General features: G+C 56.4%; 1 protein-coding gene across 1 annotated transcript; it reads right to left on the minus strand.

Moving 5' to 3' along the window:
* Positions 1 to 33,731: 33,731 nt before the first annotated feature.
* On the minus strand, positions 33,732 to 51,016 carry WNT11 (Wnt family member 11). The gene is made up of 5 exons (XM_034995199.1): positions 50,030 to 51,016; positions 42,796 to 43,031; positions 40,974 to 41,251; positions 38,280 to 38,572; positions 33,732 to 34,526 (listed from the first exon to the last, which is right to left on the minus strand). The coding sequence occupies exons 1-5, from the start codon at positions 50,110 to 50,112 to the stop codon at positions 34,352 to 34,354; spliced, it is 1,065 nt and encodes a 354-aa protein (XP_034851090.1). The 5' UTR covers positions 50,113 to 51,016; the 3' UTR covers positions 33,732 to 34,351.
* Between the last annotated feature and the right edge of the window lie 18,899 nt (positions 51,017 to 69,915).

Here is a 69,915-nt window from a genome sequence, read left to right on the forward strand (position 1 = left end):
CCCAGAAGTTCAGAGGCAGAGAACCGTGGGAGAAGCGAGTCGTCGTCGGTGTAGGGACATACCAGAGGCTGAAGAACTTGCTAGTGCGTTCGGGCAGTGCCGGCCACATGACGGCGGTGACGTAGTTTTGGCAAAAACGTCGTCCGTCACATTAGACTCCTATTGCTACTATGAATTTAATGGGCTTTGTAGTTTTGTGTGGTCTAAATTTGTAAACTTGTTTTGGTTTTTGGTTGGAGGAGAGCTATAAACATTAGCTTATAGGGGCGCCTGGGTGGCTCAGTCGGTTGAGCGACTGCCTTCGGCTCAGGTCATGATCCTGGAGTCCCTGGATCGAGTCCCGCATCGGGCTCCCTGCTCGGCAGGGAGTCTGCTTCTCCCTCTGACCCTCCTCCCTCTCATGCTCTCTCTATCTCATTCTCTCTCTCAAATAAATAAATAAATAATCTTTAAAAAAAAACAAAACATTAGCTTATATTTGGTGTTTTGTTTGTCAAATGTTCTTGAGAGTAAAAATGGAAGGGTGGGATAGTGTATACTGGATGAGCCTTCCTTGCAGTTGTTCACCAGCCACCCCCCAGCCCTCCAACAAAACAAAACAGGATCCAGGAGGAAATGTCAGGGTTTTTACTTCGGGGTTGGGCCGTACCTGCCCATCCCCGAGATAGGAGGGGGACAGGCTGTAGGAAAGGCCACATTCACCTGCCCCCAGCCTTGGCCTTTGTTCTAGATCCTTGAGTATCCTCTGTGGCCAACACCTCTGTTCCAAAGGCTCTCCCCTCCCTTCTATTTCCCTGGATGCCTTTAATTCCTGGGTTCTCCTCCCCTTTGGGGTCTCACTTTTTCTTCCCCTCAGCCTCTGGAGGGGCTGGGCAGAAGGAGAGGAACTTTGGGTTCTGCCGGCCGAGCATCACCAGACAGCCTGATCATCCGCAGGGCCTGGATGGGGCCCCTCCTAGCATCGTTGCGCCGGAAGAGTTTCTGTCTCTCGCTTCACCTTGGCCACATTCCCAAATGCTCCTTTTGATTTCTGGCTTCAGTGTATGCCAGGCCCTGGGAAGGGGATGGAAAGGGAAGGAAAAGATCCTATGCTGGCACAGACTTGTTTAGGCAATATTATAAACAAAAATAAGTTTTGAACCTTAGGGGTCCACAGGAATTTTTAACCTTAAAAGAGTCTGTACCTTACTTTTTGTATGGTGTCACCAGTCTTACTAGGGATTGTGAACTTTGCCAAAGGAAGCCTTTGAAGGGTCTTAAGCATAAGGAGTGACATGCTCTAGGGTATGTTTTAAAGAGAATGCAGTGGGAGAAACTTCTGGTAATAGGGGCGGTATGAAGTGAATGCATGAACCTTCCTGAAGATAACAATTATGAAATCTGGACAAAATTTAAAAACAAAACAAAACAACCATTGAAAGGCTCTGGGAAGTATCTCAAAACAGACAGAAGCCAGAGGAAAGTTTACTCTTGAAAAACTGCCCCTGGACAATGCAAGAATCATGATGGTGCTCCCCACACTCCACCGCTGTAGCAGGCAGAACACAGCCTCGCCTCCTTCGGTTGCGGAGAGTGGAGTTCAGAGCCTTAGGAGCCGCTAGAAATTTAAAGGGGAAATTCTGGAAGTGAGAGAATTGCAGAAGGTCTAAGACCCCAAATCTGAGCATAAATGCTGTCCACATCATTAGCCCAATGCTAGAGGGCCTTATGGAAAAATAAGCAGGGAGCAGAGAGGAATCCACCCTTGCAAGACAGAGCTACACCGGACCGGGAAGATGTGTGAGTACGCCACTTTTAAGAAAGAGTGAATTTTCCCAACCTGTGTGCCAAGCAGGTAGCAGAAAGCTCAAGCCTTGCTGGCTTGATCTGTCAGAGTACAGAATCCAAGACTGGCAGAACTGCTGGAAATTTAAGGGACAAGCCACAGAAACAAGGAAACCACCAAAAAGTGAGCACCCAAATCTGAATATAAACTGCCCCAATGCTTGGATGATTGCCAACTTATAGAGGTTTGGGGAGAAGACCCCTGGGAGTCAGGAGTTTAAAAAAAAAAAAAAAGGCAGCATGTGGAAGTTGTAACAGAGATATCTGTTGCTGTACACTGTGGAGGGGACAGAGTTTGCAGTTTGAATCAAGGCAAAATAACTGCTCACCAGAATCAACACCAAGAGTTATCAGAAGAGTACAACGGAACCCAGAATTACTACAATGTCTAGTTTTCAGACTGCGGAGAAACAGGAAAATGTGACCCATACTCAGGGAAAACAAAAGACAAACAAGCAGCTAAATAGGACACAGATGTTGGATTTAGCAAACATTTCAAAGCAGCTTTTATACATACAGTAAAAGGAAAATATGTTCAAAGATTTAAAGAAAAGAACGGTCTTAATGAATGAAGAGAAAGAGAATCTCAACAGAGAAGTGGAAATTATGTGTGTGTGTGTGTGTGTATATATATGTGTGTGTATATATATATATAACTAAATGGAAATTCCAAAACTGAAAAAGTACAATCATTGAGATGAAAAATTCACTGGCTGAGCTCAACAATAGATTGAAGATGGTTGTAAAGAAGAATCACTGATCCCGCAGACAGATGAATAGAAATCACTTAATCTGAAAAGAGAAGAAAGATTGAAGATTGAAAACTTGAGGGATATCATGAGGTTTAAAATCTGTGTAATTGGAATTCCAGAAGGAAAAAAGAGAGAGATAAAATGGCAGGAAAATGTATTAATACATACTGGCCAAAAACTCCCCAAATTTGGTGAAAAACTAACTTTAAGAGCTAAGAATCTCAACAAATCCCAAGGAGAGAAGCACAAAGAAAATCACTTTTAGGCACATTAAGTCAAACTGATGAGAGGCTCCTTGGTGGCTCAGTTGGTTAAGCCTCTGACTTCGGCTCAGGTCATGATCTTGGCGTCCTGGGATTGAGCCCTGTGGCGAGCCCCATGTCAAGCCTCAAGTCAGGCTCTGTGCTTAGCAGGGAGTCTGTTTCTCCCTCTCCCTTTCCCTATACTCGTCCCCCTACTCAGGTACGCCCTCTCTCTCTCTCTCTCTCTCGATCTCTCTCTCAAATAAACAAATAAAATCTAAAAAAAAAAAAACAGTCAAACTGATGAAAGCCAAAGTTAAGGAGAAAATCTTGAAAGCAGCCAGAACAAAAAATACCTTGTGTACAGAACAGTGATACGAATAGTGATCCATTTCTCATCAGAAACAGTGGATGTTAGAAGATATTGAAACAACACGTTCAAAGTGCTGAAAGAAAAAACTGTCACAGATAATTCTATATTTAGCAAGCCATCCTCCAAAAATGAAGATAAAATAAGACATTTTAAGATAAATAAGTAAGGAGATAATTTATGACCAGGAGTTCTTCATGACCAGAAATGCTAAAGGAAGTTCTCCAGACTAAAGGGAACTCAGATCTACAGTAAGGAAAGAAGAGAACTGGAACTGATAAATATGTGGGTCAATGAAAAGGTTACATATATATTTTGGGGGCTTATAAAGTATGTACATGTAACTGACAACAATAGCATTAAGGAGAGTGGGGAATAAATAGAAATATATTATTGCAACATTCCTAAATTAAGTAATTCATTAATTCCAAGTAGACTCTGATAGAGATATGTGTGTGTATATATATATATTATGTTCATATGAATATAATAAAGATGCATATTGTAATCTGTAGAGCAACCACTAAAAGTTACGCAAAGAGATATGGCTAGAAAGCCACTAAAAATGGAATAAAATAAAATGGAATACTAATATATCTGGTTAACTCAACAGAAAGCCAGAAAGGAGGAACTAAGGAACAAACCCCACAAAAGACATACAGCAAGTGACAGACTAAAAATATTTCTTTTTTTTTTTTTGAAGATTTATTTGAGAGCACAGGGGATGGTGGAGAGAGGGAGAAGGAGAGAGAAAATCTCAAGCAGACTCCCAGTTGAGCATGGAACCCGATGCGGGGCTTGATCCCAGGATCCTGAGATCATGACCTGAGCCAAAATCAGGAGTCGGACGCTCAACCGACTGAGCCACCCAGGCGCCCCTAAAAGAAAAGCATTTCAATCATTACAGTAAATACAAACAGAACAAATATTCCAATCAAAAGGCAGAGATTGTCAGACTAAATTAAAAAAAAAAAAGCAAGAACAAATTCCATGCCTCCTAAAAGAGACACACTTTAAATATAAAGACACACACACACACACAAATATAAAGACACAAGCAGACTGGGAGAAAAAAAAGGATGGAATGAAATAGACCATGCAAATGGTACGCATGAGACAGCTGGGGTGGCTATATTAATATCAGATAGAGTAGACTCGAAAAAGAAGATATCACCAGGCATAAAGAAGCATATTCCAGAATCACAATAAAAAGCTCAGTACATGGAGAAACATAAGAATTATAAAAGTACATTTTAAAAGGGTGTGGTCTATTGCATGTAATTATGCCTCAATAAGGTGTATTTTTTAAAATGCAATCCCTACCAAAATAACACCAGCATTTTTCACAGAGCTGAAGCACAATTCTAAAATTTGTATGGAACCAGAAAAGACCCCACATAGCCAAGGAAATGTTGAAAAAGAAAACCAAAGCGTAACTCATCACAATCCCAGACTTCAAGCTCTGTTACAAAGCTGTCATCATCAAGACAGCATGGTACTGGCACAAAAACAGACACATAGATCAATGGAACAGAATAGAGAGCCCAGAAATGGACCCACAACTCTATGGTCAACTGATCTTTGACAAAGCAGGAAACAATGTCCAACGTGAAAAAAAACAGTCTTTTCAACAAATGGTGCTGGGAAAATTGGACAGCCACATGCAGAAGAACGAAACTAAACCAGTTTCTTACACCATACACAAAAATAAATTCAAAATGGATGAAAGACCTAAATGTGAGATAGGAATCCATCAAAATCCTAGAAGAGAACATAGGCAGCAACCTCTTTGACCTTGGCTGTAGCAACTTCTTACTAGACATGTCTCCAGAGGCAAGGGAAACAAAAGCAAAAATGAACTATTGGCACTTCATCAGGTTAAAAAGCTTTCGCACAGCAAAGGAAACAGTAGACAAAACTAAAAGACAACCGAAGGAATGGGAGAAGATATTTGCAAATGACTTATCAGATAAAGGGCTAGTATCCAAGATCTATAAAGAACTTATCAAACTCACCACCCAAAAAAGAAAAATCCAGTCAACAAACGGGCAGAAGACATGACAGACATTTTCCCAAAGAAGACATCCAAATGGCCAACAGACACATGAAAAAGTGCTCAACATCGCTGGGCATCAGGGAAATCCAAATCAAAACCTCAAGGAGATACCACCTCACACCAGTCAGAATGGCTAAAATTAACAAGTCAGGAAATGACAGATGTTGGCAAGGATGCGGAGAAAGGGGAACCCTCCTACACTGTTGGTGGGAATGCAAGCTGGTGCAGCCACTCTGGAAAACAGTATGGAGGTTCCTCAAAAATAGAGCTACCCTACGACCCAGCAATTGCACTACTGGGTATTTACCCCAAAGATACAAATGTAGGGATCCGAAGGGGTAGGTGCACCCCGATGTTTATAGCAGCAATGTCCACAACAGCCAAACTGTGGAAAGAGCCCAGATGTCCATCAACAGATGAGTGGTTAAGGATGTGGTACATACACACACACACACACACACACACAGAGGAATATTATGCAGCCATCAAAAAGAATGAAAACTCGCCATTTGCAATGATGTGGATAGAACTAGAGGGTATTATGCTAAGTGAAATAAGTCAGTGAAAGACAAACATCATATGATTTCACTCATATGTGGAATTTAAGAAACAAAACAGAGGAACATAGGGGAAGGGAAGGAAAAATAAAATAAGATGAAACCAGAGAGGGAAACAAACCATAAGAGACTCTTAATCTCAGGAAACAAACTGAGGGTTGCTGGAGGGGAGGGGGTGGGGATGGGGTAACTGAGTGATGGACATTAAGGAGGGCATGGGATGTAATGAGCACTGGATGTTATACAAAACTGATGAATCACTGACCTCTACCTCTGAAACTAATAATACACTATATGTTAGCTAAGTTGAATTTAAATTAAAAAAAAAAAAAAAGCACAGTGGATGCTGAGGGTGGAGGGACAGAAGGGTAACTTAGGCAGGAATGGAAGCAGGATGGGTCCGTAGTGCAAACAAGAGGAAAGGCAGGTCGATCGGGGAATGCTGATTCAGACTTAGACGTGATCTGTTTGAGGGGCCCGCCCGCCTGACTCCGGAGGGTAGAGGTCGGTAGGGGCTGTGTGCAGACAAGAGGTCACTGGCTAGTCAGAGAGAGACTACAGAGTGGGAGGAGTGCGTTCAGACTGAGCTCTGGGGTTCATTTAGAGGTGGGAGAAAGAGGAGGAAAAGAGCCCTTGCGGGAGACTAAGAGGAAAAGGCCAGAAAGGTGGGAGGGAGGCAGGGAGTCCAGAGGAAAGGGGGCTCTACTTAAGTGGGTATGGCCAGTGGCAGTGAAGGTCGCTGCCAAGTCAGGTCTGAGCCTGGGCTGGGGGAGGCGAGGCTCTGGCCCCCTCAGGGGGTGTGGGGGGGGTAGTTCCCAGAGGATGAAGGCAGGGGTTGTGGCCTTGCACTCTGCCCCGGGCCAGGCGTGCTTGGTCCTTGGTGCGCAGCGAGGCGGCTATGCAGTCCCCTCCCGCTGCAAGAGCTCCTGCGTGGGAGCCCCTGGACTTTGGATGGGGAGCTGGGGAAACCTCAAGGAGGAGCAGTGTTTGACCGGGGCTCTGCTGGGTGAGGCGGAGCAAGGGTTTTCCAGGTGGTAAAGGGAGGTTGTGTTTGTTCTGCTTGCTCCGAGGGGTGGACCCCAGACCTACGGGTGGGTGGAGGTCGCGAGGAGGCTCAGGGTTTCTCACACAAGTGACTGGCCAGGGTGCAAGGAGCTTCCCGGAGTGGGGATGAGCACCGTGGAGGCGGGGCAGGTACGGGGGCAGAGGCTGAGCCCCCGTGAGGAGGAGCGCCCAGGTACCAGAGCCCTGAGAGATGGGTCGTACACAGACGCACTCGCCGTTTGTGCTAATGCGACAGGTTTGCCGAAGCCGCGGGACTTCCAGTACATTTTATTTTGTGTGATTGGCATTGGAGAAAAGAAAACCCAAATGGTGATTTTATAGTTTACCTGCTGCCTTATTGAGTCTCTCCTGGACAGAAGGACACTTTTCTTTTGGGTAAGCATAAATGAGAAATCTCCCGCTTACAGCCTTACACAGTCTGATGATCGGCAGAATTCGCCACAGACTACTGACTGGCTCTGCCAATTTCAACTATTGCTTCTCCCCCGCGGCCCATATGCTGGCAGCACCAGGGTCTGTAGGACACGCTGATGTCACAACGTGACCTGTGGCCCTGCACCATGGGGTCACGATGCCGGGCGAGCATGGGCAGGAGGCAGGGAGAGTATTTCTAGAAGCCAGTCCACACCAGGATGGTCAGTACTCGGCCACACATGTGTATATATACCCCCAGAAACCCAAATGAAACTCAAACTCCACTCAACTTGCCCTTAGTCAGATTCCAAAAGTATCGGGCTTCTCCAGCAGCCCCCGAGAGGTGAAAGTCAAAGTGGAAAGAGACAGAGGTCTTAACCAGTTGGAGTTCACACATTATGTTTCGGCCAATTTCACAAAACCACATACTCATATGGACACATTGCTAGCCTCCGTCTTACCGGCACCTCCAGCCCGGAAAGAAACCCAGATGAGTGAGCGACCTGAAGCTCGAGCTTCGTCAGCCTCCCTGGAAACCCAGTTCAGTTGAGTCCTACCCTGTCTCTCCCTGCTCAACACCCTTCTGTGGCTCCCCATTGCCCTCACGGAAAAGCTGGGCAGTCAAGTCCTCAGTGGTCACTGGGGGCTTTGTTAGCTCCCCTCGTTCTCTAAGGAGCTGTGGGAGGTGGGCTTTGGGGGGACAGCAAACATAGGGAGCTGATGGGTGAACTCTGAGGACAGCAGGGATGACAGGCATTAGGGATGGCCCGGCCGAGGCCGGTGGGGGTGCCAGGACAGAGCCCCGTCCTCCTGTGAGAGTCCTTTCTGGACCATAGCATGGGGGTGGGGGTGGGGGTGGGGAGCACAGGGGTGGCAGGGGAGGGAGTGGAAAGGACCCTCACCCTGAAATCCACAGACCTGAGTCCAAATGCCTGCTCTGTCCTTTGCTGGCAAGTGACTTAACCTCTCTGAATGTCAGTGTCCTCATCGACAACTCAGGAGGCACTTGCTTCACCTCGGCGCTCCTGTGAGGAGCTAACGAAACGACCATCACCAAGGCGCGGACAGAGGGTCAGGCCTCACTGCTCCCAGGCGGGCAGAGGGCACTGAACTGATTTACACTTGATCCGGACTGACCCCTCAACTGCTCAGCAGGTTAAGCAATCATGTTGACTTTATTAGCTTCACAAACTCTTCTGAGGAGTAAATGTCACTTGTACCAAAGCCTCACAAAATGCCCGATTGCCAGCACCGGCTGGCCCCTGACCCCTCTGCTGTGGGGCCCACCTTGTGTGGGGACATCACTGGGCCGTGGCCGAGGAGGCACGATGAGCTCTGTGCTGGGCCAGGCCTCAGTCTCCCTGACTGAGACTCCTGGGATGCGCCCAGAGCAGCCGCTCCCCTGGGCCTCTGGCTCCCATGACCAGCCTCCTCTGGCCCCTTTCACCACCACTCTGGTTCTTCTCTGAAGACCCCTCTCTGCTCCTCCTACCTGCTTGCACACCTCCAGGTGCCCTGCCTGGCCTCCTGCTGGGCTTTGACGGGCTACTCATGGCTGGAGTCTGAGGTGTGGCCTGAGGGTGAGGGGCTTGGGTTCCTAGGCCTGAGGGGGTGTGAGTGCTCATAGGGTCGCCAGGAAGCTGCCCCAGCTGGTGACACCCTGACCTGGTTTGTCCCTGGCCCCCTCCGAGTGGCCATGTGACTCTGGGTAGGTCTCTCCCCTCGATGGGCCTATTTTCTAAGAGGTTGAATGGGGCAGCTGAGAAGTTCCCGGGGAAGGGCCTCCCCCTGCTCTCAGAGGAGGAGCCCTCTGACCAGCACGGGGCAGCCCTCCCTGAGAAGGTGCTTGTCAGGGACCCCACAGCGGCTCCCCAGGCCCTTCAGAATTAGGTGCCCCCATAGTCCAGCCCTCCCACACTGATGTGGTCTGCTTCTGGGACCACCTCTGTGTGACCCTGGGAAGTCACCTAGGCTCCTCCCTCATATTTCATTTGTATTTTGAACAGCATTTTATAATTTGCAAAATACATTCACATCTCTGCTTTCCTTTGAGTCCTGCAATACTGGGCATCCTCTGACCTGAGTCATCGTCCCATTTTACAGATGAAGAAACTAAGGCTCAGAGAAGGGTGGTGGGTGGGCAAGGGTTACCCAAGTGGTAAGGGGCACAGTCCACCCAACTCAAGGCCAAAGCCCAGCCTCTCTCTATCCCTCACAGGGCCTGGCAGGGGCCTGGGATCCGGCAGAGAACGTTTGGGCTGTTGATGAGAGGAAATGAACTAGCAGAGCCATTCTTCAATGAGACATTTTCAGGCTCCAGAACAGATGTGTGTTGCAGGGAGGTGGGGGCTGCAGTCTGGAGTGGCTCAGGCTCCAGGGGTGGCAAGTGGTTCCCGATTTGTAGGAAAGGCCTCCCTGTCCTGCCTGGCACAAGGTCGGGGCTTCAGCTGCAGGGGCCGGAGGGAGGACACCACAGAGGTTGGCGGGGGCCGGGCCATGAGGTGCAACAGCGGGACAGAGAAGGGGCTTAAGCAGGAGAGAGACCTGGGGCCTGGCCTTCGTGGCCCGCGTCCCCTGCTCAGGGAAATGGCTGCGTCTGTCTCCCACACAGGCATACAGCGTGCTCAAGCCTGGCCCTCACAGGGCTAGGCCGGGAGCTGAACAGCTGAATTCTGGTCCTGGCTGGGCCTTTAGTCCCCTGTGTTGACCCTCCCTAGACCTGGCTGTCTCATCTACTGGATAGGTTGACATTTCCTGCCCTGTTAGCAGTTCTGGGCTCCTGGGAGCTCAGAGGCAGAGAACACGGAAGCCTTGGGGGAGACCGCCTGGTGCCAAGCTGGGCCTTTCCGAGTTTCCTCATCTGCCACAGGGCGAATCCGACCACGTCCTTCCTCCCGGGGCCAGGGGAGTGAATGCAAAGGCCCTTTGTAAGCCGTGAAGCGTGAGACTCATGAGGTATCATTACTGAGCGGGGAAGTGGAAACCCTTCTCTGGACCTGCTCTCCAGTCATGCTTGGATCGTAGGGTTTCTGGGCCCTGCCTCTTTCTTATTCAGACGCTCACCCATCCATCTGTTCAGTCGGCAGCCACCAGCCCCCGGCCCCAGAGCTGCAGGGAGAGCCTGGACAGCACCAGCCCGAGCCAGCCTCGTGCCCCTGCCCAGGACAGGCCCTGTAAGCCCTCGGACCCCCTTAGAGGTGACCGGGGTTCCCCAGCTCCCCTTTCCAGAGGCCGGAGGGAACCTAGGATGATCTGACCAGTTCCAGACCTCAGCATCAGACTGTTCCTCCCCACCCCCACACCGATCTCTGACCCTGCCCCGCGCCAGTTGGGGTTTCTCAAGCTTGGAGTGGGTCCAGTGGGAAGGGGGCCAGGCCACCTCCCAGGCTGAGAGCGACAGGGCCCCTGCCCAAGAGCAGAGGCTCAGGCCCAGGCAGGGGTGCAGGGCGCAGGGGGTGGGGGTGAGGCAGGGGCTGGTGAGGCCCAGCCCCACTGCTCTCCGGCACATGATATTATCTCTGGCCTTGGCACAACCCTCCGAGCAGGATGCAGCTTTCAACACCTCTCTCCCCTCGGAGGGGCTCGGGGCTTTTCAAGTTTCTCACGACGTGGATCGAGAGCCCCCCCGACCAAGGCTAACCCCATCCCAGAGGCGGCCAGTCCTCAGAGAGTCACAGCCCCCGATGTGGGAGGGGGAAGGGCCCTGGTGCATGAGAGGGGGAGATCACAGGAATGGCTCCCCTGAGCCTCTCCCCCATCCCCTCCCCTTCTGCTGTCCATAATCCAGGGCGCCTTTTCAAGGAATTCTCCACCCGTGTGTTAGTGATTTATTTAGACTGGGCTCATCCCGCCCGCCCGGCGGGTGACAGACCCCTCCCTACCTCTTGCCCCCTCAGCCACATCCCCGGGGCCGTTTTTTCATCTCCAGCACAGCAGGCCTGGCCCTGCTCCAGAATGCTCCAGATGGCTCTGCTGGACATCGAAGGCTTTCAGGGGACCCCGGAATCTCACTTCTGCGGGCCCAGCCAACCCCCTAATATTCTGTGGACCCTCCTCCTCGATCTTGCTGGGCCCCTCCTTCTCAACCGGGGAGGTGACAGGTGACTTTTAAGAGCAAGAAGCAGCCTTCTAGATCCTTCAGCCCAATCTCCTCATTGAACAGATGGATAGCCAGAGACCAAGAGGGGAAGGCCGGGAGGCAGGGGGGAGGCCCCAGCCCGTATCTGATGAAAAGGCCTTTAAGGTTATCGAGGACACCTCCCCCCACACACCCAGGACCTCATCTGACCTGCACCTAAACTCTCATCAAGAAAGGGGCAACGTGGGCGCCTGGGTGGCTCAGTCGTTAAGCGTCTACCTCCAGCTCAGGTCATGATCCCAGGGTCCTGGGATCGAGTCCCACATCGGGCTCCCTGCTCAGCAGGAAGCCTTCTTCTCCCTCTCCCACTCCCCCTGCTTGTGTTCCCTCTCTCGCTGTCTCTCTCTCTGTTGAAAAATAAATAAAATCTTAAAAAAAAAAAAAAAGAAAGGGGCAACATCCCCAGTTTACACGAGAAGAAGGAGGGCTGACCCCCCCCAGAAGCATGGCTGGACCAGAGTGCACGTTTGAGGCCGTCTCTCTCCATCTCTCTGTCTCATTCAGGTTGGGCCTCTGGCTCCCAGGTCGGGTCCCTGCTCTTTGGGCCTTCCTCCCCAGTAGAAGCTGGGTGGGTGCACAAGTCAGCGTGTCATGAGCACTCATGCGGCACTTTGGCATGTGGGGAAGGGTCCCTGAGCCTCTTGGGAACATGAAAGCACCTGGAGTGGTACCCATTCCCCGCCCCTTGCCCCTCAGTACCTCCCCCATCCCGGTGCACGTGAGGAGGGAGCTGGCCCAGACTCTCACACAGCCATACAGCAAGAGAGCCCCATGGCTTGGCGAGGCGGGGGTGGGGGGAGCACTTTGTGCTGTGGCCTGAGATATTTGCTCACCCCTGGCTCTGGATCCTGAGACCCAGGATCCCAAAGGGGAAACAGGAAGAAGCCTCTGGGCTCTCCTCAGCAAGTTCCCCTCCCAGCTGACTTGCTCAGCTAGAGGTAGCTAGAGGAGAAGGGCCATGGTTCTGAGGCCCAGAGAGTTGCAGACAGCACTGGCTGGCTACATGATGACCCTGGGCAAGTCATTGACCTTCTGGGGGCCAGTTTCTCCTTCTTACCCTGAGGGGAGGGCAGCAGTTAGATAAGAAACCCTCCAGGGCAGCCACACTCCACCTGGCCTCCTTCTCCCAGCGCTCATCTAGAGGTCAAGAGCCTGGTGACCCAAGCCCAGTCTGCATTTGCCCCAAGATAACAAGGCCCCCAAGCTCTCCCTCCCCAAGCACAAGGGGAGGGCGGGGGTGGGGCAGCAGGGAGGACTGCTGGGCCACTGGGCCACTCTGCGCACAGCCCTGGCCTCTGGGGAACTGGGTGCGGCCCAGGTCCTAGGCAGGCGGCACCCCCGCACCCAGGCCCCACTGTCTGCTGGGAAGTGCTCGGCTAGGGGAGAATTGGGCCTTGCTCTCCTGGTCCCCGTCCCCCGCTGCAGCCTGGGAGTCTCCTCCCATACACGGACCTACAGAGGCAGCAGGAACAGACACATCTGGGGAGCTATGGGCCAGCACTTCTGGGGTTGAGTCTTGCCGGGTATAGGTTATAACAGGCTCTGGGTGTCCCATGTCGTGATTCTAATCCCAGCACCGCAGCTCATAAACGGTGTGGCCAAAGGCAAAGCCCTTCACCTCTCGGAGCCTGGGTTTCCTCCTCTGTGGAATAGGGCTGAAAGCCGGGCCAGACTCATTGCAGCTTTCTGAGGATTCAATGGGTTAATAACGCGAAGCACTTAGCCTGGCTAACAGCACAGAGAAAGCAGGCAATCGATATCCGATATCCGCGGTTACTGCTGCAATGGTCGTTGACCCCTCTGGGCTGTGGTTCGTTCTCTCAGGGCGGCATTCCTGATTCGGGCCTCGTGGTTTTGGCTGTGCCGAGGCTCTGGGACCAGGTCTCTGCAGGGAGCAGGGTCTACAGGTGTCTCACTGGGGATCAGTAGGCCAGCTGTGCCCAGGCTGGCTCCCAGAACTGGTGGCCCAGAATGGCCTGCAACGGGGATTCTGGGGCCAATTACTTGCAAGCTGGTGACTTTCTCTGGCTAGGCATGGGAAGGACAGGGAGGTGGCCGGGACACCAGGCACCTGTCTGCCATCCATCCAGGTCTGGGATGCAGATGAAGCAGAACCAGAGCCACCTCCTCAGCAGCAGGGGCCCCAGGCCAGGGAGATGGGGGGAGCCTGGGCAGTGGCTTTCCCTCCAGCCATCCCCTGGGGCTTCCCCGAATATTAATCTGTCAAGTGAGGGGGGATCACAAGGGAGTAAAAGTCACAGACTGGAAACGCCAGCACACGCCTGTTATTTCAGGTGTGGGTGGGAAGGCTGGTCCCGGGGAAGCTAAGCTGTCCGTGGCAACCTCAGCCCCCAGCCCTCTGCTGGCTGGCTGGCCCTTTTCCCCTCTGGGGCGGCTCAGGGGCCCAGTGGAGGCCTCGGGGCAGGGAGAGGTGCTGGCAGCCGGGGCAGGCAGTGCAGCTTCCTGAGGCATGAAGGGTCCCCCCCCAGAGAGGCGGGCACTCTGGGAAAAGGGTGCTGGGGTCTAGCAGGACGGCTCTCACGTGGCCCTGGCACCCATGCACACTTAGCACGGCTGCTGCCATCAGCGGGGCTCCCCAGGGGAGCACTCCGTGCTTCTCACAGCTCACACTCTCTCTGGGTCAGTCTCATGCTGGATGTGGTAGGGGTGTGGGAGGCTGGGGCCTCGCTCATATTTTCCAAAACCTTTTTTAGACCCTGCCCGGGCTGGATGCCAGGATCAGGAGGAAGGTCTGACCCAGTCCTCACCTAGGAGGTGCCCCCAGTCTGGGGTCAGAGAGAACCAGGTGGGCTGGTACCTGGTCAAACTCCTCCTAGGTCCCCAGAGCCTGACAAAGGGCTTGTTAAGGGAACAAGTGGCCAACTGAGGTAATGTCTGCTGACTCCCCACCCCCATGATTTTAAGGCCCCTCCAATTGCAAACTGACCTTCTGGTGCTTCATCCACCTAAGGGTGGGAGGCAGAGGCCTCCCCCATCCTCCCCCATCCAGCTTTGTTGCATTGCAGGATAAGTCGAAGAGAAAGGCCCACCTGTGCACAGGGGAGCCGGGAGGTGCACAGAGCAGAGAAGGGCCAGAGGGCTGTTTTCCCAAACTGGGCTGCTGGCCCCCAAGAGAAGGGCTGGTGGGAGAGGAAGAGGGAGCCAAAAGTGGTCCAGGCAGTAAGAGCGGGCTTGAAAGAGATTTTTCCAAATCCCTTTCTCAGGGTATCAAGAGAAGGAATAGTCCAGTCTTCAAGGACACCCGCCCCCAACCTTGGTTCTTTGACCCAAAGGGAGGATGAGATAATCACAGTCCCAAGGAAATGCAGCCGGTAGGCAGGGCCAAGGTCTGGGAGGACCGAGACACCCTCCCCTACCCCTCTCTCCCTCCACACCTTCCCCTCCCTCCTCCTCCATTCTTCTGCTTAGTTGGTTGGTAGATTTATTCATGGAACATTGTCAAGGGCCCAGAGGACCATCGAGGATCTATTCGACCTTGAACCAACTAGAGCTTAGAATCAAAACTGATAACTCAGAGCCTGAACTCAGAATGCAGATGCTGAGCCCAGACGGAGGACTCGGAAGGTGGGGTAGGCCAGCAGCCACCAACTCTTAGCACTAGCTCTGGAACTTTAAAAAATCCTGCTCCCTTTGGGTAAACATACAGTCTCCTGCCATCTTTGAATATTATTTGAGATTCAGAATGAATTCAACCCTGTCACTCAATGCACATGAGAACAATGGGATTTAGCTGTGCCCCTATTTTGATAGGGCCTTCCTGCCCTCCCCACTTAGAGCAAATGCAAATGCTGAACTATGATCCGATCCACAGCGGGCAGAGCACAGGGGTGCAGGTGTCCCTTCTCCTCCCGGCCGAAGGGGCCTGTAAGAGGCCAGTGCTCTAGGCCTCTCTGTCCTGGGACAGGGCAACCCACTGACTCCTTGGGCCGGTCCTCACCTGTGCAAACTCTCCTATGCAGTCAAACCCAATCGCTCACACTTCAGTGTGAAATGGCAGCAAAATATCCCCCACATCTTTCTATTTTCTGTGGCTTTTTATTTTTTTTGGAGCAAGAAGGGTGACTTGGAGTCCAGAGAACTCCAAAGTTACAATCTTAGGGGGAGAGTGGATATTCTGTCAAGGTCGGGTCTCTGGTCTCGAGCTCCCAAACACGGCAGGAAGAGGGAATCGCCCGGGACCCTTGTTCAAGTGCACACTGTGCAACCCACGCGGCTGCGCGTGCGCCCCTGTGCGTCAGCCTGGGCGTCCCCCGGCCGTGTGCGTGCGCGTGCGCCCCTGTGCGTCAGCCCGGGCGTCCCCCGGCCGTGTGCGTGCGCGTGCGCCCCTGTGCGTCAGCCCGGGCCTCCTCCGGCCGTGTGCGTGCGCGTGCACCCCTGTGCGTCAGCCCGGGCCTCCTCCGGCCGTGTGCGTGCGCGTGCGCCCCTGTGCGTCAGCCCGGACCTCCCCCGGCCGTGTGCGTGTGCGTGCACGTGCTGTGCGGCGGGCTTTCGATCCAGGCGTCACAGCCCCCGACTGCGGTCCCTTGGGCTTTCGCGGGCCCCTCACCCCACAGTGGCACGTTCGCAGCCATGGCAGTGCCCCACAGAACTGAGAGACGGGGCTCACCGCACAACTTCCACGACGGCACTATTCCAAGCCCGCTTTTGGCGTCTCTTGGTTTCTTTTAGAAACGGGAGGAACAACCGGGTGGTGACCCCTCAGGACCTCTGAGAGGCTGCGGGGAGCTTCTGAGGAGGGGCCGGGCCACTGCCTCCCATCACGGCTCTCGGGCGTTCTGTGAGGGGCTGTGGACGGCGTGCACGAAGGAAACAATGGCGCCAGACTCCCGGGCGAGCGGGCCGTGGGCTCCAGCTGGCAGCCTGACCACCCTGGCCACGTGAGGGGTGGGGGCGCCGAGCAACCCGCACCAACCCCGGGTTGGTGTGGTAGGAGCACAAGGCGAGGCCCGCCTGTGGGTTTCCTTCCCGCCAGGCCTCCCCTGGTCAAGTCCGCTGTGAAGAGAGGAGGTGAGACGTCCGGCCCGCCCTGGGAACCCCACGGGAGCCCAATTATTTACTGGAAACAGTGAGGGATGAATTCTTGGCGGCTTCAGTCTGTGCAAATCAGAGACACGACTGAGCTCAGGTCTGGTTTTGATCAGTTCCAACTGAACAGACGGCTCGTTAAATCTGAGCTGGAGAGGCCTCCTCTCTGGAACCCTCGCCAGCCCTCCCCATTCCACCTCAGGGCTGGAAGGCCTCTTGGAGAAAAGTGAGTCCAAGCGGCCCATTTTACAGATGGGGAGACAGAGGCCTGAAGAAGCCCCTCCAAGGCCACTGTGGTTGCTGTACGCCTGGGAGGGCCAAGCCAGGCCAGGCAGAACTGGTTCTGGAGCTCTCCGAGCTGTACACAGTACGTCCGGAGACACGGTCCCGGTGTTCCAGGGCCCATGTCCTCCCTTCCGGTTTCTAGAATTTTTCCCCACTTAATCTGGGTGCTTCCACCATGTTTCCCTGGATACACCCTCTCCTTTGTGGTTGAGGATGGGGGGCAGGAGGAGACCCAGACAGAAGAGATCTCTGGGCCTCCGTGTCCTCATCTGTAAAATGGGTCATCCCAATGTGGGCACCCATGATGAGGGCAAAGCCCCACCCAGTCTGGTGCCCAGCAGGTGCTCTTTGAGGACCAGAATCTGCCTCCTGGAGCCCCATCCTCAAGCACTTCCTAGCCCCACTTTCCCAAGGCCTGGGCCACCAGCTGGGGTCAATGAGGTGACCCGGGCCTGGCCCAGCTGTCAGCCTCGTCTTCACAGCCCTTTGATCCACCACCAGCTCCAGTGGCTGGAGCCTGGGCTGGCAGGCCACGGGCAGTGATAGATGCACCCTCCCGCCGTCCCGCTGGGGAACACATGTCCACCGACGCAGGTCCTGGGGCCTCTGTCTGCTATCCGAAGCCCCCAGCCTTGGCCCCCATAGCTCCCTTGCTCACACCCAGGCCTTTTGTCACCCTAGCTCCTTTATCTTCCCCAACCACCTCCAGTCTCTGCTCCTACTGTCTCCTCCTGCAGAACCCTCCAAGCCAGAGTCAAGTTCACCAGCTCCTGGTCTGGTTGACAATAGCTTTCATGTGTGGCCCTTAATTTCTCCTCACCACAACCACAGTGCAAGAAGCTGGTGCTGTTGGGATGGGCCCAACCTTACAGATGGAGCCACTGGTGAGACAAAGTCATTGATGAGCAGGGACTGGAGTCCTGAACTGTCTGCTCACAGGCCGTGGGGCTTGGCCAAGAGGATTCGAGAAGCTCAGAAAGTCCCGGAGTAAGGGGACTGGAAGGAGCCTGGGGAGGGGGGTATATTTAATCCAAACTTCAGAGGAATTCTTAACTCAGGGGGTCACTAACACTCAGAATCTTAGAACAGGGAAATGCCTTGCCTGGAAAGACTCTTGGTGGTTACTGAGCCTACCCATCAAAGTCCCCAGTAGCCTGCAGCCCCTGCTTGAACACCCTCAGGGACAGTGGGCTCTCTCCCTTCAATTTGGGGCAGCCTCCGCCCGTATGGGACAGCTCTGACTGGAGGAATGTCAGAGCTGAGTGCCCTGTGCCTTCTTGTGGCCTCTTAGGGTTTGGAGACAGTGGCCAAGGCCCCTTTGGCCCTCTTCCTCCAGGCAGGGAGCAGGGGCAGGTGTGGGGCAAATATCTGGGGCCGAATGGGGAGGGGAGAGGCCCAGCTCAGGCCACAAACGCAGGGCGTGAAGTCCAGCCCCACCTGCTGCTGCTGTGAGGCCCCCACTCTGTCCCCGCGCCACTCCGAGCCCCGTTTCCCCATCTGGAAGTGGGAGGGGGCAGCCGGGGGGCTGACAGGCTCCTGGCATGGTCCCTGCGGCCACCGTGAGGGGCTGTGGGAACCCCAGGTGACCTTTGGCTGCCCTCATCTCCCCAGGGGTCCCGGCACCAGCCGCTCCTTCCAAGCACTGATTAACAGCTGGGCCGCACCTGGTGGGCAGATGTCAGCTGCCCCTCACCCCCGCCCGATCCTGAGCTCGTGGGCATGTGACCTTGCATCTGTGTGCAGCTGCGTGCAGCTGCCTGTGCGTATGCGTGTGGGGATGTGTGCACACACGTGTGAGGTTGCCCTGGGGAGTGGGGAAAGCACCGAATGGGGGCCTGGGGGTGGAATGGCTGTGTCGGGGCTCACAGCCGGACCCTGGGAAATACCCTCCCAACATCTGCACCAGACCCCAGGACCCTGCGCAGTGCCCTCAGAGCAGGACATCAGCAGGGCTCTGGGGCTGTGGGGGAGCCTGAGGCACCTTCTCTTCTGGCATGGGGGTTAGCCAGCCGAAAGCCAGTCTTCCACAGAGAGGCTGACTCGTGGGGAGGCTGAGTCTGTCTCAGGAGGATGCAGGAGTGAGGGGCACTTGCTTCGAGCAAAGCAAGCCTGGTGTCAGGGTTAGGCAGGGGTGCAGCCTGGGGCCGGCTGTCAGCCCACACTCCACCTCCCAGAGTTTGGTTTGGAGTTCAGAGAGAGGGGCACTAGCTCCCCCAGGAGTTGGTAAACACTATCTCTATGACCCTGGGTGGGGGGCTTGAGATTAAAATCCCATTCTAAGGAAGAAGAAAACAGGAACCAGAGAACCCAGCCAGGGGCCCCGAGTGGGACTGGCTCCTAAACCAACCCTTGTCCCTCATGGGACTTGGGGGCAGACCCCGGCCTGGGCCTGGACTGCTGGGAGTGAGGGAAGGGCCCAGGCCGGGGTCTGGCTGCCCTGCACACCAGTGTCCCCATCTCTGGGCTCAGCCTGATGTGTCCTAGCAGACTCTGGCTGCGAGGAGGTCAGGCTGCAGGAGGGGATCTGGGAGCAATTTGATAATTAGGCAAGAGGCTTTGACGAGCAGCCTCTGTGGGGTCCATTAGGGGGCCTTGGGGGGGCTGCAGTGAGGTTGCCACCCGCCAACTCCCACCCTCACCGATCCCCCACGCCCTGCTGTTGCCCAACAGTCCCTTCTACTGGGCCCCCCAGGTCCCTCCCCCTCGCCTAGAGCACCAACAGCTCTGAGTGAACAAGGTGGGGCTTCATCCCTCTTCAGCCTCAGGCACCTTGGATGGACTCCTCCACACCCTCTGAGGCTGACCCTGCCATGGACCAGAGGAAAAGTAGGCCCAGAGAGGGCAGCAGTTTGTCCAAGGCCACACAGTGAGGCAGGGAAGAGCCAGTGCTGGGCTCAGGCAGCTCCCTCTGCTGGGGGGAGCGGAGCAGGGCCCCCACAAACTCAGAGCAGGCAGGGCTCCTAGGGATGGCAAGGCCCCCTCCATACCTCCCCTGCCACACAACCAGGGCCCCCAGAGGGGGAGGGCGCTGGGGGCACAGCCTGCTCTGCCCCTTGCTAAGAGAGGCTGGGGGCTGGAGGAACTCCAGCTATAGAGGAAGCTGGGGGCCCATGGTTAGGCCAGGAGAGGCCACGAGGAGCAGACAAACGTTAAGGGTCAGCCTCTTACTGCCCTCAACTCTGGAAGGGAGGGGGACTCAAATTGGGGGGGCTGGGGGGGCAGACATCATCCTCATCATCCTAGACCTCTAGAATTCTAGAATCCTGGGAGGGCCCAGACTGGGTAACCCATTGCCCATCTCTGGCCTCCATTGTCCTGACTCCCCCTGTTCCCTGGAGCAGCCCTGTCCTTGCTGCCCTTTGTCCCCATCAGAAAGGAAAAGAGCAGCATGGGCATCCAGGGAGGGCCCGTCCTCAGGAGGCTGCGCCCACCCTGTGGCTGGAGGTGACCAGTGCTGGGCTGAGTCCTGCGCTGGCCCTCCCTGAGCACGCACGCCTAGAGCACGCCATGTGTCCTCACAAGACTAGCCTCAAGCGTCGCATCTGTAAGCCACTGTGCAGCAGGTGGCAGAGCCAGAGGTCAGCAAGCCCCTCTGCCCCCAGAAGCCATGATTTGCCACCCCTTGGCACCACCCTGCTTCTCAGCATCTGGTGTGACCCATGCCCAGTGACTGCCCACCCGGAAATGAGGGGTGATGTGGATGGGTTCTTAAGGACACGTGAGGGGGGGCAGAGAATTTGATCTAGACTCTGACAGTTGGTAGGGGAAGGAAGGGCAGGCCTGGCGGAGGGGTGGGCCTGAACAGAGGTGTGATGGCTTCTGAGTCCAAGGCAAGTGTGGAAAACGATGGGGTGACGCGTGGCGGGGGTGGGGGTGGGAGAGGTCAGCCAGGCCCGCCGGGAAGGCCTTGAGTGCAAGCTGAGAAGTGGGTCTTCCTTGGAGGCTGACCGCTCGTTGAGGGCAGGTGCCTTGTTCGTGACGCTACCTCCGCACCGCTCAGAGCCGCACACACGGCAGGTGCTCCCCAAATCCCCGAGCAGGTCCCAGACAAGGGCTCCCCTTCCAGGGGGGGCCTGGGAAGCCCTGGGGTCTTGTCCAAAGAGCCCGTCAGCGCACTTCAGGTACAAAGCATTTGATAATTCCTGTGCTGGCGACTCACCAGCGTGGGGGGCGGGGGGGGAAGGCCGTGGGGTTGAGGGGGTTCTTCTTTCTCTCTCTCTCTCTCTCTCAGAATGCTCTTCTCTTCTGCCAGGTCCAAAACAATCCCAGACACCTCTGGCACCGCCTGGAGCTTTCAGCACCCTGGGCAGGGAGGGGTGGCCTGGGGAGAGGGAGGCCCCTTGCTGTGAGGGCAGGCCCGAGCCCCCGGCCCACCTTGTCCCCCACACCTGCCAGTGGATGGGCCAGGGTGGTTGGACTTGAGTGTTTCTCCTGAACCCCGCTCCCAGCCCAGGGCAAACACAACTGCCCTGGTGTTGTGGGCCTGGCCTTTGGCGCCCCGGGGCCGGGCGGCCAGCATCTGGAGCCAAGAATCACAGGCTCTGCTGGAGTCCAGCGGCCGGGGAAGCGCTCACCCACTGAGGTGATGTGGAATCTGCCCCGCCCCGCCTCGTCGGGTGTCAGAGTGATTTATGGGCAGATGCCGAGAGGGGAGGCTGGGGAAACACAAGCAGTCTCGGGGCACGGTGGTCCCCAGGCCTCCCCAGCCACCACCGTGCCACAGACACAGGAGGAGGAGAAAGGACCTCAGGCCCGTGTGACCTCTGGCAGGTCCTCTCTCTCTCTGGGCCTCCATTGCCTTTCAAATGGGTCCGAAAACCAACTTCAGATGATGGAATTAATTGCCAGAAGGAGCGAGTGAGGAGCTGGACATTGATCGCCCTGCTCGGAGCCTGGCCCAGGGCACACGGTGGGTCTCCTTGCACCTCTGCCCCCAAGCCTGCTGCAGTGCCCCAGCTCCCCGTCTGCCCCTGCCCCACCTACCTTCACGGCTGCCCGCCCCCTCCCTCCCTTCAGCCCTCCCGCCCTGGGGGCCCTGTCTGTAACACTCCCCGCCCCCCTCCACCGAGTCCACATGGCTTGTGCCCTCACCCCCACTTCTGTTGTCAGGCCTTCCGGACAACCTAAACAAAACAGACTCCTTCCTCTCCCCACAACTGCCCTTCCTGGCCCACAGTCCCCATCCTCTTCAGGCTGTTTTATTAACCTTGTCCTTAATATTTGCCACCACCTGATTAAAAAAGAAAAGAAATCCAAGTTTTGTTTATTGTCGTTCTCCCCAGCTAGAACATCAGTTTCAGGAAGGCGGAGATTTTTGTCTCTTGTTTACTGTGGAATCCCTGGGACAGTGCCTGGAACAAAGTAGATGCCCAGTAAATGTGAGCAGGTGGGAAGGAGGGAGGTAGGGAGGAAGGGGGCGGGGCAGTGGGACTCTGGGGAAGGGAAGGTGTGGCTTGGCGAAGCCAGGGAACATCTGGGGGAATGGCACCGCGTTGGGCATTTGCCAGGTGGTAGAGGAAGGCACTGGAGTCTGGGGTCCAACCAAACGCCTGAGGACAGGCATGGACATGAAACATGAACATGGGAACGCAAGGAAGCCAGATGCTGGAGAAGAGGGGTGGGCGGGCCGGGAGGAGGCGTGGGGCAGGCAGGATTGAAAAGCAACAGTAAGTTTCATAACAGTAACATAATTTTTTAAAGATTAGGGGTCGTTTCAAAGAAAGGATGCCATAGAGGTCTGAACTAAAACCCTGTAGACAGGGTAGGAAGTACACTTGTCAGCCACGTCGTAATTTGTACAACGGCTGTAATTAAAGTGAAGCTTAGCTCCAAACTTCCCGTTAACTATAGCAGCACAGAGACGGGAAGACACTGGCCAAAGTCGCCCAGCTGGTAAGGGACGAAACTAGGAACCATCCAGACTTCGGAGGCTAAGCTTCGGGAGGGGTAACCAGGGTGGGCCCCCAGGACTGAGGGTGGGAGTTAGGAGCCAAGAGCGTGGGGTGACGGGCAGCAGTCTGGAGTGGGGAGAAGGGCACCTGTGTAGGAGGCTTCCAGGGGACAGCATCCCGCTCCGGGGCAGTGGCCGCCGTTGCTAGGGGCCTCGCCCCAGGAACCCCAGGCAGGGAAGCCTCAAGCATGGGTGGAGCAGGACCCCCCAGACCCGCCAGCTCATAACAGGGAGGCAGAACCTTTTCCTAGACAGAGCAGGACCGACCTGCTCTGTGCCCAGCATGCTGGCATGGAGTGGACGGAAGGAAAGGTGTGCTGGGGAGAAAACTGATGTGTGCGGAGCCCCTGCGGAGCGCCGGGCTGTGTAGAAGGACAGCAAACAGGAGCAGAGAGGTGGACGAACTTGGCCAGTACTAAGGATTCCCACCAGATCGGCCTGGCCCTAGTGAGCTCAGAGAGGCTTTCGGGGAGCTGGTTCCCCCAGCTGGGGGGAGGGGAAAGCTCGCGTCCTCCCAGTCAGCCCGTGAGGGGTGACCTGAACCCTCAGGGGATTCAGCTGGCAGCCAGGGCCTATCTGCCCAAGCCTCACTTTCCCGTTCTGTAAAATGGGAGAGGTGGCGGGGGAGGGGCAGGTCAGCAACACCCTGACTGTGCAGGGACCCAGGCGGGGGCTGGGGTCACCGTTCCCGGGGCTTCAGGGGCAAAAAGTGGGGGAAACTGGGGCCCCCGGAAGGAGGGGCCCTGCAACTTTGACCCAAGGGCCACTGATCTCAAGGGGCTGCCTCGGCTCCATTTCCGCTGACGTGGGGAAACAGAGACCCCGGGGCAGGGACCTGCCTATTCAGGGCCTACGGTGAGGCAGGAGCGGTGGGGGCAGCCCAGGGCCTGGTCCCCAGAGATGAGCTAAGCAGCCAGGCTCAGTTTAGAAGATGCAGCCCCTGATCCCTGATACGGCCAAACCTCCTGTTGCTCTTCTTGTCATCTCAGTGTTCATGGAGGCCTCCCCTGGGCCCAAGTATTGACCTAGACCAGTTGAGGGAGGTGGGTGTCCCCAGAAGCAGGACCACACAGGGTGACAAGGCCTGTCCCTGAGAGAGCCCAGAGGCTCTGGGTACCACTTGGAGCCCTCTCCGCCTAGAGGAGTCAGGCAGGGCTTCCCAGAGACAGAGGGTGTCGCAGGATCAAAGAAGCTTCCAGGCCGCCTAGGGACAGGCAGTAGAGATGGCCTGGACTTGGCTGGGAGATGTGGAAGGAGATGGCCTGTGGGAGGCTGTGGGGCTCAGGGAGGCGGTGGGAAGGAGCAGAGGGAGTGTGCGTGTGTGGGTGTGGAGAGGAGCAGGCCGGGAGGGGGGCTCTGGCAGGGTCAGAGGCACAGAGGGGCCCTCAGATGTATCCTGCAGGCCTTGGGGAGCACAGGAGTGTGAAGCAGGAGAGTGTTGAGTCCGGGTGTGCCCTAGAGCCGTGGTTCTCGATCTCTAGGATCAGAGCCACCCCTGGGAGGGCTGGTTAAAATAGCCATTGCCGGCCCCACCCCCAGAGCTTGTGATTTTGTAGAGCTGGGGTGGGGCCTGCACTTTTGCATTTCTTTTTTTTTTTTTTAAGATTTTTTATTTGACACAGAGAGACAGCGAGAGAGGGAACACAAGCAGGGGGAGTGGGAGAGGGAGAAGCAGGCTTCCTGCTGAGCAGGGAGCCCGATGCAGGGCTCAATCCCAGGACCCTGGAATCATGACCCAAGCTGAAGGCAGACGCTCAACGACTGAGCCACCCAGGCGCCCCGCACTTTTGCATTTCTAACACCTGGGGTAGGGAAGGGCTGGGCTTTCCATCTTGGAGACAGGAACCCAGAGGGGCTCAAGACTGGGGGGTGAGGAGAGGGAAGTCTGAGGCCTCAGAGGACCCGCAGGAACCCAGATCTGGCAAGCATCTGGCTGGAGAGGAAAAGGGGAGGCCCCTGGGTCACCACGGGTCCCTGCCCTGACTGGGCAGTAGGCCTGCGGCGTAGGCCCGGCTGTCCAGAGACCTAGCTCTGCAGCCTAGGCTCCGGCCTCCAGGAAGCCCCAGGTCCAGACCCAGGAATGCCGTAAGACGGGGCCCTGAGCTTAGCCCCCCAAGGCTCTCTGTCACCCTGGTCGACTCACACTCCTCAGAGCCCAGGAGTGCCATCTAAAATGGGATCATAGTTGCTGTCTTCCAGAGCTGTTGTGGGTACTGTGGGGTAGGAAACCTTGTGCACGCTGCACACCCATGTGCATGGGCGAGTTGCTGTTACTGCCACCACTCCAGGGACGGGAGACTTAGCGAGAAAATATGGTGCCTTAACCCAGAGCAATAGTGAATGGCATTGCAGGCACCATAATAAATTTGTGCAAAAAAATATTTGTGATGAGAGCCCTAGGACATGCAAGGTGGGGGGTGGATAGGGGCTCACAGCCCTCTGTGATGTAGTTCCTGGCGTGGGGCCTGGGGAAGGGCTACCGAGAGCCGGGATCTGAGCCCTGCTCCCTTCCGCACAGACTAAATATTTGGGCTTCCCCTTCCGGGGCCTGGCGGCCTGGCGGGACCCAGGACCCCCTGTGGTGTGGCCACTCTGGCCTCTGGGGCTTTGGAGGGGGAGGGCCCTGCCTCAGGGGCGAGGCAGGCGGGTGGTGGAGATTGATCACAGAAGGCCCTGCTTGGACCAGCCAGCCTCTCAAAGGACAGAGCACTACCAGCGGAGAATCTGCCTCTGACACAGTGAGACCTGGGGCAGACCTGCCATTCCGGGCCTCTGTTTCCCCATCTGTGGAGTGGGAGAGGGGCAGGAGGGCTGAAAAGGCTGATGACCTCCAAGGCCCCTTCTGGCTTCCTGGTGATGGCAGCCTCTCTGAACCTCCCCCAAGGCACCTGTCAGAGTCGGCCCTCTGTGAGCCCTGGGTAGGGCACCTGCAGAACAGGACAATCCCTTCTGAGCAGGGAGGTAGGCGGATGCAGTGACAACACAGATGGACCTTTACCAAAGATGGAAGGCCTTGGAAGAATTCTGTTTACCAGATTGGCATTTTGCAGGGGAGGGCCCGGCTTATGTGAAAGCACCTCCAAATGCCACTTATATTCTCCCTCCTCCCCAAAATAAGGAAAAGCACCTGTCCAGCATCGTGGCGGGGGCTGAGCAGGAGGCCAGGAGTGGGGAGCCCATGGACAGTGCCTGTTGGCTCCAGCTTTGAGGGTGGAGTCTCGTCAGAAGAGCGGAGGTACTAAATCCCAGCAGCCTGATCTTCATGGCAAATATTTACAAGGCCTCGACTCTGCCACAGGCTGTCCTGAGCCCTTGACCTTACCCATGTCTCTCAACATCCTGAAGGGGGGGTGGGCTGTGATTGTCCCCATTTTACAGATGAAGAACCTGAGGCACACAAGATGCCACAGTCACCCAGGAATGAAATGGGGGGGCTGAGCCTTGGCCTGGCTCTAGAGTCCCCTCCAATGAGTTGTTTGTGTAGTGATAATGGGGTGACAGACTCCCGGGGCTGTGTGGAAGGTCAGGCTGGCAGGGCGTGTGGGCGCCACCGTGCCCAGTGTGTCAGAAGTGCTCAGTGGGTGCTAGCCATTGCTCATCACTGCGGGAGAGGCTCAGTCTAGGGGTCTACGTTCCAAGGCATGTGAGAGTCTAGCAATCTGATTCTAAAACCGTCTGCCTTTCCGCGGCGTCCTGTTTGGGAGCTTCTTCCAGGGGAGAGTGGTCCAGCCTTAAGCAGCCAGGCGCCCCCCAGAAGCCAGCTGGTGGAGCTGAGCTCCGATCCTTGTGCCTCAAATTGTCCATGGGCCCCAGTCCTTGGAGGCTCCGGGGGACACCCCCATGTGCACGCATGCTGCGGGGCAGCCCCAGCACATAGCAGGTGTTCAGGAAACATGAGCATGAATGGCGGGGTCACCATGGGGCCTGCTGCTCTCAGAGCCCCTGGGAGTCAGAGCGGAAGGAACGGCCTCTCTCCTCAGGTGTCTCATCCATAAACTGGCATTAACCTGGAGGCGGATGGGGATCTGGCTGCCTCTCTGAGCGTCTACCAGTTACTGGTATGGATGGAGCCAGGCATCCTCCAAAAGGCACAAATTTCTCTGTGTGATACCCACCTAGAGCCTGGTCCAGTACCCCAGCCTCAGGCCTGGGGGGCGCCTGCCCTTCCGGTTGGGGTCTTCACCCCATCAGGCCTTGGACTTCTGCTCTGTCTTTGGGCCAGGCTTGCATTGGGTTCTGAGGAGACAACGGGAACAAGATGGTGTCCCCACGAACCCCAGGACAGCCTGAGGGACCCATAGGGGCACTGTGCAGGGCTGGGCCTAGGGACCTGATGTGGGGAAAGGCCTTCCTGGAAGCCCACAGCCTCCTGGGGAGAGAGCGAGGGAATGCCTGTGTGTTCCGGCGGCCACGGGGTTTCAGGGCCTCATGGAGGAGTTGGGCAAACCCTCTCCCTGACTCCATCCCAGCTGTCAAACGAGCAGCGTGTGAGGGCAGAGCTGGGCTTCACGGAGGCACAGCCCTCCTCACCGCCTCCTGTAGGACGCCCCCCGCCCCCACTCCAGAGCTGGGCTTTTCCACCAACCGCGAGGCCCTGAGAGCAAGTTTCCTGAAGGAAGAAACCTTGCTCTCCCAGTCTCTGAGCCTGTGCCTCGCTGTCCACTCTGCCTGGGGGTCCTCCAGGCCACCTGGGCACTGCTTCTAGTCCTTCCAGGTCCAGCTGTAGGGATTCCCTGACTCCCTCCCCACCCCCGGCCCCAGGCTCCCAGCTCACTTTGCTCCCCCCATGTCTGGAGACTCTGAGGGCTGGAGCCATATCAGTCTTGGCTCTGATTCCCCAGTGCCTGGCAGAGTGTGGCTCAGGACAGTGCTTTGTGGAGGTTTGTTGACTGACCGAGTGACCAAATTCTGATTTAATAACAATGGCTACCAATAAATAACTCTTGCCATCTGATGTGCCCAGTGTTTGCTGTGCATGATCTAGTTTGAACCTCACAATAATCCAGAGAGGTGGGTATTGTTATTCATGATACTTTACAGACGAACGAACTGAGGCTCAAAAAGGAAGAAGCGTCTGCCAGGTGCCCCAGTCAGTGAGTGCAGAGCCAGGAGCCAGGCAGGCCTGGCCAAGAGCAGAATCGTGCTCCTAACCACAGCAGTGCTCCTAGCCCCTCCTGTGGCAGAGTCCTGCCTCTGTCCCCCGCAGGTGTGTCTTCCGGTGTCCTTCCTGTGTCCCCGGCATGCACCATGGAGAGAGGCACGGGGCCCAAGTGCAGGGAAGCTCTGGGGAAGGAAAGTGCATTACATGGTCCCATGGCCAAGCCCTGGCTGGGCGGTCCAGCCCGGTGAGGTGCTCCATGCTCTGTCCTGAGGTCAGGATGAGCCTGTGTTCACCCCCATTTTACAGCTGAGGCAGTGGCATCTTGGGAGCTGAGACTTGTCCAGGGTCACCTGGTTTGTAGGAGCAGGGGCTTGGATGAAGCCCTGGCTGTGTGACTCTAACAGGCCGTGTCCCTTCCTGCTACACACTGAGGCCTCCTGCATAGCTTGTGCGTTTCAGATGTGTTCTGGAGACAGAGATAGAGAGGCTGGTGGGGTCTCTGCTGTGCGGCTGTGGACGCGTGTTGGGGTGGGAGGGAGGCCGTGTGGGTGCTGGAGGTGGTGGACGTCTGCTTCCCTACGCTTGGGAAATGGATTTTAGACTCCGCCTGGGCTCTGGCACAGACGGGGAGTGTCGGCAGCCGCCATCCTTGCCCCCCATTCCTGAGGATCCTGGAGCCACTGTTGGTGACGATGGGGTCTCTGTTAGTAGGGAGAGGAGCTCTCAGGGACAGCAGGAGGGAAGGGCAGCAACTAGCAGGAGGAGAATGGACCGCCAAACTGACACCGGAGGGGGCAGGAGGGCTGCCAGGGGCTAGGACGGAGCACCGCAGGTAAGAACCATCACACGCCTGTGGGGAAAGCATCGGACAAGCGGCCTGTCCCCAGAAGCTGGCCTCGGGTCACCAGCTGAAGATGGTTACCTAGCCTTTTATCCAGGAGTGTCCAGAGCCAGGGTCTGCAGCAAGCAGGCTTCCTGCCTGCTGGGTCTACCCTCCCTTGGGTCAGATGTGATGGGAAGTCAGGACAGCTCTCCGGGGAGAAGAAGGACGATATAAACCCTAGAAAATTCACCATGACACTCCCATGTTAGGCAGAGGAAAACAAAGGCATAGTTTTAGATTCTTTAGATTCTAGACCTGCTAGACTCTTAGCATCCTGGAGTCCTGGGCTCCCAGGACCGTGGAATGCTTTGGGCGGTGGTCCAGAATCTAAGGAAAGCTGCATCAGGATCTTGAGTTAGCAGGTGCCTTCGAGGGCATGGCACCTAATGGGCTGCGGCGCCAGCACCTCCCAGACGGTCACCTGCTCCGCAGCCCCTGCAAGCAAGGCTTTTATGGATGCCAACATGGCGGGGACGTGAACACTTAGGTTTTCACTACAGCTGTGCCCGTCCAGGAGCTCTGGGGCCCAGGCCTCTCCAAACTCCGCCTTCCCCTGCCAGCCTCGAGGCCAGCCTGGATGCGGTCGGTGTCTGGGATGGTCGTGTGATCTGCCACCTCCGCCCCCCCTCCACCCCTCCCCCAGCTCTCCAGCCCCCCACTGGAGCCCGGCAGGTGAGGCAACGGGGACCGAGGGGCTGATGAGGAGAATGTCTTCAGCAGCCACAGGCCCGGGGAGCCGAGCGGATATTGATTTGGTCTATGGGAGCAAAGGGACCCGTTAAACGGGCTGCTGTGAAATCGCTCTGCCTGAAGCCAGCCATCCCTGCGGGTGGGCGGGGGACCTGGCGGGCAGGCGGTGGCTGGGCCAGCCTGTGGCTAGCACCCTGGTGGCGGTGGTCTCGGACACCCTGGCTCTAATGTACCAGCCTAGGGCCCGAGGCGGCCTGGTGCCCACAGATCCCTGAGCTCCAGCCACACCCCACTTCTTGGCCTCCCCCCAGCAAACCGGGCACCATGCCTTCGCTCATGCAGACCCCTCCCCTTTGCCTCTTCCTCCATCTCTTGAAATCGTCCTCAGGTTTCCAGACCCAGTGCAAATGGCACTTCCTCCATGAAGTCTTCCAGGTTTTCTACTCTCTATCCCCGACACTTTGAGAGAGGTGGGTTTTCTCTGGACTGCCTTCTCCAGTCCCTGTGACACCTATTAAAATCTGCTTGGTCTCCTCTCCCTCCCGTGCGGAGCCCTGTCTGGCTACTCCGGTTCATGGTCAATACCCATTCAGCCAGAGGCCACCTCCATCCCTCGGACACCCATCACAGACATGCAGCCACGGAGTCTGGGGCTTGAATCCTTGCCCTGCCCCTTACGGCTCTATAACCTTGGACTACTTGCTTCTCTCCCTGGGCCTCAGTTTCCTCATCAATAAATAGAGATACTGGGCTCTACCTTTCAAAATCGTGAGAATTAAATGAGACAACTTTTGCAGAGGCCCAGAGAGGGCCAGTGGCTGCCTGGAGTCACACAGCAAGAGAGTGGAAAACATGCCGGGATTTCTGCCTCCCAGCCCCAGACTCCCCCTACCCCATTCAGCCTCCCGTGGTCCAGGGTCCCGGGCGGGGGCCTGCATCCTGCTGGAGGCCTGCTCTGTGTAACCTGGCAGCTGGTCACCATGACCTGAGGAACGACAGACCATCTGCCTGCTCAGGGCTGCGCCCGGGCCCCCCTTGGTTGTTTCTCTGGCCTGACCTGGCCTCCCCAGGGGCCCTTATCTGTCCATTCTCTCCTTTCCCACCAACCTAATCTCTCCGTCTTTTCAGGAGTTCCTGTTTCCTCTCTGCCGCCTTCTTGTCTCCCTCCTCAGGCCCCGTCTCTCCCATGTCTCCAGTCAGCCTCCCACACTTGGTTCAGAAGCCTCCTCGGAGCAGCTGGTCCTGTCATCCTTGGGGAGTCACGCTCTCTCGCGGGCCTTCTGGGCTTCACAGAGCCCAGTCTGGGCCTGCGCTCCTCTTAGGCAAGAGGGAGGTGGAGCGTTCTGACACCCACAGGGCCATACCTGGGCCTTTTACATTTTTTGGCTATTGGTTCAGGGGCCTCTACAGGGTTCCAAGGCAATGGTTTGAAGAGTTCTACTCCAAAAGTCCAAAATACCAAGATTTTATGGCTTGAAATCTCTGCACACAATGAGATCCTGAGACCCTAGAGCTCTGAGGTTCTGGGATTCACACTGGAGGCCCCGCCCCTGTCTCACCGGGGTAGATGCTCAGCCTAGCTGCATGCTTCGAACCCTGATCTGGCCGGGGAGGAACAGTGCAGACACCTGTCCCCCACCCCCTCTTGATTGCCCAGCCCCTGACGAGCCAGAGGGGTGCAGGGCCTCGTTGCTGGCCTGGGCACTGGCAAGTGGCAGGTGTATGAGGCCCACTGAGTCGGGGTCCCAGCTGGGTCTCCTGTCCTGAGCCGGGAAGAGTCTTCTGCCTTTTATGCCGCTCTTCCTGCACCTGGCCGGAGTGAGGACTCGTGAGAAGGGTGCAGGGTCTGGTGGCAGACACACCTGGGCCCCCAGCCCCGCACCACAGTGGACCTACTGTGAGATCTGGGGCAAGCCACCTCCTCTGCAGAGCCCTGAGGTTTGTGATCACCCTTTCTGAGAATCACTCTGGGTCCTTGGTCCGATTTTTTCATTTGCTTGTTCTGGTTAAGGTCCAAAGAACACCCCAAAATCCAACATTTCTGAGGCATGAGCTCAGCCCCAGGTGTGCCACTCCCAGATCCCAGATCCCCCGGTGCACTGGGCCAGTCCTAGCTCCCGAGGAGGCTCCAGATGGGTGGGGGAGGCAGACACAGACACAACACAGACCTGTACTACAACCTGGTTCAATGCAATGTCCCCGAGGAGCACAATGGCCATGGGAACCCAGAGGAGGTCCAGGCGGAGGGTGGTCAGGGAAGGCTTCCCGGAGGAGAGGACCAGTCAGCTGGGCCTTGAAGGAAGATTGGACAGTGGCTGGCCACAGAGAGCATGAGTGTGATGGCTGCTTTAATGGTTCAGAGGGTTGCAGGGAGCCCGAGGAGGGAGAGATCCCTCCCACCCGGGTCGCTAGGGAAGGCTTGCTAGAGATGGTCACGACAGCTGAACAGGACTCCAACAGGGAAAGTTCCATTCCAGGCCTGTGAAGCACAGCAGATAGCCAGAGGCAGGCCCAGCAGTCAGGTTTCTGCATCCATGAGTGCATGTGTGGTCTGCTTGTGGCTGGAGCAGAGGGCAGGCCTGGGCAATTGCAGGAAATGTGCCTGGAAGAGTGACCTATGACCTGGGGGAGAGGCCTTGGATGCCGGGCCAGGGAACTGGGGACTGGTTTTGCAGGCCGTGTGGAGCAAGGGGCAGCCCTGGGCCCGGAAGACAGCACACTCCAGGGCCTGTTCAGTGCAGACTGAGTTTTCTGCAGAGATGCTAGCGAGAGCCTCTCCCTGGGATGCCCTGCAACCCCACCACCAGCCTTATCAGCTCTGTAACCACAGGAAAGGCCCTTCCCATCTCGGAATTTCCTCATCTGCAAAACAGATTGGGAGACCAGAAGACTTATCTTGAGGTTCCTTCCAGCCTGTGATTCTGTGACTCTGGCCACCCCGAGGCGAGCTCCCAGGCAGGGACTTGGAGGGTGGCCACACAGCCCTCTCTCTTCCCCTCAGTGATCAGACCAGCCTCTGGTGGGGGCGGGGGTGGATGTCCATAACATCCCACCCCCAGGTGCCTGCTTCACTTCACCAAATCCTGCCCGGGCTCCAAGGCCCTGCTCTGTCCCAACCCCTCCAGGGGGTGCCTTAGCTAGCTCTGGGCAGCGGAGAGCCCTCCCCTGTGTTCACGTCTCCTCCCCCCAACACAGAAATTCTGGTTACTCCCTTTGCTTACATCCTTGGACTTGTGGGGTCACCCCATGGCCAGAGCACGTGTGATTCACTAACTGCTTCTCTCTGGGGGGACCTGCCGAGGGCCAGGCGCGGAGGATACCCTCTACTTGCCCATCAGCACCACCCACCACCTGCCCAGGAGAGGAAGCTGAAGCTCAGAGAGGGCAGAGCTGACCACACCGAGACCCTCCCATCTCCCTGGCTGCTACTTCTCAGCGCCTTTGCCTCTTTCCCCCTCCATCTCCCTGACCTCCGAAGCCAAGATGCCCCAGGCTCTGGCCTTGGTCCTTTTTGCTTTTCTATCCCACCCCTGCTTAGTGATGATGCCTAAATGTGCATCTCAGCCTCTCCCCACCAATGCCACTTGGGACTGAATCGACCTCACAATCCCCATGTGGCCAAGTCTGAGCACCAGTCCTCTCTCCATCCCCGTCTCAGGGCTTCGAGGTACCCCAGGCAAACGCTTGTGACCTTCTTGATCCTCCTTCGCCCACACCCCGCAGCCATAAAGAGAGCAAATCCCCATGGCTCCACCTTTGACACAGAACAGGAATCCAGACGCTTCTCACCACACCCAGGGCAGCCAGCCTGGCCCAGACAGAGGTGGGGGGGCGGAGGGGGGGGGTTCCCAACCACCAACCTTAATTTTCGCCATCCCCCTTTTACAAATGGGGAAACTGAGGCACAGAGGGTGGGTGGGTGGGGAGCCTCCCCCAGAGTCACACAGAACACCCACGAGGGCTGACAGGAGCCTGGGTCTGCCACTACCTCCCTGAAGTCTGCGTCCCCAGCTCCCCCAGTAGATTTTCTCCGGAAGCTAGCTTAGCAGGTCTGACGACACAGCCAGGCTATGCCGGCCTGCGTGTGTGTCCCTGAGGAACAAAGAATCTGCCAGCTGGGTTTATGTTTCAAGACGTCTGTCCTCGCCCTTGACCAAGAGATCTTACGGGGAGATCAGGGCCGGAGCTGGGGGGCTAGGGACATCAATCGCAAGCCGCCTTGCCTGGAAACCCGAGAGTTCACCCGGCCCGGCCCCCGGGGCCTTCTGAGTTCGCTTGAGGAGGCCACAGACCTGAGGGGCGGGCTGGAGTTCTCTCGCCGTTTATTTCACACAGCTGTTTAAAAAGCTTGTTTAAAATAGAGATCATTATATATATTTATTTATATATATATATAAAATATATAAAGAGGAATTGAGGCAAGCCACCCCAAAGAAAAAGCTATGTTTTATAAATATTTCTGTAGCTCCCACATCCCAGAGGAAGAAACAAAACGAAACAACAACAAAAAAACATTTACAACCCAAGCTAGTGGTTCCATGTGGTGGGCCCAGTAGGCTCAGACCCTGGGGGCAGCCGTGGGGGTCTCGAGGGCAGGGCCTGCAGAACATTCTAATGAGGGCAGGCAGACCCCCCCCTCCCTTCCCGGGGGGTTGGCGTCTCTGGCCGTGAAAGGTCAAGTCCGTACCAGTCCTGCCAACCCCAGGCCCCTGGCTTCTCAGAGCGGCCTGGAAGGCGGCGAGTGGGCCCTCCCGGGCTCCGGCTGCCAGGTTATTTTTAATCTTGCCGGTTTCCTTTGATGTCCCGGCCCTCCTTCCAGGGTGGCCAGGCCTTCTGTCCCCGGCGGCTGCCAAGCGGAGGCCAAGCACAAGCCACCTCCCACGCCTGGCATCTGGGATCCCCGAGCGGCCACCCCGGGGTGTGTCCGGGCCCCTGGTGGGGGCGGGGCTCCGAGGGCCCCGGCGCGGGCGGGGCGGCGTCACTTGCAGACGTAGCGCTCTACGGTGCGCTCGCAGCGGCGGCACGTGACGTAGCAACACCAGTGGTACTTGCAGTGGCAGCGCTCGACCACGCGGTCCGTGTAGGGGTTGTAGCCGCGGCCGCAGCACATGAGGTCACAGCTGTCGCTGCCGTGGGACGTCTTGTTGCACTGCCTGGGGGGTGGGGGAAGGGGCGGTCAGGGAGTGCCCGCTCCCCGCGCCCCCCCCCCCGGGGGCCCGCCGCCCCCCGCCCCCCGCGGGCCCCCCCCCCCCCCCCCAGCTCCTCTTGTAAGGTGTCTTGCTCTTGGGGGAATTGTAAATAATCCCTTTTCCTGAGAGTACTTCTCCCTTTCCCCTAGATTTCTTTTTTTTTAATTTATTTGACAGAGACGTAGCGAGAGAGAGCGGGAACACAAGCAGGGAGAGTAGGAGAGGGAGAAGCAGGCTTCCCCGCGGAGCAGGGAGCCCGATGTGGGGCTCGATGTGGGGCTCGATCCCAGGGTCCTGGGATCACGACCTGAGCCGAAGGCAGACGCTTAACGACTGAGCCACCCAGGCGCCCCTCCCCTAGATTTCTAATAGGCATGTATCAAAACGACGGGAGTGTCTTGTTTCCTTGGAGGTGTCTTTTTTTTTTTTTTCCTTCTACTTCTAAATACTGGAAGGAGCCTCAAACCACCCTAATGATCCTGTCTTCATATCCGTTCTTGAATTATATTGTAACAAATGTAAAGATCGTTTTTACATTGAGAATCCCAGGATAATTCTGGAATAGACAAAACGGCGCTGGAGGCAAAGTGAGTATGGGGCACTCTGTTCGTTGAGAGAGAGCCTCTGTCAACCATTTGCCCCTATGTGCCAGGCGCTTCCCGCCAGTATTTTATCTTCTAGGAGGCATGCAGGGTCCTTGGGTCAGTGGGATTATTATGCCCATTGTACAGATAGTAATGGGCTCGGCAAAGGGCAGAGGCCTGCTCAAGTTCTCATAGGAGTCTGTGGGCAAGCAGGGCTGAAGCTCAGGGGTCCTGAAACCAAGCCTAGCACACGCTCTCCCTACCCTAACGGCAGACAACCCAGAGGCTTCCAGGGGCTGCATATCTTTCCGAATCACACTCCTGGGGAGAAGACAAGGCAAAGGACCGGACCTAATCTAAGAGGCGAGAACAGATGGAAGGGGTAGGGCTGGAAGTAGGGAGGCCGGAGAAAGAGAGGCTGAGACCAGGGCTGAGAGGAGGCCATGGGGTGAGAAGGGGGGCGCGGTGCACGGAAGGAGAATCAGGAGGTGATGGTGGCCTGCAGGTCGGGGCTGCCAACAGTTCCAGGCGGGAAGGAACAGCGGAAGAACACATGCCCCAGAGGCAGACAGACCTGGGTTCAAGCCCCAGCACTGCCACTTACTGGCCGTGTGAATCAAGGCAAGCCACCTAGTCACTCAACCCCATTCGTGCCCCTGAGCCATATCCTGGAGGTCTCCGGATGACTCCTCCAGGAAAGGGGGGAAGAGGGAAGAGTTTCATTTTTATTTCTAGATCCCTGACATGCAATGTTTGAAACCTGGCCTCCAACCCCAGAACCAGACAAGATCTGCAGGGGGCTGGAGAGAGTGGGACTTGGAGAAAGATCCAGGGGCCCAGGGCAGGTTTCATCAGTGCAGAGGCCGCTGAAAGAAACATGACAAGAGGGCTGGGGTTTGGAATGGTGACCGCTGCTGAGGCCTCAGTTCACCAAGCTGGATGTGAGGAGGGCCGCAGGGCACTGTCCCCAGCTAGGGGGCCAGCCTCTAGAGAGGTGCCACCCGTGCGCATGCTTCTTACAGTTAACGAAGCTCATTTATCTCCAACCCCTCGTACTTCCAAATCCGCTCACCTAGTAAAGCTCACGTTTCCCCCTCCTCCAGGAAGCCTTCCTTGATGTCCAGGCTGAGCCAGGGCACCTCAAGACTCCCCTCACCCTTGGGCTTTCCTCTGTCACAATCCAACCACTTATCTCTCCCCCTTCCCTATGCCTGCCAGAGCGTCCATGTAATAAACAGACGGGAAAGAGTCTGTGGTAAGCTACTGAGATCTTGGAGCTGTTTGTTACTGCAGGAAAAGCTGACCCACACAGATGTCTGCAAAAGCCCATCTTCAGAGGAATGGCTGAGAGCTGAGCGTGGCAGGCAACCTGGTGGCAAGTGGGAAGGAGGCATTCAGAGAAAGCAAGGAAGGCAGCTGGTGCTGTGGGATGGGGCCTCCTGGTCAGTGGTTTGGGGGCAAGCGGAGTGGGGGGCCCTGGGAAAGCAGAGGCCTGGCAGCCTGGGGGGTGGGGAGGAGAGAGCACCATTGATGAGCCCTTCCCATGGGACTGACATAGCACAGAGGAGCTGCCCCGTAAGTGTAACTGGCGCTGGCTGGCCACCCCTCTGAGGGGTGTGGTACCCTCTGCATTGCGCAGAAGATGAGGCTGAGCCTCAGAGATGCGAACACATTCGCTCAAGGTCCCACAGCTAGGAAACTGTGGCGCGGGGGTGGGAACGAGCCTTCCCTCACACACGTGCGTGCACACACATCCCCCCATGGATCCGGGGAGGCCCTCTGTGTGCTCTGGGCTTTCCCTAGCCTCTCTGGGTTCTAGAATCCTTCTGCCCTCCCCCCATCCTCATCACACCCACCCTGGCTGCCTCAGACCCAGACTCTCGCTCCTTCCTGTCTCCTGGGCCCGACCTGGTTCCATCTTCACTCCACCCGACCCCCCTCAATCTGGCCTCCAGATGGGAGCCAGGGCCTCCTCGCAGAGCCTGCTGCCCTGGCCTATGAAGACGGAGCCCCCCCCCCCCAAACCAGCCCCCCTCTCTTGGGAGACAGGAACGGGGGCTGCGGAGGAAGCAAATGCTGGCCGGGCACCAACTATGTGCCAGACACGTTCTCAGACACCCTCGCTCTGGTTCAATATTCTTTTAACCCCGCAGAACACTAGTTTTGTGGAATGCTATTAGGGGCTCCTTAATAAAAGAGTTCCACAGCCAAACACCTCTGGGAAACGTTGGCTTAGGCAGATCCTTTACTGTGGGATTCCTATGAGCCTTTAAAATGTTCTCGTGCTTTGCAAATCGCCAAAGAGAATTTCCCACTCACAGCTGATTGCAGGACTGTCTCTATTATAGCATCTCGGGACTAACTTCCCCCAGAGCCATCTATGGGAAATACTGCTGCCCTGAATCCTCACCAGCCCTGCCTGGCACACAGTAGGTCTGCAGTCACCCCGGTTCCCTTTCTTTCTCCTGTCCTCAGCCGGCTTTGGCGGTAGTGATGGGGCCCCAGCCCCGGCTCTGAAACTGGGGACCAAGGGGAGAGAGAGCTGGGGCCTGGGAGGTGGGCGCGTGCCTGTCAGGGGACATGGGACTCTGTCTGTCCTCAAGCCAGGCCTCCCGCTCCTGGTGGCCCTCTGAAAAGCAGGCGCCCAGGCTCCGTCTCCAGCTCTATGCAGACTGCCTGCGCGGCTGTGGGCTGGCTACTGAGCCCTTGTGCCTCAGGTCCTTATTTGTCCAACCAGCGGCTTAGACGACATTGACCCTTCACTCACTCACTTGACAAACACTTATGAGGACCTGTCTTCTGCGGGGCAGCTTCTGTCCCTGCCAGCCTCCCAGTGTGGTCCTGTCTTTCCCCATCTTCCCACCAGGGGGAAGGAGGGGGCTCTCACCAGCCTCCACTCCCCAGCGGCCCCTGCCTGAGCAAGGTACACAGCGGCCCCTCCCAAGAGCTCTGCTGGGGGCCCCCTGGACCCTGGCACCTCTGCTCGGCACTCCTGGGGCCACCTCCCTCAAACAGGCAGGGACTCCATCCCCCAAATGGCAGCTGAGGTGAGACTCTGTGCCTGGCCTTGCGCTGGTGTGGGGCCTGTCAGCAGAGCTGACCCCTTCCTGCCAGGGTGGCAGCAGGCCCTTACCTGTCTTGCGTCCCATGGGAGCCCACCTTCTCGTTCTTCATGCAGAAGTCAGGTGAGCTCTGCAGATAGACAAGCTCCGAGTCCTTCACAGGCCTGATATCGAGGTCCTTGGGCACCAGGTGCTTGCGGGTGCCCATGGGTCGGTGCACTACCTTGGTGGCTGACAGGTAGCGGGTCTTGAGGTCAGCAGCCACATCCCGAAGCTCCTGCAGCCCCTTCCAGCAGGTGCGGATGGAGCAGGACCCAGATACCCCGTGGCATTTACACTTCATTTCCAGAGAGGCGCGCAGAGCCTGCAGACAGGGGAGGGCGTCGGGCTGGGCGGCCAGAGCCCTCTCCCTGGCCTGCCCGGGGACCCTGCCCCACCCCCACACATGCTGGGTGCTATCAGGGAGTCATTGCCTACTCTGGGCCTCAGGTGAGGGAGCTTTTGGCTCTAAAGCTGGGGACTGTTGCTGGTTCTCAGCTCCTTCCCCAGCCTGGGGGTGGCTGGCAGGGACAGGAAGGGAGTGGCATTTGCAGGCGTAACAGATGTCAAGTGCCCGAATACATAATATGGCTTAATCATCATAACAGTCCTTCACGGGAGATATCGGAGATATCGTTACTTTCCCCATTTTCAAAAGAGGAAACAAAGGCTCCGGGAGGCCAAGTTGCAAGCTCAAGGTTGCACAGCTAGAAAATCCTGAAGCCGGGATCTGAACTCAGGTCTGAAGGCAATTCCAAAAGCCATGGCTTTTAATTGTTCCACGCTTTTCTCTTGCACAAAACTGGGGCTCACTGAATGCTTGTTGGAAGAAAGCGGAAAAAGAGAAGGAAGGAAGGGGAGGAATGAGGAGGGGGGCGGAGGGGGGCAAAGAGGCAGGAGGTAAGTGCATGGGGGCGTATTCCCTGGCCTGGCTGGCCCTTCCCCTCCACTGCCTGGTGACCCCCAGCAGCCTCCCCCCGCCCTGGCCACCGGTCAGCAGCTCTGTCCTACTCTGTGCAGGGCAGGCACGTAACTGCTACCTTGCAGAATGGTTGCGGAGGAAACGGTTTTGTGAACTCTAAAAGTCAAATCAACACTGGTTTGAAAAATCAGTCCAATGACTGTGGTGGAGCCGGGAGGCTTGGGCTCTGGAGCTTGGGGAGACTCTAGTCCCGGCTTCCGAAATGACTCTGTCCCATCATCTTCCTTGGGCCTCAGTTTCCCCAGGTGTACCTGAGGGTCATGAGTTAGATAGATGTCTTCTGCAGGCAGTAAAGTTTTGCGTTTTAACCCTTGCTTCTTGGCACACAAGACTCGGATCCCTCTGCCCAGGCCAGCCCTCCTGTGCGGACCTGCAAGGTTTATGGGTCCCCTGGGCCTACCCCTGCATTAGAAAGATGGGGAAACTGAGGCACAGGGAGGGCAGAGACTTGCCCAAAGTCATTCGGTGAGTTAGTGCAGGAGCTGGTAAGGTCCCAGGGCTCCTCTCCTTCACCGGTGCCAGGAAGTGGGGAACGAGGGAGTCCACTGGGTCTAGAATCTGGAATTGGCTCAGCAAAGCCTGTGAAGAGCACAGGAATGAGGTGAACCCGCCTGCAGGGCACATTCAACCTCCCAAGGGCATCAAGGTACTTTTGAATCATCAAGGACAGGTAACTACTGCTGCAGGCCCCTAGTGTCTCTTGGCCTCAGTTTCCCCAACTGTCCAAACACGGCCTGGACATCCTAGAATCCTTCCATGAGGGAGACCAGTGAGAGAGAAAGGTAAGGATGTGGAAACCTCTGGACTTGGAGTCCCACAGACCTGGGCTCCATCGCACCCTGCATCCTTGGCCAAGCCACCTAAGCTCTCTCTGCCCCCCTTGCTGCCTCTGTACAATGGGCCTGCTGGGCCTGCAGGAAAGCATGAGGAACCATCTGCGCCTGATGCTCCACGCCTCAGGCCCCCCGCTCCCTGTTTGTAAGGGGGTAGCAGCCCCTCCTCACAGGGGGGTTTGTGGACCACAGGACAGACAACTCATCAGGCACCACCACAGTGCTCACAATGCTCAGAGTGGTATAAAGCGTTGTGTTTTTTTTAATTTTCTAAAAATAAAAAGGTCCATTCATTCACTTATGCATTCACCCCAACCTTCTGTGGAATGAGGTGAGGAATTAATGAGAAACTGGGAGCAACAGACGCTGGGGGCCATCTGAGTCTGGAGCTGGATGGGAATCCCCATTAGGGCCAAGGAGACGACCCCGGAGGCTAAGGCTCTTGCCCCACAGCCCTCCCCACGCCTCCTCCCACACCCAGCCCCGGCCGGAGGCCCCACGGGAGGAGCCTGAGGAACACGGCCAATGGGGACTAGAGCGTACCCAGCCAGTCCATTTTATAGATGGAAACACTGAGGCCAGAGAGGAAGTGACTTGCCCAACATCATCCAGCCAGTTTAGTGCCAGAGCCAAGGTGGGAACTCGGAGCTCCTGACTCCTAGCTCAGTGTTCCTTCTGCTCCACCCAACATTTTCAATTGAAATCCTGGTGGACCCCCTAGAGGAGGAGGAGGAGCCTGGCAAGTCCCAAGCAGCTGGAAAGGGGAGAGCCAAGGGGGGGCCGGGAGCACATGGGTGTGGGTGGATCAGGGCCCGCCGCCCGCCCCCCACTCCACCGAGGCACACTGGTGGCCCTTTCCTGGCCGATTGGCACAAGCACAACCATCTGGGGTGGGTGGGGTGGGTGGTTACCTGTCTCCCCACTTCACTGTTGTGTAGACGCATCAGTTTATTGGCTTGGGATCCTGTTTTTTTCACCTTCATAGGAGCATCGGAAAACTTGGCCCCCATGAGGAGCCCGTAGCTGAGGTTGTCCGCACATCCTCCCCAGCGGTTCCCGGGCCCGGGTGGCTCACCTGGGACAGGGCCGCAGGAGCAGCCGGGCAGGTCGCCGGAGGTGCAGGCCCGGGCGATGGCGTGGCTGATGGCGGCCGCCGACAGCGCATACACGAAGGCTGACTCCCGGGTCCCTGTGGGGAGGTGCTGGGTCAGCTGGCGCGGGTGACCCGGGGACAGGACCCCACCCAGGCCTGAGGGCCTCCTCCTGAGTCCCTGCCTGCCTCGGTGGGGCCGGCAGAGGACAGGGGCTGCAACCAGGGGGAGGACAGCCCTAGGGACATTAATCTGTCGCTTGCCCATTCTCCCACACATACATTAGCTGACTTGGACACTCGCTCGAAAACTCAGCCCCACATACCCAGAGGCACCTTGCTCCCACACACTCACGATTCTGGACCTGCCCCTGCTTCCCCGCGCTCTGTGTTAGGGGCTACTCTTCAAAGAACTTGTCCCCGAGGGGCAGATGAGTGTGCAAAAAGCCAGCTGTAGGTTGAAATTTGTCCCCCAAAAAGATAGGGTCAAGTTCTGACCCCTGGTACCTGTGAACATGACCTTATTTACAAACAAGGTCTTGACAGGTGTGATGGAACTAAGATGAGGTCATCCTGGATCACAGTGGGCCCGAATCCAATGACTGGTGTCCTTACAGGAAGGGGGAATCGTGGATACAGACACGTGGCGGGGGGGCCCCACGGGACAGAAGGAGGGATTGAGGCGACGCATCGACAAGCAAAGGAACAGCAAGGCTGCTGGCTGCCACCGAAAGTTAAGAAGAGGCCAGGAAGGATCCTCCCCGGGGCCATCGGAGGGAGCACAGCCCTGCCGGCTCCTTGATTTCAGACTTCTAGCTTCCAGAACTATGGGCAATCCAGTTTTGTTGTTCGAAGCCCCTGTTTGTGGGACTTTGTCACAGCAGCCTCGGGAAACCAATCCAGAGCCCAACGTGCCTCTCCTGTAGGGTGTCCTTGCCTTAGCTCCACACACGTCCCCTCCCCTTCTCAAGCCTCAGTTTGCTTAACTGCAGAATGGGAATGATAATACCTACCTCACAGGCTTCCTCTAGAGTTCAAATAATTTGGGAAGGAAGGAAGCTTTGTCAAGTGCTCCACAAACCTTAGCTGTTACCGTGCAGGGGAGACGTTAGACCCGCTGGGGCCCTTCTGCCCATCAGAAACCCCCAAAGCCACCCCGGAAGGCACCTGCTCCGGACAGCGGGGCCGCTACCTCCCGCTGTGCATCTCACAGCGTCTGCCGTCACGTCGGTCTAGAATGACCTGTGCCCGCCTGTCTGCCCGAGGGGGGTGCTCTCCCGCCCTCGTGTTACCGCCTCCCCTCCCAAGAGCCTCCTGGGCCGCACCCACCCTTGCTTCGTGCATCCGTGCTCCCCCTACACTGGTATATTCACTCACTCTGTGCTCACTCACTCATCAGTTCAGGCCTGGATACCCACGTCTGTCACTACTTCAGCCACCCATCCATCCACACCCGTATTCTTCTCTGTGCGCCCGTCCGTCCCCCACCTAGTCACTCACCCACCCGTCGCACAGCCATCAACATCCAGCCAGCCAGCCATGAACTCACCCACCCGTCCAAACACACATACACGTCCGCCTGAATTCGTCCGCCCCACCCGCGCGCACTCCGCAGGCCCCGGCAGCCCCCGGCGGCTCCCTACCTCTCTCCAGGTCAAGCAGGTAGTTGGGGGCAAGCTCGATGGAGGAGCAGTTCCAGCGCATGTCCGCAAAGGCCCTGCGGCAGGCCTTGGTGACCTCGCGGGCGGCGTGCACGACGGTGCGCATGAGCTCCAGGTTGCTGCGGCAGAGCTGCACCTGCGCAGACACCAGCCCCTCCAGCTGCTTGCAGTGCTGCGTCTGGTTCAGCGCCAGGGCCGCCGGGGTCTTGGACAGCGCCCTGCACACCACCGGAGGGCGACCACCAGTGGGAGGAAAGACGGCGTGAGGGGCCACGGCGCGCCTGCCCCTCGGGTCCCAGCCTTCCCTCAGTGGGCTCGGGGGCCTTTGCTGGAAGGAGCTGGGAAGCTAAGACGCACTGGACTGAGGCCCTCCAGCTCCCTGTGGCCTTGGGCACGTCACTGTCCCTCTCCGGGCCAGGCCCTCGTTCCTAACGTAGGATCATGACCTCCACCCCACCTACGCTTGCTTCACTATCGTCAGCCTAACAAGAAACAGTTTCACAGCTCACAAAAAGCACTCACACCCGCTTCCTTGTTTAGTTCTCGCACGGCTGTGAATTAGGACCCCTTACTCAGCAGCCAACGCCGAGCCCCTGTGTGTGCCGGACGCCGCGCTCTGTGCTGGGTTCCAGTCACCTCAGAATCCATGCCATTACCTGAGCACTTGCTAGATGCACAGTCTGAGTTAGGAGCTCACCATACATCCCTTCGTGTAATTACTAAAGTCATTTATTGGGCTGTAAAATCCCACACACATGCAAAGAATTTATTAAAGGATTAAGGAGCCACTCAATTTTGTGATAAATTAGACTTGGCCATGAACTTGCTGTGTGCCCTTAGATGAATCACTGTCCTCTTCTGGGCTCCAGTGTCTGTACCTGTAAACTCTATTTCCCAGAATCGGTTCCAGTGAGGTACTCTGAAAAACGGGATCCATGCATAAGCACATCTGGGGAACCTGCTATGCTCTGTCCCCGTTTGGAGAGTAACTGAAGCACGTTCACATTTTAAAGGCCCTGCCTGAGAAGTCCCACAGCAAAGCAACAGGCTTGGTTCTGTTTAACTCAGGAGGTGGCTAAGCAAAAAGCCCTTTGTTTGAGAAACGCTGACCTCATCCATGCTTTGGGAAATGTTGGCCTGGGGGTCTCTATGAACCCTGGTAACGTTATAACACCGAGGAGCTTCCCAGATCCTGGCTCTAGGTACTGGGGTTGCAAGGCTCCAGGACCAGGGGTACATCCTGGATGCACGTTTCTCCCAGAGCCTTCTCCAAGGAGCAGGCTGCATCAGGCAGCACCTACTCTAAGTGCAGGCTACAGAGACCCCAAGAGCCTTAAAGGGTTCTGCATAGACTCATCCCCTGCCCCAGACCCAGCTGGCCCTCAGCAGGCCAGCAGAAACTCTAGAGGAAGCCCGGGGGGGGGGGGGGGGGGGGGGCAAACCGCCCCCCCCGGGCCCCCCCCCCCCCCCCCCCCGCTTGCTACGAGCACCACAGTCCTCATCCAGGGTCAGGGCTGAGACCTAGTGAGGCCAAGATCCCAGAACCCCCTACCTGAGATCCCAAGGGACATAGCAACGTGCTAAAGAACAGCACAGGCTGGGGTAGACTCCTGGGTCTGTTGTTCTCCCTTGTGACCTTGAGCAAGTCACTTGGCCTCTCCTAGGCCAGCAACCTCTCAGCACTACCTGGGGGAGTAACTCGGTGGGCCTCATGTGCTCTGCCCAGGGCTGACACAGCCGGTCAGTGCTCAGGGAGGGAAACTACTACAGTCACTGCCCTGGTGGTCTTTTCCTACCTGCGCCCACTTAGTCAAGGTCCCCCAGACCTCTGCAGTGTCTCGTCCTTGTCCCTGGTGTGCTGTAACATCTGGCCATACCAGACTCCTGGCTCCTCTGATGGGGGACTGCCCTACCACCATGCCTTTGCCCAGGAATACCTTTCCCCTTGCTCCTGTACCTAAATGAATAAATGACCTTGATCTACTTGTGGAAGAAATATTTACTAAGCACCAACTCTTCCTGAACTCATTTGGTAATGAACACGACACAGATCCTTTCCTCAAGGAGCCCCGAGTCTAATGGCTACACAGACCCATCCACAGTTATAAGGCAATGACCCAGATGTTCCAGCTCGTGGGCTGGCCCAGGGAAGAGCCCAGGCTTAGGGTAAGTTACCCAACCTCTCTGGGCCTCATGGTCCTCATCTGTTATAGGAAAATGAGAATTTCCACTTCAAAAGGTGAGGGCAAGACTTTAATAAGATAATGCATATAAAACATCTGGAACATTTACACATGGGATTGATTGCCTCTGCTTATTGCCGGGTGAATCCCGGACCAGAGAGTCAAAGACCTGGGTTCTAGCTCCAGCTCTGCCCTCTATGTGCTGTTCATCTTGGGCAAATTGCTGCACCTCTCGGAGTATCACCTACAAACGGGAACTCCTAGAGGTCTTGGAGGGGCTGAGAGGGATACTAGGAGCTACTTTAAGTCCTAATAAGTCAGTTTCCCCCTGCCTCTCACTCTCCGCCATGTGCCCCACCCATCCTACGACTCCAAAGTGGAGAAAGCAGACCCAGGACAAGTGGGCCCAGCCTGATGTCTGCAGTCCGGCTGGTACGACCCAGCCTCAGATCAATCGTGGCTATCTAGGGCCCCCTCTCCTCACTGCTACCTCCGGCCCGTCCCTACCCTCCAAACTACGAGCAGGGAAATGTCTGGTGTATTTGGATGCAGACCTTAGGCATGGTTTCTTGACCTACACTGAGCCATCCGCTCCTCCCTGGCCCTCTGAGCCCCGGAGGCCTGTGTAGGCTGGAACCCCTCAGGGAATCTCTGGTCTGGACTCCTGCAGCCTAGACCAGGTGAGGTGTGGCCACAGAGAGGCAGATGCCATCCCTGCAGCCTGTTTCCTGGTCGGTACAGCCCGCCACCTGCACCCAGTGAACACTACCCACACACACGGACACACTACCCCACGGAGGCACGGCACTCCCCCGCTGGCAGAGCCTCTCGCTTCACGGCCCATCCCATGCTCACAGAGGGGTCAGCCTGGGAGATGACTACCCCCTGCCCTTTGTACAGGGGCGCTCCGGGGCCCGGATGCCCCACCTTCAACCGGCGCCATCCTCCCGTAGACCCTGGCCTCTCCTTCCTGGGCCCCCTCTCTGCGGGGCTGGGGGCTGCCCACACTCAGCCTGTCCCGAGCCCGCTCTGCCCTTCATCCTGGCCCAACTTTCTTCCTTCCCCTCCGCGCCAGTTTTCTGTTTCACAGTGGGAAGGGTGATAGGAGATATTCGAGAAAATCCCTGGCACAGCCCCAGGGAGCACGCAGTGGGCACTCAGGCAGTGAGGATGCCTTCCTAGTCCTTGCCCTGGGTTCCTGCTCCAGCCCAGCAGTGGATAATGAAGGCCCAGGCTTTTCCGGGGGAGCTCAGCACTACCAATTCCTGAGTGCCACGTGCTTTGGCCCCAAAGTTCAGGGCGCTCTGTGCTCCTGGCCTGGGGACCTGGGCCACTCTAGGCAGCCATCTGTCCCACTCTGAAGTCACCCAGCCTCCACTTCCCCAGCTGGGGGTGAGAAGAGGTGCTAGGAGGGAAACCCCAGTGAGGACCCCCCAAGATGAAGCTCGGATCGCCAAGGAGGGCAGAGGACAGATAGGAAGCATCCTGGAGAGCCCTGGTGGGCGAGGAACTGCTGGAGAGAGTGGGGCAGATGGAGCGGCCGCTCCATCTGCAGCACACAGGCCGGGAGATCTGGAAGCAGGGGGCAGCGGATTCCACCCCTTCGAAGAGCAATGCGGTCATCTGGTAATTAGAGGTAATGACCGTTTCTAACTCAGTCCCCCTCGGGGAGGTAATCAAGGATTAGGGCAGGAGGCGGGGGAGTTACCTGTCTGGACATCTCCTCTGGCTTACCTCGCTGCAGCAGACCCCTAATTGAAAACATTTTGGTTTATCAGGGGATGGGGACATGGGGGAGAGGGTAGAAGAAAGGACAGAAGGGAAGAGAGTTCACAAGCAAGGCCTTTGCCAAGGATACCATGTGGTGGCCAAGGTCTCTCTCATCTGGGAGTCGAGGGTTCTCCTGGGAGTGGCTCAGGGCCGGACACCTGGGTTTCAGCTCCAGCTCAGTCACTCAACCAACATGCGACCTTGGGCAAGTCACTGGCCCTTACTGGGCCTCAGTGTCCCCATCTCATTGTGCAAGCGGGGACACCGAAGCCAGGAGAAGGGCAAGGCCTGCCCAGACGTATACATAGCCAATCAGGCAGAGCCAAGCCAGAACTCAGGCATCCCAGATCCCAGGCTAGAGCTCTTTCAGTCCCATTTTAGAGATGAGGAAACAGACTCAGAGAGGCAGAAGCTATTAATTTGCCTGGGGCATGGCTCGTGGCTAATGGACTGGCAAAGCTCAGGCTGAGGCCCAGGTTCCCAACAGGTGGGCATTCTGGGCCACTGAGCCACATCTGGTTTCAATTTCTGTGTCAGATGCCCCTTTCACCTTCAGCTCCCTTTCCGAAGCCCAGGGCAGCAGGACCCCCGGAGACAACCCCAGGACAGCTGAGTCTCCTGGGTGAGCCCCCAGCCTCCCGGCCCCACTGTACACTTCCCTATTTCCAACTGTCCCATGGCCCCCTGCGACCAAGAAGCCACGGAGCCAGACCCCCTAACTCCACATCCTGCCTCTGCTGCCTACTAACTGTGACACCCTGTGAGTTAGGGGCCCCTCGCGCCTCCATCTCCTGCTCTGTTCAATGGGGGTGACAGCAGAACCCACCTCCCATGCTGGTCGGGAGATTCAAATGAAACAATATACATAAAGTGCTCAGAACAGGGGCACCTGGGTGGCTCAGTCAGTTAACCGTCTGCCTTCGGCTCAGGTCATGATCTCAGGGTCCTGGGATTGAGCCCCGCATGGGGCTTCCTGCTCAGTGGGGAGTCTGCTTCTCCCTCTTCTCCTCCCCCCTCCATTTGTGCACACTCTCTCTCTCTCTCAGAACAGTGCTTGGCATGTAACAAGGCCACAGACACACACACACACACACACACACACAGTTGTTAGGCTTAAACTCCACTCCTGTCTCCCCCTATATGTTCAGCTCCAGCAAGAGTTTAACCACTATCAAGGGGTTCAGCAGAATGGAGCCCATCTGCCTGGTTTCTGATCCCACAGCCACCATTCACTAGCTGTGTGACCTTGGACCAGTAACTGAACCTCTCTGTTCTTTAGTTTCCTCATTTGTAAAATGCTAGTGGTAAGAATATCACCTACCTCATGAGAGTATTATCAAACTTAAGTGACTAAAGCTCTTGGAACAGAGTCTGAGGATTTACGAGTGGGCTCCTATAACTCCTGGTTTCTCTGTTTCCCCACTGGGCACTGTCCTGCCTCTCTGCTTTCCTCCCTGCTGTTCCTCCTGCCGAGACGCCTGCTTTGCATTCCATCCTTGGCCATCGAAAACCTACCTACCCTTTGAAGCCCAGCCCAAAGTCACCTCCCTTAGATGGGACTAACCGCTCCTCCTCTGGGCTCCCACACTCCCTCTCCTAGGACGCAGCCCAAAGTCCACTTTGCATTTTTACACGTCCCTCTCCCCCAAGGAGAGGAGCTCCCATAAGGCAGACACTGAGTTGTATCCATTTTTGCAGCAGCCCAAACTGTGCAGTGGGGATGGCATGGGTGTTGGGCTTAGCTAGCCATCTATTCCAGGCCCTCCCGGCCACATGCCACTTGGGGGCCCGTGCAAGCCACACACTTGTCAGAGCCTCGGCATTCCTGCTGTGGTGTGGGAATGGTAGCAGCATCCCCCCCAGTGCTCTAGGAGCAAGCCTCGTTCTTGGCCTCTGACACTCCTAGTGCTCTTTGGCAAATCATTCCCAGCTCGGGACCTCAGTTGCCTTATCTGTGAAATGGTATGGTGGGTAAGGAGGGCTTGGACACTCTGATCAGAGGGTCCCACCAGCTGGCACAGTGCCAGGCACCCGCAGTAGAAGGTGGCTGACGTCTCACAAAACTAATCAGAAGCAGCTGAGAAGAGCCACTGAGCCCAGGCTTCTTGCAAACAAGAAATGCTAGAAACAAGATGGGGTCCCCCTTCTGAATCACCAATTAATCGATAACTCAGCCCCAGGAGGGGCAGGGCCAGTGAACTCAGGACTGTTTGCCGGCGGCCCAGCCACAATTGCCCTGTCTTGCAGCTAATCCAAGAACCTTCCTCATAGCCCCTCCCCAGCTCCCATAATCTGTCCCTGCCTGTCTTATCTTCGTGGCTCCCTCTCCACACCCAACTCTAGACCTGTCCTGTCCTGGACATCCCCTCCTCCCCACTGGCCCCACATGCCGAAGTCCCAGAGACTCCTCAGGCCCTACCTAGGGCCACCAGGGTTCACAGATCACCCGGGGGGGCCCAGGTATGTGCCCCTCACCAGGTAGTCCCCCACCCCCACCCCGGGACCCCACACCACCACCCTGGTCACTGCTAGAGCGCCTGGGAGTTATTTACGGCCTGGGCTTCTCTCCTCCAGCCGGGAGGGCGGCTCCTGCAGGAAGGGGCTGGGTGTTACTCCTCTCTCCGCCCCCCTGCACGGCCCACAACCCTGCACAGAGCCGCACTCCCTTCTGCAGGAGGGAAGAGAGCCTCTGTCTCCCACCTACCGGTCCATTAATAATTTCTAGCTAAAGGAATACCCTTCCCATGTGCACAGCACCTGAGCCGCTTCTCATCCGATCTGAGTGAGCTAGAGACTCCTTCCCTCCTTTGACAGAGGACACTGAGGCTCCCCGAGGTTGAGTGACACTTCCCCAAGGTCACCCAGGTGGAGGGGTCAGGAGACTGACGAGGAAACGTGATATTGAGCAGGCCGGCGCGCAGGGGCACAGACCCTCCTGATTGGGCCCCTTGACCACACTGTCTTTTTTCATCCGCCCCTGTGGAGGTCTTGCGCGACGCTCAGCCGCACGGACCGGGCAATTCTGTCGCTCCTCACGCCCTGTCTCGATCCTGCCTCACAACCCTCGGGGAGGTAAGGACAGTATTTTACAGAGTAGGAAAAGGAGGCTTAAGAAGAGTGACTTGCCCAGGACCCCCAAGCCAACTTCTGCTCCCGGGTCTGGGCACGCTCACGCGATCCCCAGGGTGCCCCCTTCACATTAGCCGCTGCCCCCAACCGCCTGTCCCACAGCCCGACTGCGTAGACGCGAGATCCCCACTTACAGCCATTTGATGCCGTAGCACACGCCGGTCTGGAGCGCCAGGGCGAAGAGGAGCGCCTCGCAGACCCGCGGCCGCGCCCTCATGGTCGCGCGGCACGCGCGCTCGGGGTCGCACCCTGGAGGAGCTGCACCGAAGTCCCGCCGCGCGCGGCCACCGCCGCTCGTCCTGCGCGCACACCGCCTGCGGTCGGGGAGAGCGGAGGCGGCGGGTTAAGGCGGCGCGCGGGGCGGGGGCCGCCGGGGGGGGCGTTTTATTCAAATTACAAAGGAGGGGTCCGGCCCGGGAGGCCGAGCGCGCGGCGGGCGTCGCCTCCCGCCCCGCACAGCCCCGGGACGCCGCAGGCGTCTGGCTCAAATTAGGTGTCGCCCGAGCGCGGCCCCAGGCTGGGATCCAGGCTGCCGGCGGGCAGGGAAAGGGGCGACTGGACCAGAGACCGAGAGAGAGGGAGACGGCCGGTCAGAGACCGAGGCAGAGGGAGCAGCCGGGCACAAACTGACCTCGGGAGGGACGGAAAGGAAAGGAGGAAGGGGATCAGGGCCGAGGCCGGGCACGCGCGCGCGAGCAGATGGCGGGCCCAGGATCTGCGTTATCTCCAAAATATTAAATACTAGTGAGTAGGGAGGGCCTTGGCAATTATCCTTCCCCGCTGGGCCTCAGTTTACCTCCTCTGTAAACTAGGGACACAACTGTGATTCGATCTGGGATTCAGACACAATTCGCCTTTTATAAAGGAAGTTCATGATCGCATTTGCTCCTCCCAGCAACCCTGTGAGATAGGTACCATCACTGCCCCCATCTCACAGATGAGAAATCTGAGGCCCGGGGATGTGGAAGGTCGTCGTTTATCCAGTGAGCGGCAGGTCCATGCCCCGTGTTCTACTCCCAGGGTCCTGAGTTCGCTGATGGTCAGAAGACTAGGAAATAGGGGCTTGCTCTGGGCATCAGTGAAGGGGAGGATGAGAAATGAAATGACAAAGTTCTTTGTACAGTGGTCCCGAGTCTCCCCCCCCCGGCCTTTGGAGTGTCTGCTGGTGCCCAGGCGGGACAGCCTGGCCAAGGCTAAGCAGTACTCACGGGACCGGCGCGAAGCCGCCTCTGGCCGCCAGGGGGCGTCCTGGGGCCGCGGAGCAACCGTTACCCCGCCCGCCCGCAGGTCGCAGGGCCGCTTCTCGGGCTTTTTTCTTTTTCTTCTTCATCTTTTTTTTTTTTTTTTTGGTCTTCCCTCTCTTCATTCTCACCTCATTAACTCCCTTCCCAGCTTCTCCCAAATTTACCAACACCTGGCGTTCTCCCGGAGACAAACAGCTCTCCAGCCCCTCTCCCTCTCCCCTGGGGAGGAGCAGAGACAAAGAAAGAGATTCCTTTCTAAAGGGCTCAGGGAGTTTGAAAAGGAGGCGCCCGCCTTACAGGGGGCGCTTGAGCGTGAAGGGGGCGTCCTCATCTGGCCTTGTGAGTTTGGGCGAGCCCTCCACCACCCCCACGCTGTTTCCCCTTCCATGAAACAAGGGACTGGCCTTGACCGCACATCTCCCGAAGTCTTTCAAGTCTCCCAGGAGCCTGCGGGTCTTTGAGCTCCCCTCTCTGCCGGACTTTCCACTGTTACGAATACCTGTGTAGTGTGTGCGTGTACGTGTGCGCCTTAAGCACACACACACACACACATGAAACCGCACTGTTTTCTGAAGGCTTGCGGCATAACCCAGAAGGCAGGGAGAAAACCCTGAATTACGTTTCTTCTTCCTCCTTCCCAGTCTCTCGCTAGGCGCCTAACACGGAGGCGCGCACTACAAACGTGCCGAGTCCAAGGCTAGGGGTCTCAGCGGGGTTCTCAGTGTAACTGAGCCCCCCCTCCTTCCACCCAGCCTGCATCCAAAACCTTTGTCTTTATGGCCCTGAAAGTTTGCCACACTCCTGAGGACGAGAAGTGTATCGGCTGGATATGGGGGGGAGGGGAGAGGATCAAAACTCCAGCCACCGTCTCTTTTCGCCCCCACCCCGTCCCGAAATGTGGGCTCTCCCCCAACACCTCCCGGCAGGCGCCCTGCATTCCTGAGTGGGGAGGAGGAAGGGACTGCACGCGGACAGAGGAGAGTGCGGACTCACAGCGGGGAATCCGTGTCCAGCCCAACTCGCCCAGAGACAGGAGGGGCGGCCCTGGTCACAGCAAACGGGGACCCAGGCCTACAGCTACTCCAGGCTTTTTCTGAGAGGCCCGGTGGTCCCGAGCTTCTCACTCCACCACCCCTGCACGTCGCCGAGAGAGCCTGGCCCCCTGAGTCCTGGCGGATTATTCCTGAAGAGTCCAGGACAGCGGCGCGGGCTGCTGGGTCACCCTCAGCCTGCGCCCTGTGGGTCAGGGCGCACTCGCCTCCCGGAGCCCCCGGCCCGCCAGGGGGCGCTACGCCGGGGTTCGAGGTGGCATCCGCAGCTGCCTCCGGCGCCGTGGGACTTTGGGCAAGTCCCCTCCTCTTCCTGGGCGCCGGTGTCCCCGTCTGGGAATGGGATGAGGCTAAGTGCCCTCTCCACGCTGGTCGTTCTATAAGACATCCACTTGCCGCGGTCCGCCCCGAACTGCTCGACCCCTTGCTTCAGGCCCCAGCGCGGAAGCCCCCGTGGGGCCAGGCGCGTAGTGGTCCCGCGTCAAAGCGCAGCGTCTTTGGGAGAGACAAGCTGTCCCTTCCTCCCCCCGCGGGGGTTAGGGCCCAAGCTCCGCTGGCAGCTGGCGAGAGAAGTGGCCTCCCGGGCTGTGCTCGGTGAGCTCAGTAGCAGCAACCCGCTCCAACAGGTGGTTGTAAGGCTTGGGCTCTGGAAGGCCTTGGAAACGCCGCCGCTAGGGCGGCCGCCCCTCTGAGACAAGCCGGCGGAGCCACGCCGAGCCTCCCCTACCGGGATGAGCTCGCACTGGGCCGGGAGCGGGCACCGCGCTCGGGGCCGAGTGTCCACGCCGCGCGCAAGGTCGGCGCGGGCCGGGCCTGAAGCCTCGGGCTGCGCAGCTGGCAGAGCGGACCCTGCGAGCCGGTGACGCCAAGCGACCGCTTCAAGGTTACCTGCGACGCGAAGCTAGGCCGGGCCCACAACCCGGCTTTGACCCCGCCGGGAGTCTTGCGAAATCTGTCTGCTAGGCTGCGAACTATGCGCCGGGTCACCCGCGAGACGGGTTATTTTGGAAATGGGAAGGGTGGGGTGGAAGAACGCGGGGCACCTCCTGCCACCCCTCTGGAGCCGGACCCTGAGAGCCTAAGGACCCTCAGGGTCACGGAGATGCCTCGGCACCAGGAGGTGGGGGGTGTGGGCTCGTGCGAGAGCTCAGCCAGATGTTCGCGGCAGCTCCAGATGTGCCTCCGGTCCCGGGACAGGACTCTCCTCCTCCCCACCCCCCAGCCTGGAGCTCAGGTCTGTAAACAAAGTCCCAGTTCTCCCCCTTCCCCGCCGCCTCGGGGAGTCGGTCTCAAAGCGAGGCGTCCGCCCCCATCTCCACCCCACCCTCAATTTGGTACGAGCTGCCGTAGGTCTCTGCCTTTGGCCACCCTCTCCCACCCCGCCACACACACCCTCTTGCCCAGCCGCACGATCCAAGTCCCCCACCCCCGGGATGGCTCGGGCATGACCTCATTCGCGGGCCGAGTGGGAGGAAGAGGGTCGAATCGGGGGAACGGGGCCGGGAAGGCTGGCAGCGGCCCGCACAATCGGCACAACCCACCTCCAGCATACGGGCGGGGAAAGCCCGCGCCCCCCAGGCCCCCGCGGCTGCGCTCCTCCAGGGGATTCCTCGGAGAACCGCACAGAGGAGGTGTGGAGGAGGACTTGATGTGCTTACCCGCGAGTCGGCGCCTTCCGGGGCCGCGCCGTCCCCCTCGGACTCGGACGCCCCCGCCCTAGCAGGTCCCCCCTGAGCACCGGCGCGCTGCCCGCGGCCACTGCTCACCTCCTGGGGCGCTCGTCGGGCGCGCCCTGAGCGCCCCGCTGCCCCGGCCGGCGGTGGAGCGGCTCGCGCGGCCCCCAGCGGCCCCGAGCGCTCTCCGCGCTGGGCAGGCGGCGAGGGCGCCCTCTTCGCGCAGCGGCCGCAGAAGGACGCCCGGGATCCCGGCGCACGGCGGCCGGCTCCGGTTCCGCGAGGACCGCCTGTAGCGCGGACTCAGGCTGCGGGGGGCTGCGCCGGGCTGTCGGGGCCTGCGCTCGCCCGCTCGCCCGAGCTCTCTTCCTCGCGCCGCACGGTCTCCGGCGCGGGCTGCGCACTCTGCTTTATAAGGCGCGGGCAGTCGCTTTGATCCGCCCACGTCAGCGCGCCGAAACCCCACCGGGCGGCTCGGGCCGCGCGCGGGGGGCGGGGGCGGGGTCCCCGCGGACGCCACGGACCCGCGGCGCCGGCGGCACAGACGACTTCGCACCCTGTTGAGTTACAAAGGGGAGGACTTCTTAACTGTAGCCGGGGTTTAATAAGCGTGCCTGTCGCCAGCCTACTGCGGACCTGCGGTGCGTGCGGCCCAGGTAGGGCAGGTTTCTAAAGCTCGCAGCCAGCCGAGCAAGGAACCTCCGCCAGTCTGCTTGGACAGAGGAGGAAGCCAGGCTCACAGGGAAGTCCCGCTTGGGTCTCAGCCTGGAGCCCGGCGGATATCACGAGGTGCTCGTCTTGCAGCTCGGTTACTTGAGGCGTCGGGGGTCCCGAGGACTGCGTTGGCGTCCCAGGACGTCCTTCGAAGGGTCACCTCTCTAGTCCTCTGGTTCCAGTTCTGGAGAAGGGATCCGCCATCCCAAGCTTTCTGCGGAGAAAAGGAGCGAGAGCGCGCTGCCCTGTGAAGCGCGCTGTAAACCTGAAGCCCAAGAAGGCAGGCGGTCCAGCCTCTGGGGCGACTGTGGGGAGTTTTCTGGACATCTTGCCTCCTGTCCCCGGGGGGGGGGGGGTACCAGCGGATAACTGGGTTTTAGAAACTAGTTAGGACTACAGAGGTGCTTCCCATCCAGCATGGAGCCCGCCTGGGGCTAGGGCTGTGTTTCTGAGGCAACTCCCCTGGGACTGGTTAGGTGAGTGCCCATCCCTCTCCGCACATACCCCTTGGCCTTTCTGGCTGACGGTACATCCCCCTCTCCCATTTCTAACTTGCTGAGTCAGGTGCTGAGGTTTCCATGGCTTCTGTTTGCCCCAGTGCCAGGGGCCTCAGTCCCAAGCATAATCTCAAGGATAATCTAGTTCATTAGTAGAAGAGAGATATAGACTTAGTGACAAGGGGCTTGCCTCAGGTCCCTAAAACACCCGGTACACTTTTGTCCATTCTCTGCAGCCGTCCACCAAGTGGCCCCCATAGGCTGCCCCACCCTGGCTGCAGGTACTGCCACCTACACACACATCCGGGCCCACAGAGCCCACCGCAGGCTTTTGGCCATACAAACACTCTCTGCACATGACACACAGGGCTGGGACATATCACCCCACAAATGGTCACAACACACTCAGGAGATACTCACACACACCATATGCCCACACACACTCAGTAGCAGATACAGGGGAAATGGCCATATACATCTTCAAGATGAGGCCGAACACATGACTGCCTCCATCCAGTTCGTGCACACACATGTGCTTCCTTGCACACAGTGAGGATGCACACGCAGCTTCCAAGCGTGCCACACCAAATGCACATATACTCCTGCATAGAGTCATAGGAATGTCCTTGTGAACACAGGCTGGGACACCCCCATCTCCTCTCCCAGAGCATTAGGGTCAGTAAAAGCTGTGGGAGGCTAGGGGTTATAAAAGCTGCAGGAAGATAGTGGGGCTTTGGGTGGGGTGTCTAGAAAGGGGGCGGGGAGAGACAAGGCTGCTCCACCTAAGAGGCATCCAGACTGCCCTTAGCTCTCCCACCCCAAGGCACTCTGGCCACCACAGTCAGAGCCATTCCAGGTGGCCTCTGTCCAGTTAGGATGCACCCTCCTCTGGGTCTTTCTGCTTAGAGAGAAGCTAAATGAGTTGCCTGCAAACATTTGCATAAGCGGTCCTTCAGCCAGAAATCTCCTTCTGGCTCCCAGGTAGAGTAGAAACAGAAAGCATTTTGGAGTCACAACACTAGGGCTCCAATAGTGATTTTGCCCTATTTTATTTTTTAACAGTGTGATCTTGAGCAAGTTGCTTAAACTCCCCAAGTGTTAGTTTCCTCATCCATAAAGTGGGAATAATGCAATCCCATCAAATCTATATCCTCCAAGATGGGATTAGTATCCCCATTTCATAGATATGGAAGCTGAGGCTCAAAAGGGTGGGGCTGGCAAGCGTTGGAGCTGATATCTGAACGTGGATCTTTCTGGCTCAGTGCGCACTGTAGCTGATGGCCCCTATTGAATCGAATGCGAGGATCCTGACTTCCCACGTCTGGATGGAGTTGAGAGAATCCAGGAGAAAGTCCCAGAATTCCTGAAGCACAACCCTGAGCCCTCCTGCCCAGCCCCCCACCCCCCATACTCAGCTCTCTCTTGTGAATCAAGACCCAGGCATTAGCTAGGGCTGAAAACCCTGCCCTGGGAGGTGAGGGGAGGCATGAAGTGGAGGCAAAGCCCTGGATTCAGAGTCAAGGGAGGCCCAGGGCAAGAGTCTGCCCCTCCCTGTACCCCAGGCTCCCCATTTGCATAAGGGGAGTAGTTTACCACCTCAGACATTCTGGGATTCTCAGAGACACTTGTGAGAAAAAGCTTTTTTCATCTTTAGGACCAGCTGAACTCACCCCTTCCCTTTCCCTCCTCCTTCCTTCTGTCCAGGGGCTCCTCAAGGGAGCTGGGCCGCCTGGGTTGCAAGCTCCCCTTCAGGGGGAGGAGGCTCTGATCTAGGCTGGGCGGCCATGCTCTGGGCTGCTGCTTGCTCTAGATGTTAGTATATTTTCCTTCTCCGCAGTTACCCCCGGTGATTCTGGTTCTCTGATCGCCCAGACGTGCTGGGGGCTTCCTGTCCACAGGCTTCTCAGCCCCTGCCTGACTGCCATTGGTCAGGACCACACACCTTTCCGTCCCCCACCCCTGCACACAGCCTGCTGGGGCAGGGGGCACCCAGGCTGAAAGGACATGGGGTGGGCGAAGCTACAGTTCTAGTTCTGTTCATCATGCCGGCCTCTACTGGCCCCTCCACCCACCTCAGCTTCCCTCCCTTGGGGCCAAGGCCTTGGTGGAGCTGCTGGGGCGAATCGGCTATTTCCGGGAGCGCTGGATGGGGAGACAGGTGACCTGGAAGTAGGCCTTAACACTGTCAGTAGTTTGCTGGGTGATAGCAGATAATTGTTTTGCCCTTTCTGAGCCCCGGGCACCCCATCTGTGAGGGGGTTATACTAGGGGGTTATATATATAGAGGGGGTTAACCTCTGTGGGCTTTTCCAGCTCCAGAACCTGGGTCTTGGATCTCCTTGACTCTTAACCTGTGGCAAAGGATGAACCATGGACGCGGTGCACACTATGAGACCGAAGGGTGCTATTTCCAGCTCGAGGGTGCTTTCTAGAAGGTGTTCCTGGGAAGGCAGGTGAACAGGGGTCTGGACAGAGTATTATTATTGTCACTGGTCTGAACTCTTTCTGGGAAGGCCAGTGAGATAGTTTTGAACGGCACCAGGCACCAATTCCTCTTTTTTTTTTTTTTTTAAAGATTTTATTTATTTATTTGACAGAGAGAGACAGCGAGAGAGGGAACACAAGCAGGGGGAGTGGGAGAGGGAGAAGCTGGCTTCCCACCGAGCAGGGAGCCCGATGCGGGGCTCGATGCGGGGCTCGATGCGGGGCTCGATGCGGGGCTCGATGCGGGGCTCGATGCGGGGCTCGATGCGGGGCTCGATCCCAGGACTCTGGGATCGTGACCTGAGCCGAAGGCAGACGCTTAACGACTGAGCCACCCAGGCGCCCCGGCACCAATTCCTCTTATTCCGGGACACACACCCCCCTTCGAAATGTGACTCCATACAGAGGTGAAGTTTATTTCCCCACCTCTTCCTCCGGGCTGGCCTCGTGGCTCGCTGGGACCCAAGAGTGTGACAGAAGTGAAGCTGTGTGTGTTCTGGGGCCCAGATGCCAGGGGCCTTGCAGCTTCTGCGCGCACCCCCCGGAGCCCAGCCCAACTGCACGTCAGAAGTCTGGCCAGAGCTACAAACTAAGAGGGAGGCCCTGGGGCCACACGGAGAGAGGCCAGCCTGGACCAGCCAGCCTGGCAGAACCCAGGTCCGGCTGACCCACCAGCCAAATGCAGCCGTCCGGGCAAGCCCACTGGGAGCGCCGGGACGGGCCGGGCAGCCCGCAGGATCAGGAGAATCAGTCAGCTCTTCCTGTCAGCCACTACATTTTGACATGGTTTGTCACCTGGCGAGTGACACCTGAAGTGACCCGGCTTCGCTCGTGAAGAAGCTAAAAATGTGCTTTTGTCTCAGGTCATTTGGGAATCTAGAGTCGGGCCATTCACCCGGGCCTGTCTCTGAAGTTCTGGCCCCTGGAGCCCCCTGTGAATGTCTCCATTGCTCTGGGAACATCCTGTGGTCAGGGACCGGCTCTGTCTGGCCCACGGGGCATCCCTGGTGCTCCCGCAAGACCAACCAACAGGGGCTCTGCCAAAGTTGCCAAGTGAGTGAGTGAATGGCCTCACCCATTCTCTGCTCACAAACCCGCAGGGAAGGGAGCTCCCTCCCTCCAGGACAACCTCTTCCCTGATGAGAGAGCACTCCCTGGGAGAAGGTTCTCCTCCATCTAGAGCAGAGACCTTTGACTCCTCTGGTGGCCCTGCTTCTCTTCCTGCATCCTCTCTTCCATAGGACGGCCTTAGGTATATCACAGTGGTCCCTGGTGTTTGCAGAACCTCCCTTAATAGCAAGCATTTCCATGCACAAAGAAGGCCAGCCACCCGAGACCCTTAAGGAAGTGTTTCCACCAGGGCCCCAAACAAGCATGGGTTCTGGGATCATGCAGTTTGGGGTTTTAACCCCAATCCCACCTCTCTATGGGCTTGGATAAGACACTTTCTGTCTCTGAGCCTCAGTCATCTCATCTGGAAAATAGGACTAGTGAAATGTACTGCCTAGGGTTGCCATGGGGCTTAAAGAGATGATATATGTAAAAGGCTCTGCACGCAATCAGTCCTTGATAAAGGTTAGTTTCTTTTCTGCCAGGTACATAAACAGTTCCAGATGGAGAGCTCATTTGTACTTAGCATTCATGTCTATATAAATAATGTGCAGGTCGGGAAGGAATTGTCAGGTGGCTGGGGATTGGGGGTGGGGGCATTCCCAGCAGTGGGAACAGCTGAAGCAAAGACAAGAGGGAGAAGTTTGGTTTCAGGGAAGGATAAGTCAGGGGCTCAGGGCTGCCGGCATTGAGGGCAGCAGGAAGGAAAATGACCGGGGAGGACAGGCCCATGCCAGGGAGGACCTTGAGTGCTGGGCTAAGAAGCGTGGGCTTTGCCGAGGGCAGCCTGGAGGAGGTCTGAAGCAGGAGGTTTGAGGTCAGGTGTGGGACTCAAGTCTGGGCAGATCTTAGGGGGATTGGGGCCGGGAGGGGAGGTGAGAGAGATTTTCTGGGAGCCTGAGAGGGGGACAGTTGGGGTGGGAGCAGGGGTGCTTAGGTGCATCATGGGGAGGAAGAGCCTGGCCACTCAGCATGTGTGTGCCTGTCATGAGAAGCAGGGCCCTCGACCCTCTGGCCAGGACCTGTTGGGAAGAGCCACCTCTTCTGCCTATTCAGTCTGGGAGCAGGTTGTGAGAGAAGCCAGAGAACACCTGACCTAGGTCTGCAGCCAGAGGGATGCAGGGTAGACCAGAGGAGAACTAATCTTACCCATTTCTCTGGTGGGGACTCAGAGAAGTCCCTTTCAAGATCTGCTTGCTCAGTTTACGAACCATCCCGGCCTCCAAGCTGAGCTTTACAGTTTTTTAAGCCTTGCCGCAGTTATGGGCTCCTTTGAGACTTGTAGCTGCCTTGGGAGGGAGGGAGGGAGGCTGAGCAGAGATGATTCTGTTTTTTAAGATGCGGAAACCAGGCGCCTGGGTGGCTCAGTTGGTTAAGCGACTGCCTTCGGCTCAGGTCATGATCCTGGAGTCCCGGGATCGAGTCCTGCATCGGGCTCCTTGCTGGGCAGGGAGTCTGCTTTGCCCTCTGACCCTATCCCCTCTCATGTGTTCTCTCTCTCTCAAATAAATAAATAAAATCTTTAAAAAAAGATGGGAAAACCTAGGCCCAGAGAGGGCAAGTGACTTGCCCACGACCAACAGCAAATGTACAGCAGAACCGGGCAGGAAGCTGGACCTCCTGCCTCCCACTCCCATCCTAGCCTCTTTCCACAGCACTAAGGGACTGGGCAAGATGTTCTCACTTACCTGCTCTGGGTGAAGAGTGAGGGGAGCCAGAGAGAGGTTGACAGCTGTCAGCAGACAACACTTAACCTAAACTGACAATTTAATTGTGAAAATGTGGACAAGGTACAGTTATATGTAAGGAAATCCAGACGGTCTGGGTCCCTAGGGAGCCTCAGCCAGCACCCCAGTTGCCGGGGAAACAGAGGATTGGAAATGATGTCACTAGACCTGGAGGCTGAGGTATGGGGGATGGGCTACCCAGTCATCTCTTTGGGACCAGATGGGGCTGTGGGCCTGGCCACAGGCTGTCATTCCCCTGGTTAACTCTTTCCCTTACAAATAGGGCAGAAGGGAGCTCCAGAGCAAGGTGGTGACTTCCCCAAGGTCACACAGAGTCAGTGACCCAAGCTTCCCTCATTAGGTGACCATGTCTATTCATCTAGTAGGCCGCAGGGCCTGGTCAGAGTCATCTGAGTCCTCATGCCCAGCACAGGGCGTTGCCAAGAGCAGAGCTCAATTCTGTAGTGAGGGCTACTCGGTCCCTGTATAGAATGGGGTGTCCGGGCCACTTCAGAAGGTGACACTTGTGAAGTCATAGTAGCCTTAGATGAGGAGGAACCCTGAGCACTCGTCCAGAGCAGTGCTCTCTGGTTCAGGGGACACTGAGCTCAGAAAGAGCAGGTCACCAAGCCAAGGTCACCAGCAGGTTGGGGCAGCACTGGGCTCAGCCTGAGTCATGCCCCATAGGTATGACACCTTATACGATCCTTAGGGAGGAGTGGTCCCTTTCACTGCTGCCCCCTCAGCCCTGGGCCAGAGATCCAGGCCTTGGGAAGTTCTCATTGTCTAAAGCATCTTCTCTGAATCCCCAGCTCCTGACCCAAGGCTGATGATCAACCAAAGCATCAATAACAATGCTAACCGCCCTTAGCATTGCCCCTACTGGGTGACTGGCTCTCTGTTCCCTATCACAAATATTTACAACTCTATAGGCTGGGAGTCACTGTTCTCAGCAGGCCAGAAAACAGAAGCTGAGAGGGGTTTGGAGGGGGGTGTCACATGCCCTCCTACACATAGCCAGAAAGTCAAAAGCTGGGACTTACAGCCCAGGTCATTCTGCATTTAAAACTGTGACTGCCTCCTCCTCTGGCTCTTAGATCCTCCCACACTGGACCCTTAAGGAAGGGGGTGGCTGAGTGTGTTTGACTGCTCAACCTCCCTCCCACTTCCTTTTTTTCCCCTAAAGATGTTATTTATTTATTTATTTATTTATTTATTTATTTATTTATTTATTTATTTATTTATTTGAGAGAGAGAGTGCGCATGCACACGAGGGGCAGGGAGGGGCAGAGGGAGAGGGAGAAGCAGACTCCTTGCTGAGCAGGGAGCCCTATGGATGAGGGGCTCAATTCCAGGGCCCCAGGATCACAACCCGAGCCGAAGGCACATGCTCAACTGACTGAGCCACCCAGGTGCCCCATCTCCCTTCCACTTCCGATGGTAAAAGCACCCCTCCCTTGCCATCCTCCCACTTTCTGAGTTTCTAGCAAATAGTCACAGAGACCAGTAATCTGCTAGAAGGCCTGGCCTTTTGGAGAATTCCATCTTCCTAGCCATATTATATGACCCAACTGGACCAAACAGAGCTGTTGTCCTCAATTTGCATAAATAGGTTCTGGGAAGAAGCACTTAGCTCCCCTTTGGAATGCAAGCTCTAAAAGGTATGATTCCCCAGAGCTTCCAGCAACCAGATTCCCTGCCTTGTGAGGAAGACCAGGAGAATGAGGAAGGAAGAGAAGAAACAGGCAGGGGAGTGGGGGAAGTCATTTGAGTCCCTGACCGCACCCTTGTCCTTCCCAGGTGTGTAGGCCAGGGAATCCATGTTCCTTAGGCTCCTAGAAAGTGGGTCTTTAGGCTCTTGCAGTAGGAGCCGTCCTGACTCTTATTTCTGCAACGTGCTATGCCATTGTGATAGGAGGTACAGGATTAATAGAAGTGTAATAAAAGTTCTTGTCCTCCAGGAACTAACAATCTGGGTAGGAGAGAGAGGAGAGAGTGTAGTTCTGGGTTCTATCCCTACTCTGTCTCAGACTTGCTGTGTGTTCCTTCCCCTTGCTGGCCTATAATTTCCCTACTTTTCACATGGGCAGGGGTGGGAGTGGGAGGTGGATATTGGGTGCAATGTTCTGCAAGATCCTCTCCAGATCTACGCAACTACTTAAAAAAAAACACAAAAACATATCATTGAGATATACCTTCACCCTTTTAAAGTGTACGATTCAGTGGTTTTTAGTATGCAACCATCCCCACTAATTTCAGAACATTTCCATTACCCCTAAAAGAAATCCCACACTGATCACTCCCCATTCCACTCACTGCCTCAGCCCCTAGCAACTGCTAATTCCCTTTTTGTTTCTATAGATTTTCCTATTCCAGACATTTCAAGTTCATTTTCAAGTTCATCCATGTTTTGGCATTTATCAGTACTTCTTCATCTCTTCTTATAACTGGATAATATATCATCGTATGGCTATATCCCATTTTGTTTATCCATTCATCAGTTAATGGACATTTGGGTTGTTTCCACTTTTTGGCTATCATGAATAATGCTGCTAAGAATGGTCATGTGCAATCTTTGTATGAAATATATGCTTTCAATTCTCTTGCATATATACCTAGGAGTAGAATTGCTGGATTATGGGGTGACTCTATATAACTTTTGGTGAATTGCCAAATTGTTTTCCACAGCGGCTGCACCATTTTACATGTCTTCCCACAGGGTATGAAGGTTCCAGTTTTCCACATCCTCAGCAGCACTTACTGTTTTCTAACTTTTTTATTTTGGCCATCCTAGTGAATATGAAGTGGTTTCTCATTGTGGTTGTGATTTGCATTTCCCCGGTAACCAATGATGTTGAGCATTTTTCCTGTGCTTGTTGGCCATTTGTAGATCTCCTTTGGAGAAATATTTATTCAAATCTTTTGCTCATTTAAAAAATTGGGTTATCATTCAAAAAAAATTATTGTTGAATTGTAGGAGTTCTTTATATACACTGGAGACTAGGATGCTATATCTTTACTGGATACATTACTTGCAAGTATTTTCTCCCATTATGTAGGTTGTCTTTTTACTTTCTTGGTAGTGTCTTTTGAAGCACAAATTTTAAAAATTATTGTAAAGTCCAGTTTCCCTATCTTTTCCTTTGTTTGCTTGTGTTTTTGGTGTATATCTAAGAAATTATTGTCTTATCCAAGGCCGCAAAGATGCACACCTGTGTGGTTTTCTAAGGGTTTTCTGGCTTTCGCTCTTAGGTCTTTGATCCATTTTGCGTTAATCTTTGTAAATGGTGTGAGGTAGGGGTCCAACTTCATGCTTTTGCATGTGGATATCCAATTGTCCGGCACCATTTATTAAAAAGACTGTTTTTTCTCCCTTGAATTGTCTTGGCTCTCTTATTAAAAATTAATTGACCATAAATGTATGGGTTTATTTACATAATTACCTTTTAAGTGACATCCAAGAAGTAAGTTACAATAAGGTCTGCATAGTCACAACTATGTGACAAGTAGTGTGGAAAAGGGAGGAGAACAAATGAGAAATGTGGAATCCTGTGGACTGGATCCAGTATAACCCCAGGCAACTACTTTATTTTGTCTTTTAAGGAAAAGCACAAGGGGTACTTGGGTGGTGCAGTTGGTTGGGCATTCAACTCTTGGTTTCGGCTCAGATCATGATCTCAGGGTCCTGGGATCAGGCCCCATGTAGGGCTCTGCACTGGGCTTGGAGTCTCCTTGAGATTCTCTTTGCCCCTCCTGCTCATGCTGTCTCTCTCTCTCTCTCTCAAATAAATAAATCTTAAAAAAAAAAAATAGTACAATATGTTATACTGAACACATTCTCTCTTTTATTTTTTATTTTTATTTCTTTGAGTAGGCACCACACCCAACATGGGGCCTGAATTCATGACCCTGAGATCAAGAGTGGTATGCTCTGCCAACTGATCCAGCCAGGTGCCCCTGAACACATTCTCGTTGTAAAAAATACCAACATCTGGATATCCCTGAGCCTCAGTTCCTCTTCTGTCCCATCTAAGCCCTAGAGCTGGTATAAGGCTCAAAATGAGAAGGAGGAAGCAGCAGGGGGTTCCAGGTGGGGTCAAGGACACAAGCAATGGTTTGGAAGCTACAAAGTGTGGGGCGATGTTGGGGGAGGAGCAGTAAGAAGTCTGTAGGGGGTGAGGGCATGTTGAAAGGCTGCCTCTCTTGTTCTTAGGTTGGTGGAACACCGAAAACTCTGGTGCCTGCGTCATAGCACAACTCAGAAGACACCTCCCTTGTCCCCCTTGGGAGCCCCATGGCAGAGAGGCCCAGCTAGGGCATCCAGGGAGGCCGCAGGGCTAGCAGGGAGCAGGCTGCACATGTCCTGATGCTGTTGGCTGCGCTTGGTGGCGCTGTGCGAGAGAGAGAGCAAGGTGGTTGGGGTCCAGTGGGGGTGGGGGGGGCGGGGGGCTGGGCCTTCTGTGTCTTACTTTGTGGTGAAGTGAGCAAAACATGCAGATGCTCAGGGAGAAGAATGTGCAGGAGGGCAAGAAGAAACTGCCATTAGTGGAGTACATACTGTTCCCCGGAGGCACACTGTGACATTCATCTCAGCTCACGACCGCCCAGAGGAACCGGAATTAGGATCATCCCCATTGCACAGAACCTGAAACTGGCTCCGAGAGAAGGATACATCTGCCCCAGATGACAGGTGACAGAGCTAGGCTTTGAGCCCTGTTCCATCTGTCCTACAGCACATGCTTTTCCTTTCATGCCCTAGCTACCCTGGAGAAAAGGGAGGAAAGAAAGAAAGAGGGCAGGATACAAAGAGGCCCGGCTTGGGGAGAGTCACCCGGGGAGGAAAATAAAAAGAGACAAAAAATTTAAAAAAATAAAAAACAAGAGTGGAAAGAGCGTGAGGCTGCAGCCGAGGCCTGGAGTGGGTCATCGGGGAGCAGCGGAGGGCGGGGATGGCCGGGAACCAGCTCACCGAACCTGGAGCCAAGAACCATGTTTGGCCTGAGACCTGGTGGAAAAGCTCTCACCTCAAGGTATTGAAGTGGGGAAGCTGGCGTGGTGGGGGGTGGGCTGTGCGGAGTCCGCCTGGGAGGAGGGTGGCGGGGCCGGATGGCTAGGGGGCTGCCAAGCAGGGCTCTTAGCACATCGTCCAGCTCAGATAACCCCTGTGGCTGTTGAGGCCGGCAGGCCCTTGCTCCTGGACGTGCAGAGCAGCAGGCTCAGGGGCCGGGAGGGAGGGAGCCATGACCAGGCCTTCCGGGAACACTGGTTGTTCTTAGCACCGACCCTTTAATGCGGCCTGCAAGGAGCATGGCTGTAGTTTCTTCTCCGAACCAGGACACTGGAGAGTGAGTGGGGACAGCAAGGGTATACAGAGAGGCATGGCCCCCAGCCTCTAGGCCTGTTCCTGCTGCAGCTGTCCCCCAGCTCCCTTCATCCACACTGGCCTTCCTCTGCACACACCTAGGGCCTCGGCATGGTCTGGAACAGCCCGCTCTAGGCCATCACCACCAGCTCTCCACACCCCTTTATTGTTTCTCCTTGCCCTCTGAACTCAGCTCCAGCCACGCCAGGGCCTTTAATATCCCCTGCTTTTCTCCCCAGCACCGATGATAATCACAGTCATGAAAGAAATTCTTCATTGTGTGTTTGTTTAAAAGTCTGTCTCCCTTGCTAAGGGCAGGCCTGGGTCTGACTTGCCCACTGTTGTGTCCTGAACACTCAGCCAAAGACCCCTTCAGTGAATAAATCAGCTCCCAGGGCCCCCCGTATGGCCACTCATTTGTGTGCCATCCTGTAATTTGGGGTTCTTTCCTATATGAGGAAAGGAAAGGAAGTTAGTCCTCAAAAGAATAACTTTCTGGGTATAAGGTGCACTTCTGATTTCTTCCATGGGCTCTGAGCTCTGCCAGGGAGAGCCTGTGCGCCCGTCCCTTCTCTTCCCCAGCCTCTAGACTAGCTTGGGGCCTAATTGGCCCCAAGGAGGGGCTCCGGTTGGATTTACTGAGGAGCGATCACAATGTGAATAGCATCGTGGCAGATCCCAAGAAGTCCAAACCAGAAGGAACCCTAGAGATTGTGAGATAACATGCCAAGTGCAAGCCCTGGGGTATTGTAGGCACAAAAAATATTGGTGTTCCTTCTTTTAGAGGTCCTCTTGTCCAATCAACCATCTTTCTTTTGTTGTTATTGTTATTTCTTAGGTGTGCAATTCAGTGGATTTTAGTATAGCTGCAAAGTTGTGCAACCATCACCACTATCTAATTCTAGAACATTCTCATCAACCCAGAAAGAAACCCTGTCACCCACCTGATGTCCCATAGCCAGTCAGCAGCAGAGCCAAGACTGGAGCCTCGGGCTCCCGACACGCAGTGTGCTTGGTTAGGCAGCATGTCTGGGTTCTCTCTGGACCCCCCCGGGCATCGTCTGGAGCCTGACATGAAAGAGCGGTTCAGCAAAGGCCGAACAGGTAAGATGAGACCGTACCCCCTCTAGCTAGGCCCTTAACGGCTCAGAGCCCACCTGCACCCACAATGGAGCTGAGGTTCTTTTGAGGTGCAGGAGACACACCTGGAGGTCATTTCAAGCTGCTTCCCACCATCACCAGGGTCCTTTCATGGCTGGGGATGTCCTTCCCCCAAGTGGCCCATGGCCTCCTCTAGCCTCCTGTAGCATCCCCAAAGGCCTCCTCCTCGGGGTCACTTGTGCAGACCACCCTATTTAAAAGTGCAGAAGGGCCTTGCTAACACTCTGATGCTCCCTCCAGGTGAACTTTACCTCCACAGCACTCACCATCCTCCATCAGACAGACTGTATCCTTCACTTCTTCCTCTGGTTACTGTCTGTCTTCCCCTATGAGAGTTCAGCTCCTTGAGGGCAGGGGTCTCTGTCTGCTTTGCTCCCGGCTGTCCCCTGGCTCCTAAACAGTGCCTGTGACATAGGCGTTCCATAACGCCATTGACTGAATGAGTGCTTGATACAATGAATGGTTAGCTGTGGTTGCATTTTATTCCTATCAGCAATAGTTAGGGGAGGGATTATGACCCTTGTGCACAGATGTGTGTCTGTCCCCTCGGGCTGCTATAACAAACACCATAGACCAATGGCTTCAACAGCACACATTTATACTCCTCACGGTTCTGCATGCTGGGAAGTCCAAGATCAAGGTGCTGACAGATTGGTTCTTGGTGAGGGCCTACTTCCCCACCTGCAGATGGCCACCATCTCATTGTGTGATCACGTGATGTCTTCGTGCGCACACGGGGAGAGAGACAGAGAGAGCGAGCTCTGATCTCTCTTCCTCCTGTAAAGACACAAATCTCATCATGGGGGCCCACCTTCATGACCTCATCTAATTACCTCCCAAAGGCCCTACCCCACATACCATCATGCTGGGGGGTGGGGACTAAACATATGAATTGGGGGGGGAGGGGGGTGAATACGAACATGCAGTCCATCACAAATGGCAAGCTGAGGTCCAGAAAGGTCATCTGGGAACCAGAGTCAGACCATTACTGCCACCCCCTGGGTCCTGTCAGGGGAGGCTGGGGTGGGCTCAACATGGGCATGAGGGAGCAGGGGCCAGACCTCCCAGGTTTGCCATTGTTCTTAGGGCCCCAGAAAGCAGAGCCAGTCTCTGAGCCCAGCCTCTATCCCTTCCTGCAGTAATTTAGCTGCTTTCACATTCCATGCCTTAGCCAAAATGGAAAAAGAAAGAAAGGAAAAAAGGCAGTACTATTTTTTAAAATGGCCTTAGCTCTGTGAGCTCCAACATGGAAAAGGCTGTCCATGATGTCATGGGCCCCGAGGCCCTCTGGGCAATGTTACTGACACTTCATACAGTGGGCCGGGCCCAGGGTCCACACACTCCTCCTGCCAGAGCTACGTGAGCCCTCGGGCAGGCACAGGCTCCAGCTGCAAGCCTGGGCCTGACCCCCTGAGCCAAGGTGGAGCCAGGCCCTGGACAAGCAGGGGGTACCCCGGAGTAATAGCCTAGTATAGCATCTCGCTCTATGTCATCCACGGGGTCTTTAAGATCCACCTCCCACGGGATCTAAGGCAGCCTTGAGTCACACAGAGGACAAGCACGCTGCTCTGTATCTTTCCATGGGGGAGCAGAGCGCAGAGTGGGGTGGTGCCCTGCACACGGTCACACAGTCATCAAGTGGTGGGGAGCTGGAACCCCATCCTCTGATTCTAAATTCTATGGCTCACTTGAAAGGAGAGGGCATGGTCTTTGCCCACAGGAAGCCAGCAGACTGATAAAGGCTATGGGGGAACCACTGGGCCAAGTTTAAGTCTTCATTTTACAGTGGAAGAAACTGAGAGGGCAGGGACTGGCCCAAGATCACACAGTTGATCCACAGACCTGGCAGCGTGGGTTGCAGGCTCTGGACTTCTAGCTGGGAGTATTTATTCCTATATCCTGCATTTAAACAGTTCCATTTGGGCGGAAGCTGTGCTGTTCCAGAAGAGACGCCAGGCCTCTCCAGCCTCCGGTCTAAGGCTGTCTTCCAGGATCTGCTGTCAAGGCTTATTCCTCAGGGAACAGCTGTTGGCAAAAGGAGGAGAGGTATTGATCATGGCTGGGGCTGGGGGAGTGTGGCTGAGGCCCCAGGGAGGGGGAAGGGATGGGAACGGGCAATGGAAGTTTCTCAGAGAAGCAAACTAAAGGTGTATTTAGTTTGCTTTTGCTCATCTGTGTTTTCTAATTTCTAATTTCTTTCTGCATTTACATAATTCATTTTTTTTATTTGAAAGTGATGAACTATTTAATTGAAAATGGTCTCGAGGGGCGCCTGGGTGGCTCAGTCGTTAAGCGTCTGCCTTCAGCTCAGGTCATGGTCCCAGGCTCCTGGGATCGAGCCCTGCCCTACTTGGCGGGAAGCCTGCTTCTCCCTCTCCCCCGCCCCCCCCCCCACTTGTGTTCCCTCTCTCGCTGTGTCTCTCTGTGGAATAAATAAATAAAATCTTTAAAAAAAAAAAAAAAAGGTCTGGGAATCCAGGGTTGCCTCAGTCCTGACTGGTTGTGTGAACTTGAGTGGGTCCCTACCTCTCTCTAGGCCTTTCTTAGAAATGCCAGTAATGAGGTTGCCCCACGAGAGATAAATGAATCCAAAAGGCTCCCTGGCTCAGGACACAGCTCTCTCACCTGGTCATCAGAGATACCGACCTATCCAAAGAAAAGAACACAGCAAACCAGGAATGAGGTGTCCAGAGAAAAGCCAAGGTTCAGAGAAGCCTGCGTGTGTATGTCCAATGCTGTCCAAAAGGGAAGAGTCACTGTCTGAGGATGCCCATCGGGTCCCCACAGAGGGCCTCTCTGCTCAGAGTGGAAATGGTTCATCAGGCTTCACCAAGGCCTGTGTGAACAACCCTCTGCACTAGTCATCCTTGCCCCTTTGGTCATATTCTGGGCCCACTGGGCAACAGTTTCCCAGAGACTTGGCTGCCAGGAGGGAAGGAGACTGGGGGAGGGGACGAGAGCACTCCTGTCTGTGGAAAGGGAGATTGTTCCGTGTCGGA

Source organism: Mirounga leonina, unplaced genomic scaffold (genome assembly GCF_011800145.1).
Source record: "Mirounga leonina isolate KUSES-001 unplaced genomic scaffold, KU_Mleo_1.0 Mir_92, whole genome shotgun sequence".
NCBI lineage: Eukaryota > Metazoa > Chordata > Mammalia > Carnivora > Phocidae > Mirounga > Mirounga leonina.

Coding starts and splice junctions, on each gene's coding strand:
- WNT11 (XM_034995199.1), bottom strand. CDS start 50,112: ATGAGGGCGCGGCCGCGGGTCTGCGAGGCGCTCCTCTTCGCCCTGGCG. Junction 41,252..42,795: donor CCTGCTTGACCTGGAGAGAG/GTAGGGAGCCGC, acceptor ACCTCCCCACAG/GGACCCGGGAGTCAGCCTTC. Junction 34,527..38,279: donor TCCCATGGGACGCAAGACAG/GTAAGGGCCTGC, acceptor CCCACCCCCCAG/GCAGTGCAACAAGACGTCCC.